The sequence below is a fragment of the Suricata suricatta genome, chromosome 7 (assembly GCF_006229205.1).
Source record: "Suricata suricatta isolate VVHF042 chromosome 7, meerkat_22Aug2017_6uvM2_HiC, whole genome shotgun sequence".
Classification (NCBI taxonomy): domain Eukaryota; kingdom Metazoa; phylum Chordata; class Mammalia; order Carnivora; family Herpestidae; genus Suricata; species Suricata suricatta.
Genome location: NC_043706.1, coordinates 33,769,631 through 33,840,120, shown reverse-complemented (window position 1 = coordinate 33,840,120; position 70,490 = coordinate 33,769,631). Strand labels below are relative to the sequence as shown.

At 48.0% G+C, this 70,490-nt stretch overlaps 2 protein-coding genes and 2 long non-coding RNA genes across 6 annotated transcripts in view; 3 read left to right on the top strand and 1 right to left on the bottom strand.

The window, feature by feature from the left end:
* The window catches only part of BNIP5 (BCL2 interacting protein 5), a 13,712-nt gene extending 1,269 nt beyond the window's left edge, over window positions 1-12,443 (top strand). The window contains exons 2-11 of the mRNA XM_029943162.1: window positions 528-647; window positions 2,139-2,203; window positions 2,440-2,677; window positions 3,699-3,830; window positions 5,477-5,535; window positions 5,850-6,087; window positions 7,130-7,261; window positions 8,359-8,423; window positions 9,825-10,082; window positions 11,925-12,443. Of these exons, the coding sequence (XP_029799022.1) occupies window positions 528-647; window positions 2,139-2,203; window positions 2,440-2,677; window positions 3,699-3,830; window positions 5,477-5,535; window positions 5,850-6,087; window positions 7,130-7,261; window positions 8,359-8,423; window positions 9,825-10,082; window positions 11,925-11,960 (1,343 nt within the window). The 3' untranslated portion in view covers window positions 11,961-12,443. The remainder of the gene's footprint in view (window positions 1-527; window positions 648-2,138; window positions 2,204-2,439; window positions 2,678-3,698; window positions 3,831-5,476; window positions 5,536-5,849; window positions 6,088-7,129; window positions 7,262-8,358; window positions 8,424-9,824; window positions 10,083-11,924) is intronic.
* Window positions 12,444-16,520: 4,077 nt separating this feature from the next.
* PNPLA1 (patatin like phospholipase domain containing 1) lies at window positions 16,521-62,999 on the bottom strand. 3 transcript variants are annotated; one of them, XM_029945309.1, is made up of 10 exons: window positions 62,260-62,999; window positions 38,924-39,156; window positions 37,757-37,822; window positions 36,370-36,579; window positions 34,040-34,100; window positions 25,335-25,889; window positions 22,621-22,699; window positions 21,140-21,265; window positions 17,737-17,842; window positions 16,521-16,988 (listed from the first exon to the last, which is right to left on the bottom strand). In XM_029945309.1, the coding sequence occupies exons 1-10, from the start codon at window positions 62,462-62,464 to the stop codon at window positions 16,938-16,940; spliced, it is 1,692 nt and encodes a 563-aa protein (XP_029801169.1). In that variant the 5' UTR covers window positions 62,465-62,999; the 3' UTR covers window positions 16,521-16,937. The 3 variants fall into 3 exon arrangements, with proteins under 3 accessions (XP_029801169.1, XP_029801170.1, XP_029801171.1); XM_029945310.1 differs by lacking the exon at window positions 21,140-21,265; XM_029945311.1 differs by lacking the exons at window positions 16,521-16,988; window positions 17,737-17,842 and having other exon boundaries at window positions 21,136-21,265.
* Window positions 38,968-44,424, top strand: LOC115296827. Its single transcript, XR_003911078.1, has 3 exons — window positions 38,968-39,148; window positions 42,407-42,498; window positions 43,970-44,424. It is a non-coding gene; the product is annotated as an uncharacterized LOC115296827 (long non-coding RNA).
* Window positions 56,073-61,843, top strand: LOC115296826. Its single transcript, XR_003911077.1, has 3 exons — window positions 56,073-56,154; window positions 56,999-57,160; window positions 61,614-61,843. It is a non-coding gene; the product is annotated as an uncharacterized LOC115296826 (long non-coding RNA).
* Window positions 63,000-70,490: the final 7,491 nt, after the last annotated feature.

Genomic DNA, 70,490 nt, shown 5'->3' with positions numbered 1-70,490 from the left:
CGCCCCCCGCCCCCCCCCCCCAGGCTCCTGGAGGGAGACAGAGCTTTGCCCTGTAGCTCTTAAAACTCACCACATTCTCAGGGTGCCCGAATGGCTCAGTCGGTTAAGCGTCCAACGTTGGCTCAGGTCATGATCTCACAGTCTGTGGGTTTGAGCCCCGCATCAGGCTCTGTGCTGACAGTTCAGAGCCTGGAGCCTGCTTCGGATTCTGTGTCTCCCTCTCTCTCTGCCCCTCCCCCACTCACTCTCTGTCTCTCAAAAATAAAATAAAGTTACAAAAAAGCCCCTCACCACATTCTTAATGGGGAGAAGGAAGTCTGGGTTGATGCCCCCTCTTTTCAGATGGAAACCTTGGCAGGTTTCTGACTTTTTTTTTTTTTTGGTTACACCTAGAGCTGGCTGCATCAGTGCCTATCCTCCTGTGAATTCTGTGTCATTTTATTGTGCTCATGAACAGAGTCAGAAAAATGTCATTGACGCCACTACCCCCACCCACACACACATGCTTGTTTTCATCTTCCGTCCAGGTGGGGAAAGTTCTGATCTCCACCCGTCCATGCTCATTGAAGACGGGGGTCCTGGAGTGCCGGAGGTTGCTGCTCAAGCCACAGGTCATAGGTGGGAAGAGGAGCTCAAAAAACTTGACGGTGAGTGAACATCTTCTTAGTGTCCTCTTGCCCTGCAGCCAGGGTGGCCGAGGGGAGGCCGTTACCAAATGAGATGCATTGTTCCAAATGACTGCTTACACCTTGGATGGTCCCTCTCAAAATACATGTACTGATCCTGCTCCTTCTGGCACTTCTGGTCACATTTACTTATTTTAGAGTTTCACAGAAGGGAGTCTCAGGAATTAGAACGGCCACTGGCAAATGTTCCTGCCTTATGTGTTAATGAGCATGGGACTTTTTTTAGTCTTTTGAGATTTATGGAAGGAATGTGGAATGGAGGAATATAGAACTTATATATATTTTTAAATATATGCCAGCATGGAATAGCTATATGCACACTCCTATACTCACAATTGTCGACCGTAGGCCAATATTTGCTTCATAATTGTTGGCGTGTATCGTTTTGTGGCTGAGCCATTTTAAGTAAAATGATCCCTCATCCTTAAATATGGAAGCACACATCTCCAAAAAATGAGTAGTGTCACGCACAGCCACAATGCAGTGCATCGATAATGAATGCTCTATTAATCTAATTCCCTAGAAGGAATGGGCATATTTTAAGAGATGTCAAACATCTATGCATCTGCCAGAGAATAAACGAAAAGGCATTTAGTTGGCTATTTTGCAGGCTCTTTATTTTGCAAGCTGTTTTTTCAGACGAGAGGAAGTCAGCTGGTCGACTGAGTCAAGGAACAAAAGCCAAACAAATGAGAGAGAGATGAGGGAAGGAAATAGGGGGTGAAAAACTCTGCAGTCCAAGGGACCAAGAAGGCTTGTTTGCACCTTCTTTTCTGTGAACAGATTGGCTGACAGGGAACAGAGGGAACTCTGGGCCTGTTGTCTTCTGGTCAGTCAACCGGGATATCCAAGAAAACCATTTATGTTGCTGTGGTTTCTCTGTAAAGATGTGGTGGGTGCTTGAGGCGTCGATGCAGCGGACGGGCTGTGTCAGACCTGCTGGGGTCCTTCTGTCCGGCGCCTCAGTGACGCTGGGGCTCTACCATTCCCCCCACTGGAATTGTGCCGCATTGACCTTGTAAAGTATTTCCAAGCAGAGTCCCTTGATGGCCTGAGAGCCTGCTGAGGGAAGTGGGACAGGGATGATGATTCACTCTTCACAGGGACAGAGAGGTTAAGAGATTTACTCCAGGTCACAGGGCTTGCCCGACCCAAGCAGAGATTTACAAATCCGTAAGGGTCCAAAGCAATAATGGAGGCGCAGGTTGAATGCTTGAAGGACTGACCTGCCTAAAATGTTGTGCTTTGGCCTCCTGCCCTTTCCCTGCGGATCTCCCAAGCGTCTCACAGAAGGCCTGGCTCCTGGGACATGGTGCTTTTCACCACTCCCGTGGCCTAACAGCATCCTCACTTAACACAGAACTCGGTTGATCTCAGAAGGCCAAGACAGTCATTAGAGAGAATTCTCGGTGCATCCAGAAAGATTAACTGGGTGCATTTACTTTTTTCCAGAGGATAGTATCATCGAGAGGATAGTGCAATTACTCCAAAAAGTGGGAGACCAGTGGGAGCAAGAGGTAAGGAGCAAACGGTCAGTGTAGACCCCCACGGGCTCGCTGCTTCCTGCTCATCTTCCTGCTCCAGGCCCACTCGCCCTTCCGGGTCTCAGGGCTCCTCAGTGCCAGGCTCTGTCACCTCCCTCGCCTGGGGCCACCTCGAAGCTTGTGGCTGCTATTAGCTGTTTCTCAGGGAGCTTTCCCCTCTCCTCAAGGTCAAGGGCCTGACTCGGTTTCTCTCGTTTCTCCTGCCACAGCTTCAAGCCCTTTGGCCAGAGGTGGTCCCACAGATTGCAGTGCCGGCTGACAAGAAGAAATCCCAGGAGAAAAAGTCAAGTCTCAAGAGAGGCGTTTCTCATAGGAAACATGGCTGTGAGGAGGCTAAGAGAGAGGGGCCTGCAGATGTTTCCAGCCCAGAGACCCGGGCCCCCAAGAGGCCCAGCTTTCTCCCCCTGTGTGTGGGGGGCCATCAGCCCTCCACCTCCAGCAGCCCCGGTGAGTAGGCTCAGGGTTACCATAGCAACACTGCAGCTGCCTCCAGCTCTGGAACTTTCTCCAGGGCTGGAAATGGGCCATTCGAGGGGCTGCCATCCTAGTTCTGACTTTGGCTCTGCTCTGAGTAGTTGGGGGGTGGGGGGGGGACAGTAGGGAGGAGAAGGGGCTGCCAGCAGGTCACCTCCATACACGAGACCTCTCTGTCTAGGCAATCCAGCTAAGCCCCCCATGGAAATGATGCTGAGGAATCCCTTAGCCCTCTGCCTCTCTCCACAGCCTCAGCTGCTATACCCTGGCAGGGGGTAGCATGGGCAGGAAGGAACCGCAGCCTGGGAGGCAGGAGACCTGGGCTCTGACCTGTGCTTTCTATGTCGCTTCCCGTCTCTGTGCCTGATTCAGTCTCCTCACCTGTAAAATGAGACACTTCCCTACCATGTGTCTGTACATAGCCATATTATTATCCCCATTTACAGATGAGAACACTGAGACATGGGAGGAGCTAAAACATTGCGTTCAAGGTCATGTGGCCAACCAATGATGGAACCTGAGCTACGGAGAGAAAGGATCATCCTGGGTGGCAGGGAGGAACAGGCTAGCCACTTAGCCTGGCCAGGGGAATTCACATTTTAAAAAGGAGGGGCAATGTTTATACCTAAATATGGAGCCCCGTGGTGGAATGTCTTCATGCAGGGGGACCCTGGCCCTGCTGCATTAATTCGTGCCATAGAATCAGGCATTTACTCTCCAAGCCAAGACGCCAGAGGGATGAGCTTGCCAGGGAAGGGGGGAGAGGAGGGCCAAGCCCAGGAAAGCCAGTTGTAAGGAGATGCAAAGGGATAAGGGAGCTAGTCTGGGCCAGTCCGTCAGAGCCCTGACCCTGACCCACAGCTCCCCTCTGGGCCAGCAAGGCCTTTGCATGATCTAGCCGTGGGGTGAACTTTGGCACCTCTTCTAATGTTTATGTGTTCGCTAACACCCTCACCCTGATGAAACATACCTGCCATTTCATCTTGCTTCTCAGACTCAGAGGAGCCCAAAGTCCAAGAGGTCCTGCCTACAGACAGCGCCTGTCCGAGTCCCTTTGAGCTTTCCACCCCAGTGGGAAGCCAGGGACCCGAAGAGGACTTGCAGACGAACAGAGCCTTGGAATTCAGTTAGTACCCCGTCTTTTTCTCAGACCCCCCCCTTTGGAAATCATTTGGCCTGATCCCATACTGACCCAGAGAGAGGCAGTAACCTAGCCTTGACTTCCAGGTGCAGCAGGCCTGGGAAGAGGCAGTGGGGGGGGGGGGTCCCAAAGCACAGACCCCTGTCTTACCCTGAGTGAGCCTCAGCAGTAGAATCACAACAGCAAAGATGCCCTCTTTGGTGAGGCCGGCACTGGCCATGCCAGGAAAGACTTGGCCCACGGCAAGGGCTCTGTAGATGATGTGATCTTTCAGGCGTGGGTTTGCATTTGGACTCTGACCTCTTCTATCTGTGTGAACTTGAATGAGTTCCTTCATATCTGGTCTCAGCGTCCTCAACTACAAGATGAGGGTAATAAGAGTTTCTAGATCCTGCAGTCTTTCGAGGCTCTAATGGAATGAATGCTGATAAAGCAGAGCAGTTAATAAGCAATTTAGAGCTAATAAATGTTAGCTGCCATTTATCGTTATTATTGTTGTGGTTATGTAGCCCTGTAGCCTCGGGAGAAATCTAGAGGATAGGAAGGGGGTGGGTAGGGGCCACAGGAGGGAAGTGCCACACGTGGCAGCTGCAGGCGTGGTTATTAATCCCTTACCAGTGGCAAAGCCATGGCTAGACTCATGGAATCATTGTCAGTTCTGTGTGTTTGAAGATACTTCCCTTTTGTTAGGTTTATTTATTTATTTTGAGAGAGAGAGGGAGAGCGTGAGTAGGGGAGGGGCAGAGAGAGGGAGAGAATCCCAAGCAAATTTCCAAGAGAGGCTCGATCTCATGATTTTTTTTTTAATTTTCCCTTAAAAAATGTTTTAAAATTGTATTTGTTTTTGAGAGAGGGAGAAAGACCAAACGCAAGCAGGGGGGAGGCAGAGAGAGAAGGAGACACAGAATCTGAAACAGGCTCTAGGCTCTGAGCTATCAGCACAGAGCCCGACACGGGGCTCGAACTCATGAACTGTGAGATCATGACCTGAGTCAAAGTTGGACGCTTAACCAACTGAGCCACCCAGGTGCCCTTGAAGATAATTTTGATAATTAAACATTTTTTAAATTTATTTTTGAGAAAGAGAATGTGTGTGAGCAGAGGAGGGGCAGAGAGGGAGGGAGACCCTCAACCTCATGAACTGTGAGATCATGACCTGAGTCAAAGTGCTACCCAGGCTCCCCTGAAGATAATTTTAAAGATCTACTTCCCCCATATCCTCCGTCCTGCCTTGTTTGGTTTTCACAGAAAATATGCCTTGAAGGGGAATTGAGAAGGGTCCATGTCCTAAGTAAAAGAGAGGAAGGTGCTGGGTGAGGGAACTTTTGGGGTCAGGCCTTTCCAGATGGCCTTGAGGCACTGTCTCCCGGAGGCAGGGGCCTCTGTTATTTTTTTCACACTTAAATCGGCACATCTGGATGTGCTCAATGAATGGAGAAGTGAACGTATTCCCTCAGAACCAGCCCTGCCCTCGGGCCACTTCTGAGGGACCAATAAGTGCAAATTCATTAGCAACCTGGAGACCTGGGAGAATCACCCAGGGAGCCACGGGGGTCTTAGGGAATGAGGACTGACAGTAGAAATGCTTTGCTCCACACTGAAGTGTAAGCAAACGTTTTGTTCTTTTTTAGAAGAATTCATCCAGAAGATCATTGCCCTACTCCAGGATGCAGAGGAACAGGGGGCAGAGGTGAGGAAGACATTCTCCACGTAGATCCTGACCCTCACTATGGACACCCCTGCCCCTGCCTGGCATAATAACTTCCCTGCCCTTCCCCAGTTCTACATCTTTCCAGAGCCTGGCTCCTTCCTGTCCCTCCTCCTTCCCCGAGCCCCTGCCCGCCCTCCATGGCTGCCGGTTGCACTCGCTCTGGTCAGGCGGCACCCTCTGGTCCTCAGCGGGCCTCAGTCTGTTTCAGGGGCTGCTGGTCTCCTTCCCTGGCCCACTTGGAATCTCCTCACGGGTGGGGGGAGTGACTCAGTTTCTCTCATCTCCCCCTCCAGCTTCACGTCCAGGAACCAGAAGTGGCTGTAGAAAACCTATCCCCACCCTACAGAAGGCGATCTCAAGAGAAGAAGTCCAGCCTCAGAAAAGCCTTTTCACATAAGAGACATGGCCCCAAGGAGCCAAGGAGAGCGGGGCCTGCAGGGGCTGTCAGCCCGGAGTCCCGGCGGCCCAGAAGGCCCAGCTTTCTGCCCCTGTGTGTGGGGGGCCATCAGCCGTCCACCTCCAGCAGCCCTGGTGAGCAGGCCCAGTGTTTCCATGGTAACAGAGGCTGCCTGCAGCCTCAGGCTCCCTCCAGGGTGGGCTTGGCTGGCTGTGTGGCCTCTGCTTCAGGCTGGGAGGTGTGGGAGGGCTGCCGGGAGGAGGCGGCCCCTGGGTGACAGTTGGACTCACCACCCACAGCACACGCCCTCCCTCCCCCATACACAAACACACCAACACTTAAAAACCAATGCAGTTTGGGGTGCCTGGGTGGCTCTGTCCATTAAGTCTCTGACTCTTGATTTTGGCTTGAGTCATGATCTCACGGTTCGTGAGATGGAGCCCCGCATAGAGCTCTGTGCCGAGAGCACGGAGCCTGCTTGGGATTCTGTCTCTCTCTCACTCTCTCTCTGCCCCTCTCCTGCTCATGTGCATGCACACACACACACTCTTTTTCTCTGTCAAAATAAACATTAAAACAACAACAACAAATGCAGTTTGAGAGCAGTGCATCGGTTTAGTGGCCTAAGTGCATCAGACTCCCCCGAAAGCTAGTACAGAAACACAGACCCTGGTCTGATGAAGCAGGATATGGCCTGGGCCTCTGCTTTTTCACACGTGCCAAGTGTGAGGCATAGCGATTCCCTTGACCTTTATGGAGTGCCTACTGCATGCTGCTCTCACACATATTACCTCTTTCAACCCACTTCCAGCCTGGTGAAGTCAGTCTTGTTATTCCCATTAGACAGATAGGGAAAGTGAGGTTCAGACAGGCTCAGTGATTCAGCAAAGCCTCAGCGAGTGACGGGGAAGTGGGCTTCTTTGGTGGGATCTTGGCAGGCCTGCTTCGTGTTTCCTAGTGGACTGTGAGGAGACAGAGGGGGCTAATGGCAGAAAAGAAGAACAAGGTTTCCAGAGGGGGCAAAGAAGGGGGCTGGGGGCCTCGCTGAACAGCCTGGGAAACCAAGCTGGTGCCCTTGGCTTTGGTCAGTTTCTTGTCAGAACCTGGGCCCCTGACGTCCTTGTGGATTTGAAACAGGTGCCAAACACACTCATACCAGCTCCTTTCTGCCCTCAGACCTGGAAGACGTCGAGTTCCAGGAGTCCTCCCCTGCAGAGGGGGCACCGGCGGGCTCCGCAGACGTGCCCTCCCAGACCAGACACCACCAGCCAGAGGGAGGGCCTCAGCCAGATGGAGTGTTCGAATCCAGTTAGTACCACCCGCCCTCTCCTGGGAGGGCTGCCCCGGGGCTTCTCACAGGCTGAATTCCAGCAGAGACTGGGAAGGCTGCTGGCAGGAGGCACCAGCAGGGCAGGGAGGAGGCAGGGCTGGCCTTTCAACTGGGGCTCTTGGGGCAGGGTGGCAGGTGGAGAGTCCCCTTATTGTAGAAAACCCTTGTCTGTTCAGTGGGATGTAACTTTGGTGAGTTTGCTTGAATGTTCCCTATACGATTCCTGGCTCACTCTGGGCCTCGTAACCAGTGGTGGGCTGGCCAACAGGCTGAGGGTGGGTGTTGGGCAGCAAGGGGGGGCAGGGAGCAGGAAGGCAGCCCTGATTTGTAGCATTTGCAGACTTCTATGGTGTAAATATTCCTGCCATGGCTGATTTCAGGCTGCCAACAGTTGATTACAAAAGGTCCACAAATATCCTGAATGTTTACAATTAGGTCGTGGGATGAGCAGCCACCTGTGCCCAGGCTGGTGGGTGCATTCCTGTCGCATCTGTGGCTGTGGCGTCTCCCCGTCCCTGCTTCCGGATGAGCTGCCCCGGGGCCCCAGCTCCCATTCTTGACCTTGCTACTCTGTAGCCTGGATCGGGGACATTGGGAGGTCTCAGGTTCCCCACCTGTCAAATGGAGCCTACGTGGCACTCAACGGGCCAAAGGCCTTTCCATTTCTTTTTTTTTTTAAACATTTATTTATTTTTGAGTGACAGAGAGAGACAGATCACAAGCAGGTGAGGAGCAAAGAAAGAGGGAGACAGAATCGGAAACAGGCTCCAGGCTCTGAGCTAGCTGTCAGCACAGAGCCTGATGTGGGGCTCGAACCCACGAACTGTGAGATCATGACCTGAGCCAAAGTCAGGTGCTCAACCGACTGAGCCACCCAGGCATCCAGGCCTTTCCATTTCTATACAGCAAACTCAGAGAAAGCTTTGATGCTCCAGCCGTATTTTCGGGGAAGATTTTTCTTTGCCCTTTGAAACTAACCTGAGTGCTGTGTTTTAGAGACAATCCGTCTGTACTGAATGGATGTGAGGTTGTGGAGCTTTTCAACAACCCCTGACTCCTTCTTTGTTTTCCTTAGAGGAGCTGATCATCCAGAATTTGGTGGCCCTTCTCCAGGAAGTGGATGGCCAGCTGGGAGAGCAGGTGAGGACTGCTGGGTACCCCCGAGGCTGAGGCCCGAGTTCAATCCCAGTGCCTCCTGGTGACCTGCATCTCAGTGACCTTGGGCATCTTCCTCAACCTTTCTGAGCCTCAGTTTCCTTCTTTGCAAATACCTTTTGATAAATACATACTTGACAAAGTTTAATGCATCTATAGAATCTGCCGGTCACATAGCAGATGAGATAAATGTTAGTTTACAATAATACAATCCTCACGAGGCTGATGCTGCCAGTCGGGACATCCCCCCCATCTGAATCCCCCTTGAAGTTCAGCTTGTGTCCCAGCTCTGTCCTTCCCCAAGTCCAGCCTGCCGGTCCCACGGATCTCATCCTCTGCCGGCTCTTTTTCACTCTGTCTTGGCACACATTTCAGCATCTCTATGGTCTCCAACTCTTTCAAGCTTTCAGATTGCCCTCTCCTGCTAGATAGCCTCTAACAGAAGCTTTGAACCCCTCACAGTCTACTTGGAGAGACAAACACAGATGACATGGGGGGTGTCAGATGTGAACACGGGTCGTGAATGGGCCATAGCAGAGTGGACGCTGTGGGTGCCTCACCTTCCCACCACAGCGCACGCTGGCCCAACTCCCCACTGCCGGCACCTGCATATTTTGCCTGAGGACCGGCCCCTTGCACCATTTTATCACCCACATGGGAGACCAGAATGATCGCTCCCCACCTCCTGACACATGCCCTCAACCAATGGCTCATGGAAACTGGTGTATGGTGTATCCATACGTCAGGTCCCTTGTCCCTCGTGGGAATAACTCTGAGGAGCGGGCTCTACGCAGGCTCCTGGAATGTCCTGTGAGGAACAGGCCGCAAGGACTGCCTCCCCGTCCTGCCCCAGGTCCCCGTTCTCCCCATCACTGTTTCCCAGCATCACTACCTGCACCCAGGCCCTTGTCTCTGGGGGAACCCAACCCACGACACTTAGGTATTAAGAGGAAGTGACTTAAAATGAGAACTAAAATTCACCCAACATCCGCTCTGCATGAGACACTTCATATCAACTAGCTCACTTCATCCCCTTCCTCCAGCAACATGGTGCGCGGGTCGGGTATCCGTCCTGCCATTTCCCACGTGACTACACAGAGGTTGGAGAAGTCACACTGACAGTAAACACTATTTAAGCATCCGTTATACAAAGACCAGCAGGGTTGTTGTTGCTGTTGTTTTCCACTTTGTTCTGCTGCTTGGAGTTGGCCCTCACAGAACAGATTCTGAGAGGCTGGAGGTAGTGGAGGCATTTAACAAGGAAGCTTGTCCCAGCGACCGGAGGTGCCCCACCCAGCCTGGGTGCATGGAGTTGGGGTGGGGGCAGCCAGTGGGAGGGGCTACCTGCCAGCAACACTGAGGGCCGGCCTTCATTTCTGCTTCCAGATCAGGCGACACCCCAGCTTCAAGAGATTCTTCTACAAGCTCCCGGACTCGTCCCTCAGGAAGCTGGTAGCCACCCTGCACAGCCAGAAAGCCCCCCCTGCTGAGCCAGGTGGGAACCTCACCAAGAGACCCTACCAGTTTGCCTTCGGCTTGGCTAACCAATTTGCCGGCAACAACAGCCATGCGGTCTTCAACGTCGTGGGACTGGGCTACAGCCGACACAATTACACCCACTTCCCATACAGGAAGGCCCAGCAGGTGAGAAAGAGCTTGAAGGCACAAGTGAAGACAAGTTCAAGATCCCAACGGGATCTATTCACTGTCCTCTCCCCTCCCCTGCTGAGTTCATGACTTTTTGGTGTCCCCCTCCAATGCCACCTCCTTGCTGAGGCCCAGTGAGACAATGCTACACCCACAGTGACCGTTTTCTTTTCCAAAACCCTCACTGGCTTAACATGATAATTAACATCTTCTTTAATCAGCTCTGGTCCCTCAGTGTACGAGTATCTTCGTACTTTTTGATTTCAGTATGGAATATTGGACAGGGTGCTGTCTTGGCTTGCCCTCTTACTATTTCATGGGTTATGCTGTTTGGCTTCCCAAATTTAAGACTGTCATAACATTTAAACAACAAGGCAAAGCAAGATTATGTATCAAATGGGGGATGGTTGAGGTAGCTGAGAAGGATCCTTGGGCTGTTGATCTGGAAGGCTTTGAGGGCGCGATCCTTCACTGACCTTGTCTTGGCTGATTGATTAAGAGTAGCTTCTCCCTGTCATCAGTCTTTCTTCAGGTTGGTTTCATGGTTTTCCTAATAAAACCTCATCCCCTAAGACTCTGGGATGGTCCTGTTAGAAATAATACTTATCACTGATTTAAAAAAATTTTTTTAATGTTTATTTATCTTTGAGAGAGATGGAGAGACAGAGTGGGAGCAGGGGAGGGGCAGAGAGAGAGAGGCAGACACAGAACCTGAAGCAGGCTCCAGCCTCTCAGCTGTCAGCACAGAGCCCAAGGCAGGGCTTGAACTCACGAACTGCAAGATCATGACCTGAGCCAAAGTTGGATGCTTAACCAACTGATCCACCCAGGTGCCCCAGTCACTGATTTTCTAGAAGACTGAGTTTTCACGGTTTTTTTTGGTGGACTCTGATAAAGTGTTTTCCTACGTTTTTAAATTCACTTAAAATAACTTTGCCTACAGACATTTTGACCCAAATCTTTAGCGTGGTAGCTACTAAATGAAAAAGACATGACATTAAAGGAATAAAATGCTCCATTTGTTGGTATTGGACAACCAGGACTGGAACATCTATATCCTTCTGGTCCCCCGGAAACCAGACCTTTATTGCAATGACATTGCCACTCTGTCTTCCTCTCCTGGAATTACCTCTAGAAGCCATGTGATAAGCCTCTCAAGAAAGCTGGTCATTCAAATAGTCTTGCTTTATGTTGGCTTGTTTTCCCGATGGGAACTCATTATGACCTTTGACCTCTCTTTCCTCAGCCTCATTATCTTTGCCCAAAGATGGGGGTATTCTGGATAATTTGCCCTCTAGGATGGGTTAGGCAATAGCCTATGGAGTCCTTTGTGAAAGGCAATATAGAAACATCAGTTCTGATATCCTCAGTAGCCCTAACTCCGTCTTCTGGTTTTACTAACCATTCATTCATTCATTCAGTCAGTCACTCATTCATTCATTCATTCAACCAATAAGCATTGAGAGCCTCCACTGTGCCTACCTGTGTAAGGTGCTGTGAGGGCCTGTGGGTGGTTCTCTTGTAGAAAAAGACAGCATGTTTACTGACGACAAAATTAAGTATCAGAAAATCCCAAATAAGTGGTAACTGAGGCCAATGAAGCCATTGGACCTGGAAGACTTTCAAAATCTATGTCAAAAAGCATAGATTTGTGCCCTTTGAGGATGGCAAGGAGAAAGGAGGGGAGAAAGGACCAGGAGAGCACTGCAGGCAAGAGGTACCGAGCAAAGATTCAGAGAGACAGCTAGCGTGCTCTGTTGATATGTGAATTAGGAGTCTGTTGTTATGAGAGTAGTAAGGGGGCTATGGCTGAAACCTATGTTCTTGTTCTCCTCCCAGAACATCACAAGTCCTGAGAGCCAGAGTCCAGATTAAGAGCCATGCTTTGCACTCAAGTTCCCTTGCACTATCCAAACAAAGGCAGCTTTAGCCAGGAGTTTCTGAAGATGCCTCACCATAGCCCGTCAAGTGCCTCACAGACATGAACGAAGACAAGAGTGGATGGCCACCGGTGTCCCTGTGCCCTGGGGGCTCACTGAGACCGAGATACACAAAGCATTCTTACCTGGAGGCACAGGCCATGTTAGGGGAAGAAAAGCACTGGACTGGGGAGCTGGGAGACCAGAACTCCACCTGCTGACCTGCCCCAAACTTGCTGCGAGACCCTGTACTTGTGTGCCATCCTCTCCAGACCTCGGATTCTGGGCAAGACTCTGTGACCCATCGGACCCCTTCTGACTCTGTCATGCTGAAATCTCCTTAAAGGGCGGATGGTCGGTGCTTTCATTCTGTGGCCAAATACACCCCAAAGAGCTGGAGGAAGGCTTTAAGTTTTTGTTGGATGAATGAACGAGCAGATGAATGAGAGGGAGTGCTCCTGAGATCCAGGCATTTCTACAAGGCTTTCCGTGGGAGGCCTTGGTCCTCCACGGGAATTGTGGAACCAGCCATTCTATCTCTAAATTGGGGTTCAGGGAGGAAATGGGCAGCTAGCTGGATATTGGTCCTAAGCATTGGGCCAGGGGCCAAGCCTTCACCTTTTGGGGCTAACCCTAGTACCGAATTTATGTGCCTTTACTTTTCACCATCATGTATTTTCTTGCTCCTTAAGGGCCAAAACCATGCCCCACTATCACGTAGAAGTCCTGCTGGCATGTTTTATATGTTAATTTCAAATGAGTCTTAGTGTTTTAAAATACATTTATGTTTAATCTCTCACCAGAATACCCACAGGCATTAATGCATTTAAACAGATGTGCATCTATATGCAAAAAATAATTTATTCAGTTGACCAATGGTGCTTAATGCCCATATGGATTTATAGACACCTCTCAGGAAGTCTGCAGACCTCAGAGAGAGAAGACCTACGGATTGGGGAACCCTGGTCTCTCAGACTCCTTCCAGCCCTGTGTTCTAGAATTCTGTGTTCAGAGAAGTGACACTGATGCCTTGCACCTTTCCTGTCTCATGCCTTGCCAAGAGTCAATGAGAAAATGAATGTGAAGAGTTCTGAAAATTACATGTCCATGTATGTTGTTATTGTTATTATAGTTACCATCTGGCTAGTTTTCAGGAAATGAGGGAATCTTTAAGCTGGATTGCATTGGATGGTTGCACGAATGTGCACTGCTCAAGAGCACCATACTATTTACTTCTTAGACATTGTAGATTTGTGGTTTTATGATAACAATTTTCTACATGACGGCAATAAAGTGTCTTGCAAAAGGGCTTCTACTTTTTGCATAAAGGTGAAGTGTGGGCTCTGCCTTGTACAAAGCTGAATAGTTTAAACAGCTTGGCTCACATGGGCAATTTGCCACATGTCCATTATGTACACGCATACCCAACAGGGCTAGGAGCATAGGCCTTGGACATTGCCTGGAACGTATGGTCATCGGGGAGAGGGTGTTAAAATCTAGACTCACTCTTATGACCCTTGACAGACACTCTATTGCTCTGTTGAACATTCAGTGATCACTGTGGGGTAAGACTTGGGGTGGGGGCGTGAAAGCTAGGGCAGAGAGGCCTTGGGCACCTAGATGGGACTGGCCTCAACCCTGATGCAAAGTTTCAGGAAGTTCAACAAAGCATATTCTGGAAGTCATTTCATTTTATTGCCGCTTCTAAGGAGTGGGGGAGAGGTGAGCTATTTATGGATTTTGTTTAGACGGTGTTCAGGAACACTGCCCCAAAATGTGAAGGAGCAGAATCGGATTTGAAATGAGGGTCAGGAACCTTCTGGACATAGTTTCTTATTTAAAACGATGTTCTTTAAGTTGTATGACTATTTGGTATGAGTTCCCGATGCTGGCATCTGAATCTCATTTTTGTACTGTGTTTTTTAAGCCAATAAAGAAATGGACAGACAAAGGTCTGATCTGGATTATTCACAGCGGTGGCAAGATGGGGCCCCCACCCACCACAACTAGGCCCGTCTGGTGCCAGCAAGGCTGTTAGGGTCCGCCCCCTTGTCCCTGCCCGGGGGCCCCCTCTGATGGCTCCCCAGGTGTCCCACCCTTGAGCGCCAACCTGCTAAGACAGGAATGAAGTGCCCTGGGCATCAGGAGACCTGGGCCTTAGTCCAGCTCCCCGCAGGCTGAGGGCCTCGGGGACATGATACTCGCCCTCTGGACCTGACATCCTACAACACTGCGACTCTTAGGACGAGAGGTCAACTATATGTCCAGGAAAATCTGGGCCAATCTTAAGTCTACATCATCTGTCTTACTAAGTCCCTAATTTTGGTGCCCAAACTGCCATTGGGAACCAGGGTAAAAATGGACAGCATACAGTGTCTGGCTTTTGGTCCAGAGAATGTGGTCTCCTCTGGAAGGAGTCAAAGGCCTCTTCTCCCCTCTCTCAGATGACACATGAGTTCCTCCAGGGGCCCCCTGGGGAAGGCGACCCTCTAGTGTGCACAGCCTTCCAAACCACCTTTGCACTTCCTACCCTTGAAGGCTCCCTGTAATGCTCCGAGGAGGGCAGAAGAGGGCAGCGTCCCACTTCATAGACTGAGGCTCAGAAGGGGCAGGTGCCTTGTTCGAGGTCACATGGCCACCTCCAGACAGAACCTGGCCAGGATCCAGCTCCCCGAGCCCCTGTTTTAGGGTCTCCCCTTATTGTCTAATCTATCAGTTCTTTTACTCAGCCAATACTTACTGAGCATTTACTATGTGCCAGGGCTGATCTAGCTCTATGGAACACACATGTCACAGGCACGACAGGTCCCCTCAGGATACTCACGGACCTTGCTAGCTATGGGAATCTGTGCCAATAGGAATGTAAGATGGTGGGACACCACTGTGGTGTCACACCACAGAGGCTGTCAAGAGCACTGAGGTGCATGGGACACCCTGTTGCTTCGAATCACTTTCCAGAGGTGGGTAAGCGACATCAGGACTTAATTAACCTAATTTCTGACCCTGAGAAGTCACGAGGCTGAGTAGGTCAGAGATAATGGGGTCAGTCAAGACCTGGTTGAGTTCGGGATGTTGGCTGAGTTACAGGGAGGGCTGAGCCACACACAGGGGTCATTGGGATGCGCTTGTTCAGAAGACCAGAGTGTGCTCTGCCCTTGGCCTCCACACCAGGGAGACCTCCAATTTTGAACTGTAGTGACTGACACATCAAAAAGCAATCTACTAGAATCGTCTTAAAAAAAGAAAAGAAAAGTAAGAAAGGAACTAATTAGGGTTGCCAAATTTAGCAAATAAAAAATATGGGTGGCCTAGTTAAATGTGAATTTCAGGTATACAACAAATAATAGCAATACTGGGGCCATGCTCATGCTGACTAATTATTCATTGTGTCTCTGAAAGTCGACTTTAACAAGATGTCCTGTATTTTATCTGGCAACCCTGGAACTAATGAGAACAATTCTCTTCATTGCCTCCTCATGGGGAAAAGGGATGGATGGAAAATATACACAGGAATTTATTGACTGTAACTGTAACCGAACTCTAACAGAAGGACATCTGGGCTCTGAATACAGGCTTTCAGTGAAAACAACAGTTATTATCATGTTCAATCCCCACTTGCACACCTGGGAATAAGCATTCCGGAAACCCTCCTTCCCCTGGCTCACACGGCCTCTGGGCCGCTGCGAACCACAAGACCACTCCTGGGGGACAGGCCAGGGGACCGCAGCCAGGTAGGACCTGTCTCTCCTCCCCCACATGGTCACGAGGGCGCTTCTCTTGACTGGCCTGAGCCACAGACTCAGAGTAGGAAGAGGGGGCAAGAACACCTGAGATTTGATTCTTCTCACTTCTCAAAGGGACACTTAGATTCTTCCTGGTAGAACATTCTAAAGGGAGCTTGTGGGGATTCCTGCTCCCTGACATGGTCCTGTTAAGTGCAGGCTCCGCCAGGCCCCCTTGCCACAGCCCCTTACAATACTCGACTAAAATTTGCATCCATCCTCCAGCGACTCCAGCCAAGTTCAGGGCTGCCTTCCTTCCTCCCAGTCCTCTGGGTTTTGCATTCCAGGATTTGCTAACCAAAGTCATCTGAGACCCTGGGCAGCTTGGGCTTCCCTACTGGGCCTGGCTGGGGCTGGAAGTTACCCACACTCCAGTGAGCAGGGGGCTGGTGTTTTCCTGGCTGGGCTGGAAAAATTGAGGCCGAAGTCTTTGTTGTGGAGCATTTTCACTGAGGTGCGAACAAGAGACAGGGTCTGCCCTCTAGCGCTGCCCTTGGGCAGGGGGCTGGGCGGGGGAGGGACATTTGGCCTCTGTTTCCTCTACAACCACACCAGGACACGGGGAAGTCCAGGATGGCTGGCTCCACATTGCCGCCCCACACTAGCCCTGAGGAGCTTGTCATGACCTCATGCCGGATCGCTCTACAAGCGATTCCAGGGAGCAGCTGAGGCAAGAGTCCAGTGGTTCCAAGTCAAGCCTTTGGGACACTGTGAGAATTAAAAACAAAACCAAACCAAAGAACCTGGTCTCTTGATAGGAAAGAGGAAAGTGCATCCATGATTCAGTACCGCTCCATCCCCAAGGGTTTGGCCCTGTAGACTAGAATCTGGGGGGCCGGGATCTGACAGCCCATCTCAAAGAAGCAAAGTGAGGCCGGGGCTGGGCTGGGGAAGGCCCAGAGCCCATTGGCCAGGAGCAGAATGTGCTGTATGGTCCTCAGAGCCCATCCACATTGGTGTCCCTCTGTCTGTCCTAAGCAGAGTGTGGAGGACCTCAGAGAAGCTAAGAGGGGGTTTAGACAAGGAAGTGCTCGCTCCAGGGGAATCAGGGCCTTCCACACCAACGGGCTTGGTAGTGGGTAACACCTGGTCCCCAGGAGTGAGAGAACCGCGTCCAAGAGCCTTGGGGAGAAGGCTCTACCATGGCGTCCTCAGGTTCTCTCCCATTCCAACTCAAGTTTTCTCTCTCGGCTCACAGCTTCCTAGAAAAAGGACAGAGATCCATCATTTCCAAGTCCCTCATCTGGGACGTTCCTCCCCTTATTTCCACTGAGAACACGCCTCACAATTTCAAGTGCCTCAGGCAGCCCAAGCAAGTAGCCAGGACCCATTATAGTCAACTGGATTCGTAGACTTCGGAAATCTCAATTTATGCCAAAAATCAGCTGTCAAGTCCCGCTTTGTAATTACAAGGGTCTTTTGCAGCTGGAGAATTCCACTGACGAGTGGGAGTTGATAAGAGTGTTGGAAACATCATTTGATTTACAAAAGTCTGGTTAATATTTGGTTTTCCAGGAAGGGGAAAGAAGTGGAGTGGCCTCCAAGAGGGCTGAGTGCAGTTGTGCAGAATGCACACAGTACAAGGAGACACTGCCAAAACAAAGCGTAAGCGTTTCATGGACATATTCATGTTGCGGCTTATTTGTACCATTTTCTGTATATTATTTGTATAGTTCTGGGGCTTTGTATGTCATTCACACAGATTTCTAGAGGTGGAAGTCAACTGTTTTAACAAAACCAGTATTTATCATGATCTTCCAGCAGCTGGAAATCAAGTTCTCCAGGAAAGGGTACTGTTTTCTCAGTGCACAAGGCAATAGATGGGCTAGTGTTGGCCTTGACTATGGCCAGAAAGAGGCAGGTGGGGTCAGAAAGGAAACTGGGTGGACAGCATTCCGGGACAGAGCAGGCAGTGTCTGGCCTCTGGGGTCACCCTGGGCAGTTCCACACCTCAGGGCAGCTGTATTCCTGGATCCGGCTGGGGTGAGGCCTGTAGGTGAGCCACACCGTCTCGGAAGTGGAGAGCAGAGAGAAGTCGAGTGGGCAGGGGGCAGGCCTGGATGGGAGGACCAGGAAAGTACATGTGAGGAGAAATGAGACACAAAAGGGGCACTGCGAAGACCTGAGTTTATCCTTTTTTAATTTTTTAAGTTTATTTACTTATGAGAGACAGAGACAGCATGAGCAGGGGAGGGGCAGAGAGATAGCGAGACAGAATCTAAAGCAGTCTCTAGGCTCTCAGCTGTCAGCACAGAGCCCAATGCTGGGCTTGAACCCATGAACCATGAGATCATGACCTGAGCCGAAGTTGGACGCTTAACCGACTGAGCCACCCAGGTGCCCCAAGACCTGAGTTTCAAGGCCTCTTCCACATGCTATGTGACCCTGGCCAGTCCTTTGCCCTCTCAAGGACATTGCAGGAAGACACCCGCAGAACCCACTCACAGAAATGCTGGGATGTGGACTTGCACATTCTTGGATGGTTTTTAAATCCAACTGTGTCCTTCTGTTTAAGTCCTGTAATGACTCCCCAGCAGCAAAGGTGAAGGTCAGCTTTGTTAGCATTGCGCCCCAGCCAGCCTGCCCTATCCCTGACACCTCCCTGCGCACCTCCAAGTGCACCCCAGGCCTCTTCCTGCCCAAATGGAGAAGCTAGGACTAGACCCTGTGACTTCTGATTCACTCCAGTGCTCCTTCTACCCTGGGAGGCTGTATCCCCTAGTGATTCACACCAAGACACTGGTGACAGACAACTTGATTCAGTTCCTGGCTCTGCCACCTACCTGCTATGTGACTTTGGGCACATTGCTTACCCTCTCTGTGCCTGGAACATAATAATTACTTGGGAAGTTTTAGCTATTATCATTACATTCACATGTGAATGGGGAGAAATTCCATAGTAACTCAAAGGAGGGGCTCTCTACTGGTAGAAATCTGAGGAGTCTGACAGACTGGGTAGCAGTTGAGAGGATCTGAGTAGCAATGAGCAAGAGGGATCTCCTCCTTTTCCATTGGTAGCCTGGAGGCAATCTCTAAATTTCTGAATCTGTTTTGCCACTTTGAGGCCAGTTACATAACCCAAATCAGATGACCACTGAACTCTTACTGGAGGAGAGACGAGGCTAGCGGTGGAGAGCTAGGCTGATACATATACCTAGCCATGCTCCAGGAGCAGAGGGTATCTCTCAAGACCCTGAGATCAAGAAACACATGCTTTACTGACCAAGCCAGCTAGGCACCCCTTTCCCTGTAGCTTTTATTCTAGCCTCTCTTCTCTTTGTTGCGTCCTCCCAACAAAGTCAGCTGGGGACCAGGAGTTTGCACAAGACTAGGCCATGGATATGACAGTGTCACTTGCAACTGTAGACTTCCTTTCTTTCTGGGTTGCTTCTCCTCTATGCCTAACCTTTTTGAACATCTCTTTTTTACCCCCTACCCTGGTCTTTGAAGCTCAGGGTATAAATTTGCATGGAATTGCTTAAGACCATCAATTGGTAAATTGCTTCCAGGCAGTTTCATAATCTGTTCCATAAAGGAACAACGCAGACGGAATGTGTGACCTACTGACAACAGTGTTTCCCACAGCTGTGAATGTTGTTTTGTTTGTTTTTATCACAGGCTGCTGCTTTATAAAGCCTCTTGAATCCTAGAAGTTTATCAACCAAGGAAGCATGGGGTGAATTATAGAGTTCCCACTGCTCCAATGTATAGGAAGAGACCTGACCCTGGAATGAAGGGACCCAAGTCTGGGTCTGGCTTCCAGATGGCACTCCCTGCCCCAAGGAAGCTTCCCTACCCCCACAGCAGACCTGCCTATGTTCTCATGCCCAAACTTGACCTTGAGCTCTTAAAGACAGAGATATGGACATTCAAAAGTCAAAGAAGTCTTGGGGCTGAAGAGCAAGGAACAAAGTGAGACGAATCCCAGGACGCACTAAACCCATGACCCCTAAGGACCAACAACTGCCTGGCGGATCCTGCCCCCTCCCTGCCCAACTTTCAGTCCAGAAAATGACACATGCATCTGCCCCACTTTCTGCAGCAGCTCTGAGAATCCTCCCCACCATATGGCTTCCCACCACCCACCAAGTACCTACCTGCTCAGACCTCAAAGTGGGCCTGTCGCTGCTGAGGTGAGCTTCTGACCCTCATCTATCTGATACATCTTCCTGCCTACCCAGGGATCCCAACTGGGACAGGAACAACACGGAAGAATGTCACTTAGAATGACGTGGTGATTTTTCTGACCAATGGAGGCTTGAAGTGAATTAGATAGCAGTGTGGGTCTGTCCCATTCAGTGAATATTTTGATAACTGAGTACAATAGTTGTAGATGATTCCTGGCTTCGTTTGTGTTTAAAACTGACATTTTTGGGGTCACCTAGGTGGCTCAGTTGGTTAATTGTCTGACTCTTGATCGCAGCTCAGGTCATGATCTCCTGGTTCATGGGATTGAGCCCTGCATCAGGCTTTGCTCTGTCACTGCAGAGCCCACTTGAGATTCTTTCTCCTTCTGTCTTTGCCCCTCCTCCACTAGTGCTCTCTCTCTCTCTCTCTCTCTCTCTCTCTCTCTCTCTCTCTCTCTCTCTCAAAATAAATAAACTTAAAAATAAAACCCCAAAGCTGGCATTTTTCATTTGTAAGTGTATATGTATGTATGCATGTCTCTTTTAAAAAATGTATGGCTCAATAAAAAAGGTAAGACTTAGTTCTTGTCTTTGGTCTAAAGTTCAATTTTGAGGGTACATTCTCAAAAGTTGGGATTGAGTTTAATTCATCTTTGCTATCTCTAGAACCCAGAAAAGTACTTGGCATTTATTAGGTGCTCAATAAAGGTTGACTAATGGAATCAATGACAATATAATTTAATAAAAAAAAAAAACTATACCAAGCAGGCCTAAATTGATTAGGGTTTTAGCTGTAGCTTGGCAACAGTTTGGATCTCTACACGTTGAGGGTCACAGGGTCACACAACTGTCTAGTTCGGTTCTAAGTAGAGCTCCATTGAGAAGGTATCTAGTTAACCTCTGCCTATAACCCTAACATCTAACTAAATTACTGAGTGCTAATTACACATCTCGAATTCTACAACAAAGCACTTTACATGTTGGCCTCATTAAAGCCTCACAATATTATCCCTATTTTACAGATTGGGAAACAGAGGCTCAGAAAGACCATGCGTCCTAAGCATGCTCACTGAGTGAGATAGTGGCAGAGCAGAGGTTTTCTGTTGGGTGGATCCAACTCCAAAGCCCAATTCTTAATCCCCACTCCTACTGACTCCCCCTACCCCTGTAGACGGTTCCTAAAGTTTTTCCTCCCCGTGGAATTTGAGAAACATAGTCATGCTCACTGAGCTTTGCTGCCTGGTTTTTTGGATCGTGGATGTCTTGGAAAGCCTTTTCTGGTGCCATTTGTATTTTGTTTGTTCTTCTTGAATATCTTGCTCATCCAACTCGAGTCTTCAGCAGGGTTTTCCCTGAGCAAGAGATGAAGCAAATGGTTTGTTAATAACCTGTCCCGTGTTCTCCACTGTCAGGGCCCTGCTCCAGCTCAGAAGGTAGACAGACACACCAACGCTATGATTTTTAATCCTGGCTAAACACTGGAGTTCCACACCAAACATTTGTTTTATAGTCAATGACTATTTATGTAAGTAACATTATGCCAACTAATCAATGGAAACTCGGTTAAACTTTTATACAATTATATGCCAGTGCAATAAAATTTAAACCATGTGAACAAAAATGCATAGTTTATGCCCAAGCACAAATTTTTAAAATTTATGCAAGCTCTTTCAAAAAGTCTTTGTAAAAAATGTTTATTTATTTTTGAGAGAGAGAGAGGGAGAGAGTGAGAGAGAAAGAGACACCAGGGGAGGGGCAGAGAGAGGGAGAAAGAGGATCCAAAGCAGGCCCTGTGCTGACAGCAGAAAGCCTGATGTGGGGTTTGAACTCATGAACCATGAGATCATGACCTGAGCCAAAGTCAGATGCTCAACTGACTGAGCCACCCAAGCACTCCCCAGAAGTCTTATAATGAAAAGTACACTTAATGTGAGAAGCAGGTATGTTTTAATATATTTGATATGATATGGAGGGGGAGCATTGGAAGGAGCTGCTCTCCCAATACCTGCAGCTGTGACCCCGAGCACTCCAGCCTCTGCCAGAGCTGCCCTGGGGCAGGAGGGATGAGGGTAGGGCAGGGGAGAGATACCCTTTGTCCAACTCTCTGATTTCCTGCTTGTGCCTGACAATGGCCAACCCAACTGGCAAGCAGCCAGCAAGAGAGACTGGGAGTCTCCAAGAACTTAAAAAACAAAACCCAAAATCCTCAGGCCCTCCCAGAATGACTGCAAAAGAAATAATGGAGAACATGCTACACAACCCAGACAACTGATGTGCATTATAAAAAAAGATTTTCTGGGAACAATCTGCAACACAGGAATATTAGCCCTCTTACCAGCTGATAGAAAATAATGTTGATTAAGGGAAGCCTTTGATAGAGTCCCTCAATTCATACCATGCAGGGGCTACCTCGGGCTGGGATGTAACATGCCTGCTAGCTCTCCTGAACTGAGATGGTTCCAGAGAGTAAGATGTGAGGGGCTGCACATTCTCCAGTTGCTTTTGGAGAAGGTACATTGAGCTCATTTCCCACTTGGTGCCCCTGCTGAAGAAGAGAGAAGTGTAAAGGGGTGGACTATAATCACACAAACCGGAAAAGGATCCCAGTGTTCCTAGGGTAGCTAAAGAGAAGGAAAATATCACTTAACTGGGCCCCCCTTCCCTTGGCCAAAGGAAAGAATGTGTCCTTAGTTAAGGACAAACTTACATTGCATAAGGCTTGCTGGTGGCTTCCTTCACATTAACCACAGGCATGGCGCCTTTCGGATTTGAAGAGGCGAGGGGAGCTACAAAAGTAAAAATCGAGGCGACATGAGTGAGACAGGATGGGGAGGAGTACTTAGTCATTTTTGAAATAACAATAGGACATAAGCAAGAGTGTCCAGAAACAGAAAACAACTCTCTTAATCTCAAATTATCATATTAAGGACCAGAACTATGCTCTTGGATTTGACAGAGACCCAGGGTAGTAGCATCTTGTGGCAGGATGGATACTGACCTTCGGTGTAATGTTATCAACAATCCCCTCACAAAAAAGCAGCCATGTTAGGGCAAGTTTTCAGGGAAACCGCCCCCCCCCCCAGGGGCCTGAACCTTCCATCACCTGCTATATGTATATGTATATATGTTTTTCTGTTTTAATGGAATAGAAAATATTAATAGTTTCAGGACCATTGCTCTTAAGTAAGCTCTTTTCTTATTTTCTGTGAATATGGAGATAGATAATATATGAAAATGACTATGTAATTTTGTAATGTGTGTAAATAAAAAAATGTAAAATATTTAAGTTCCTCTACTTGAAGTTCTTTCATCTGGGGTCTCATTGGATATCCCTGGCTCTCTAAAATCTATTGGCACTCCTTTGTTTATAGATTTTCCTGTGACTTTTTGCAACCCCCTCTTCCCCCAACAACAACATGGCCATCACTAAATGACAGATCACACCAACCTCTGAGAGGCTCCCTTCTGCCCAGCTCCCACGGATGGCATAGGCTGTCATTACCGAGGCTCGGCCCAAGACTGTAACTTTACAGCACTGCTGAATGTAAGGGCCAGACAGCTCTCCACTGTGACGTTCTGCCCTGTGATGTGTTCAGCAGCTTCCCTGGTCTGTACACACCAGATGTTACCCACTGGTCAAAATCAAAAATGTCTCAAGATATTGCCAAGTGTCTCCGGGGGATAAAATGGCCCCTAGTTGAGAACCACTGGACTGTCTGTCCCCTCTGTCTACCCTCAGTGCAAGCAAGGAGTGCCAACTCAGGGCCTAGGATTGCCCAGGCTACCTGAAGATGGCTTTAGGCACAGGTGTGAATAACAAAACAAATGCATTTCATTTAACAGCACATTAGAGAGCATGTGAAACACTTTGGCCAATTTTCTTAATGTCCTGATATTTTTGTCTCACCCTGATTTTAATCTATTCCAGAGAATGTGTACCCCTGACTTGAGGCAGATCTTCCAAGAAGGAACCCGTCATGTTAATCTGTGATGATGTTTGCACTCATAACTATGGGAGTTTGGTGGATGGACCACGAAGACACCATCTGGCCTTGGTGCAGGTCCCCTCTCCCTTTGCCCCCACACAGACCATCCACAGTAGCCAAACTGATATCCTCTTCATCCTGAATGTTCCCTTGCACTTTCCTTCTCTGTAACGGAGCCTCTAGAATGAACAAAATCTGAAATTCTCATTCTGCTCGGCCCCATCCTGTCTCACAGATCAGGATCATCCAAACCATGTCTTTCAGCTCACCTGTCACCTCCAAGAAGCCTTCCTTAATCCATCAGACAAAAATGATTTTTAAAAAATTCTTTTTAATGTTTATTGACTTTTGAGAGAGAGAGAGACCGAGACATAGAGCACGAGTGGGAAGGGACAGAGAGAGAGGGAGACACAGATTCGGAAGCAGGCCCCAGGCTCTGAGCTGACTCTGAGTTGTCAGCACAGAGCCTGATGCAGGGCTTGAACTCAGGAGCCGTGAGATCATGACCTGAGCCAAAGTCAGATGCTTAACTGATTGAGCCACCCAGGTGCCCCAGAAGTGATCTCAATCTCTATGACTACTTGATTACCTCCCACACTCCATTTTTGTTAGTGATGGAGCAGTTACCAATTTTTTTTCTGTATTGAGGCTCGTATCTCTGTCATCCCCTCTGCTGGAAGGGAGATTTCCTGAGAGTAAGGAATTGAAAACTGTTCATCTTTGAAGACTCAAGAGAGGTACTTTTCAAGCTGTCTCTAGAAGATACTAGTTGTGAAGACCCAGTTTTTAAACATCTTTCTTTTTGTAATCCATAATGGACTAGTTCTTTTGTGAAATATAATACAATGAATTAGTAGGAAAATGATCAAGCTCTTGGATGTCCTGACAATATTTTTGCTAAAAATAATCCTAAATGCTACTCTGTGCTCATTGCATTGCAAATTAGTAACAAATAGTTTGGGGACGCGCATTGGTCCACAGAACACTCTTTGAGTAGCACTGCCCCAGCTTAGTGGCTGTCACAATAAAACTTTCTGGCACAGTGCTTCTCAAACATGGTTCTCAAAAGAACCACCTGGAAAGCTTGTAAAAAAATATATAGCTATCTGGGACCCACTCCCTGAGTTAGTAGGTCTCAGGTGGGGCCTGAGATTTTGCATTTCTAACAAGTTCCCAGGTAATGAGCTTGCTGACATGGTCTCTGACCAGTCTTTGAAAATCACTGACCTGAAGACCTGAACAAATGTCAAGAACACCTTCCCCTTGTGGTGGCCTATCCTCAAAACAGGTAAAGTCACTAAAGCTAACTGCTCACGTCACCAGTGCATCCCTCTAAAGCAGTGGTTATCAGCTGCCGTGTTGCACATTTGCCAAGGGGTTGCACACGTGAGACATACTTCTGGCTGCTTCTGTGAGAAGCCTGAAGGGTCCGTACCTTGGGGCTGTTCTGGGTCCAGGTCCTGCACGGGCAGCTGCGTAGGTGATGCTGAAGGAGAACACTGGGGCAATGTTTGAGATGCCACTGCAGCCAAAGGCCCCAGGGATGGCCTGAGTGACACAGATGACTGGCAGGGTGGGGATCTTGGTGGTGATCCAGATGCTCGTGATTGGACAGGTGTTGAGATGAGTGCTAAGGGCACATCTGGGAGTGAGGCAGGCGGCAGGTCAGCTGGAGAATGTGATGAGGCCGGAGCAGTTGCAGGTGACTGCTCAAATGAAGAGGCAGCTGGTGAAACAGGTGATTCTACAGGATGCTCATGTGTGGGTTCAGGTGTCTCCACAGGTGAGGACACAAGTGGACCATGGCTGTCCTTTCCTTCCTCTTTGGGAGCCCACTGTGCATGAAGTTGTGTGGATTCCTCCTGCTTTGTTTGGAGGCTTGATTGGTTGCCTTCAGGGCACTCATTGCCAAGGGCAAGTTCTATGTTGCAGTACACTTCTACTCGGGGGAACATGACTCTCTTGGAGGGAGAATTGAGGTAAGCAGCATCTAGGAAAACAGATGGGGTCACACAGATGGCATTACTAACCTCTGGCATCAGCATAGTGTTTTCAAAAAGCGATTTCCCAAATTATTTCTATAAGCAAGATTAGTGCTTTTCAATAACCTTTCTTTACTTACTCAAATTATATTATTTGATTGTGGATTGATTCACTTATTCAATGGATACTCACAGAGCATCTGCACATGTATAGGCCTTATACCAGGCACTGAGGAGTGAAGGGGACAAAAACAGTGTGATAATTCCTGACCTCTTAGAGCATATAGTCTAGCATGGGGGTGGGCATTGACTACCCAGATAATCTCAGGTTGTGACCAAGGCAACTTCTAGGCAAGAGTGAAACATGATGTTAGGAGAGAGGGCAGCAGGGAGGTTAATCAGAAGGGCTTCCCTGGGGGAGTGATGTTAGAGCTGAGATCTGAAGGGCAAGTGAGGGTCAGGTGGTAGTCAGGATGGAATGGGGAAGAGCATTTCAGACAGGGGGAACAGTACACACAAATGGACAGGTTCGACAGAGCATGAGGAGTGCCCGAAAGATCAGTGTAGTTAGAGCAGGGGTGGGAACACTGGGGGGAGAGATAGGGCTGAGGAGGCCACAGGGGCCAGACCTTGCTGGTAGGCAACATTGAGGGTCCTTGGTTTCCACGGAGGCCATGAAAGACTTATAGGCGAGGGTGGGGTGGGATGTCACACTGCCTCTGGCTTTGACAAGATCCCTGTGGCTGCTGCATGGAGACTCACTGAGAGGGGCTTGGGGACCCAGGGAAACCTGTAAGGCTGCTCTGGAGAGGTGCTTAGGGCTTGCACCTGGAAGGAGATAGAAAGAAATGGAAGATTCTGTTTTGGAGGTAAAATAAATAAGAATTGGCAATGGATCAATTGAGGGAAGAGAGGAGGTAGCCGGTTTGCACAACCAGATGGACGCTGGTTGCTGAGAGGTGACAATGGAGGGGACGGGTTGGGGGAGCAGTGAGGAGGGCACAGGCTATGAGGTTGTTCAGGGACATGTGGATTTTAGGGGGCCTTAGAGATGTCCAAGGAGAGACGACAACTGGGTAGCTGGATACATGGGTTTGGATCTCAGAGAAGGGATGAGGGTTAGAGGTGTACGTCTGGGAGCCCCGTCTAAGGGTGGTAACTGCAGCTGTGCTGGTGGCTGTGGAGGGGTTGCCAGGGAGGAAAAGCACAGTGGGAACAGGAGGGAGTGAGGAATGAGCAAGGAGAGGGGGAGAGCAGAACCCAGGCAAAGTTTCTAAATTAGGCAAGAATGGGATAGACCTGCAAGTTGTTGGTAAGAATCCAGTTGAGAGGAAGGGGTTCGATATATAAAAGAGAAATAGAATAATGGATAATTCAAGAGTCCTGAAATGGGAAAGGGGTCTGAGCACAGGTAGTGTGTGGGCTTTAGGCAAGTAGAGAGTTGCTTCCTTTGACATTCTCTAGGAAGGAGGGAGGCAGAGAAGGGCGAGTCTGTATATTTGGGTTTGTTTTCTTCTGTGAAGTTGTTTGGAGACAAATCCCTCCATGGGGGATCAGGGAGTGAGGTACTCTTGAGGTGGTGATGGCAGAGGAGGAGAGAATAGGTTGACAAGACAAATACTGCACTACTGTATTTTGTGTAGAGACTCACAAGCTGGTTCTAAAATTCATATGGGATTAGAAAGGACCTGGAATATCCCAAACACCTTTGAAACAAACAAACAAAACAACATTGGAGAACTAGGACCTAGAATATCCCAAATAAGTTTGAAAAAAATAAAAGTTGGAGAACTAAGACTACCTGACGTCAAGATTTATTATAAAGCTGCAGTGATCAAGACAGTATGATATTCACATAAAGACAGAGAAATCAATCAATGGCACAAAATAGAAGGTCTAGAAATGGACTCACAACATACCTAGACAACTGATGTTACTCAAAGGTACAAAGTCACTTCCATAGAGAAAGCATAGTCTTTTCAATGAACAGTATTTGATATTCACATGCCAAAAACAATAAAAAAGAACTTTGCTTTATACCTGGAACCATATCCAAAAGTGAACTCAAAATGGAATATAGATACAAATGAGAAGTCAAAAACCTACAAAACTTCTAGAAGGAAACATAAGTGATCATGAGTAAGGCAAAGATTTCTTAGATAAGACACCAAAAGCATGATTCATAAAGAAAGCAAAATAATAATAAGGGTACCATCAAAATTAAAAACTCCTTTTCACAAGACTGTTAAGGAATTGGAAAGAGAAATCCAGACTGAGAGAAAATATTTGAAAATCATATTTCTGATAAAAGACATTTCCCTGGGACCATGACCCAAGCCAAAATCAAGAGTCAACCAACTGAGCCACCCAGGCGCCCCTTATTTCTTAAACATTTAAATAATTATTAAATTATTTTCCAATGAAAAAGCAAAAATTATATACTATTACAGGTATAGAGGAAGCCTTCTATGTTCCCATTATCTTTCCTACGTACCCTATCCTGAGTTTGAGTTTTATAATTTCTATACAGTTTTGTATTTTCCATATTTATTTACTATAAATATATACACTGTTGTGTATATTTAAAATTTTTGTATCAATTGAAATAAATGACCATACATTCTCCTTTAATAAAAAATATGAAATCTTTTAAATTAAACAATTCAATTTTTAGATAGGCAAAAGAGCCCGCTGAAGGCGTTTCCAATGGTCAAAGCAGGAACAATTTGACTATCAAAATAAATAAAGATTGAATAATAACCCAAAGTATAAAATAAGTATCCATGAGTCCATACTGAAACAAACAAGTGATTGAAGAAGAATACAAATGGGGGAGAAAAGACAAATCTCCCAAGCAAAGAGCTTTATGTAGATACCCTGCTACTCTGCCCTCAAGAAAGTAACGCCTAACTCTCACCCCTAAGTGTGGGCTGTGCACAGTAACTTCTTTCCAAAGGACACAGTATAGAAAGGGGGAGAAAGAGCAACTTCACAGCGGAGAAACCCAATAAACAGCATTGCAGACGGGTGCAAGGTCAACATCATGGGTGACATGCCATGGGGACAGCATGTACCCTTGATATAATGTGATGACCCCACGGCATTTTGCCCTTGTGGGTCTTCCTCCCTGGAACCCAGAACCACAAGCTAATCATGAGAAAAACATCAGACAAACCTCAACTAAGGAACATTCTGCAAAATATCTGGCCAGTACTCAAATCTGCCAAGGTCATTAAAAACAAGGAGAGTTGGGTCCGACTTAGGCTCAGGTCATCATCTCACAGTTTGCTTTGTGTGTTCAAATCCTACATGGGGCTTGCTGCTGTCAACACAGAGCCCACGTCAGATCCTCTGCGCTCTCTCAAAAATAAACATTAAAAACAAACATAAGGAGAGTCTGAGAAAGTATTATGGAGAAGAAGAACATAAAGAGATACCATGGCAGAATGTGATGTGGTCTCCTGAAGGGAGTCCTGGATCAGAAGAAAGACATTAGGTTAAAAAGTAAGGAAATCTGAATATATGGCTTCAGTTAATAACAACTTATCAACATTAGTTAATTAATTGTAAACACTACACTTGGTACACTATGTACTAAATTTTATGTGTACCATACTATAACATCTAACAGATGTGAGACTTTTTTTTTAATGTTTATTCATTTAAAAAAATTTTTTAATGTTTTTTATTTATTTTTGAGAGACAGAGACAGCGCAAGCAGGGGAGGGTCAGAGAGAGAGGGAGATACAGAATCTGAAGCAGGCTCCAGGCTCTGAGCTAGCTGTCAGCACAGAGCCTGACATGGGGCTTGAACCCACAATCGTGAGATCATGACCTAAGCTGAAGCCGGACGCTTAACCAACTGAGCCACCCAGGCGGCCCTGTTTATTCATTTTTGAGACAGAGAGAGACAGAGTGCGAGCAAGGAAGGAGCAGAGAGAGAGGGAGGCACAGAATCCAAAACAGGCTCCAGGCTCTGTGCTGTCAGCACAGAACCCGATTCGGGGCTCGAACCCAAGAACCATGAGATCATGATCTGAGCAAAAGTCGGACTGAGCCATCCAGGTGCCCCTACATGTGAGACGTTATAATAGGGAATGGGGAGTGTATGGAAGCTCTCCATACCATTTTCATATTTTTTCTGTAAATCTAGAACTATTCTTAAATAGTGGGAAATGACCACCAGAATTGAACATTTAAATAAAGAAGATGAGATGGCAAATAAGCACATTAAAAAATGCTGAACATCATTAGTCATTAAGGAAATACAAATTAACATCACAATAAGATACCACCACACAACCATTAAAATGGCTAGAATTAAAAAGATTGACCATTTCAAGTGTTGGTGATAATTTGGAGAAACTAGGACTCTCATGCACGGCTGTGGGGATGCAAAATGGTACAGCCACTTCAGAAAAATAGTCTGGCAGTCTCTTAAGTAAACATACATTCTAGGTATATGTCCTTAGTATATATCCCAAAGAATTGAAAATAGGATCTTAAAGATTATTTGCACACTCACGTTCATTGCATCATTATTCACAATAGCCAAGAGGAAGAAGCAATCAAAATTGTTCATTGATAGACAAAACGTGGTATGTACACGAGTATGTGTCACAGATGCTACAAAATGGATAAACCTTGAGGACATTATGATAGTGAAATACACCAGTCACAGAAAGACAAATACTGTATGATTCCATTGATATGAGGTATCTAAAGTAGTCGATCTTCTAGAAGTAGAAAATGGGATGGCAGTTGCCAGGGCTTTGGAGAAGGAGAAATGAGGAGCTGTTGATCAATGGGTATAGAGTTTCAGTTTTGCAAGATGAAAAGGTTCTGGAGATTGGTGGCACAATGTGAATATACTTAACACTACTTAACTGTACACTTACAAGTGGTTAGGATAGTAAATTCTATGTTATGATGTGTGTTTATCCTGATTTTATATATATATATATATATATATATATATATATATACGTCACCTTGACATTCCACTCATAGGTATTTAACCCAAGAGAAATGAAAGCAAAGGTTTGTAGAAAGATTCCATGCATACTTGGCAGCAGCTTTACTCATGAGATCCCCAAACTGGACACGACCTATATATCCATGAATGGGGGACTAGATAAACGAACTGTGGTATCTTCATAAATGGAATGGAATGTAAAAAGGAATGAACCATTTATACATGCAATAACATGATGAGTCTCAGAATAATTATACTGAGTGAATGAATGTAGACCAAAAAGAGCCCACACTATAAGTCCATACTGGAAATGTCTATAATGGCAGAAAGTGGGGGGATGAGGGAGGGGGTCACAAAGGAGCGTGAGGAAACTTTGGGCATGATGGATGATGGTCCACTCTCTTGTGGTGCTGGTTTCACAAGTGTGTGTGTGTTTGTGTGAGTAAGAGAGAGAGAGAGAGAGAAAGTTAAATTGTGAGAGGAGGAAGGGTGCAAGAGAAGGAAGAAGGCCAAGATGGAAGGAAGGAAGGGAGGGAGGGAGGAAAGGAGTCGGTCAGCCTGGCCAGGTGCGCCTGGATGCCAGATGGATATTTTAGACATGGCATCCTCTGAGCTCCAGCCTCACTCAACGCCCACATGCACATGTCTGTGTGGGGAATGTGGATTTTCAAGCACACCAGCAGGCAGTGCCCTTCCCTTTGGCAGAAGGCTGCTGCCAGGGGAAGCCAAGGGTGGAGAGGGGAGCTTGCCCAGCAGCAGGAATAATTAGGAGGATGTGAGTCCTTAGAAGGGTGGAAGAGGAGGGTGCCAGAAAGCAGGTGTAGGCGTTGAGGGTGACACTGCAGGTGTGGCTTGCTGCTGGAGCTGACCCTCCTCCAGAAACCAGTAGGGCAGAAGGCTGGAGCAGACTCCCATTTTTCTGTTCCCAGATGGCAGGTGGGAATTAAGAGTGTGGCTCTGGGCACCAGCCACCATTTCTCAGGATGTGTCATACCTCCCGCTCGCATCTGGTGCCGAGAGGAAAATCCAGTCCCACCAAACCCAAGAGGATTTAGGGGTGGAGCTGAAGGCCACACTGACAAAGCCATGCAAACACTGGCAAATTGGAAGAGGAATCAAAAATAGCTGGTAGTCGGCACGAGACATTTTCTTCCTTATGAGTGTGTCTGTTCCTGCTTGGAGTGATTCCAGGACCTCTGGGAAAACCTCCATCCTCTACACACTGTCCTAATTCTTTAGTGGATGCCTGAAATGCTACTATTAGAGTCTTGTCTTTGGCTTTTCGACTGCCATTTACACCATGATGTCCACAGTAGCTAACAGGAGAAGGGTGGGGGAGGGAGAGACGGGTCCCTCCCAGGGGCTGGCAGAGGGGCTACTGAAAATGGAGGAGACCAGAGATGCTTAGCAAGGCACTTTGTAACTCTCCCCAGGGCTTGCCCTGAGAAGAAGAGAAAGAGATTCTAGGGGAGAGACAGGCAGCCAGGCTGCAACCTGAAGTGTAGAGGGGTCTCCTGACCCAGGGAACTGGTATCTGCTCTAAAATCCCAACCTCAGATCAAGGGATCCTACAACCCCAAGTCCCCAGTACACCCCATCATGGAGGAAAGAGTGAAGGGGCTCCCCAGCTGGCTCTGGGATGGACCCCAGGCCCTCACCAGCGCCTCCTATTCCTGAGGCTCTGTAGGTGAGACCCCATTTCTACCCCTTGGGTGGTCCTCCTTTTGGACACTTGGGGCTCAGTTATCACATCTGTCACCGGTGTCAATGTGGGGTGGGGGGAGTTGTCAAAGAACAGTCAGGGTTAGGGAGAGTCTTTCCTGCAGAGAGCTGAGAAGAGGTGCCTGTCTCCAAGGTCAGAGGGTCAGTGGGCTGGATTGACAATGTCTAGGAATAAAATCCCAAGGTAAGTTCCAAGATCAGCCTCCTGAGACAGATGAGGAAACCGAGGCGCTGGGAGATGAATTACCTACTCAAGGTCACACAGTTAGTACTGTCAGGAACCAAAATTTAACCCTCTTTACAGATTAGGAACCAGGACAGAGAGGGCAAGTGATTTTCCTGAGTTCACACAGCTGGTGAGGCAGAGGGAGGGAGGGGGTGGTGAGAATCCTGGCCCAGGCCTTCTTGCATCCATAACCCACGTTACCTCCATCTTCTCTCTTGCTTCTCCTATCCCTTGTGGGGAGAATGGAGCCAGGAGAACGGAAAGACTCAGGACAAGGGGAGCTTGGGAAAGCAGGATGCAACTTTGAAGGAAAAAAAGTCAACACATCCTACGGAACACATCCTACCACGTTCGATCCCTTAATCACTCATAAAACATATATATTTTTTAACTACATACACAAGAAGTTCACCACAGTATTCCTTATAATGGTGAACATTTGGAAACTCAAAGGAATGATCAAACTTTGCTGTACGACTGCGATGAAATATCACACAATTGCCAAAAAAGACAGTCGCAAAGACCATATGACAACATGGGGGCAAACACTTCCAATACATCAAAAGGTAAACGCCTTTTGACCCAGGAATCCCTTTTATTGGAAATATGTTCTATGGGCACAATTCTAAGTATGGAAAAAGCCTTTTTTCTTTCCTTTTATCAACAATGTTTGCCATGGTCTTCATGGAGTTAGCGTGTGTAATACACGCCATAGGAATCTTCCACACACGAATGCATGGAGGATGTGCAAGTGTAGGGACCACACTTGCTAAACCAACACAGGGCACAGGCTCTTCCCTCTCATTTGTTGATCCATATGTCACTGCGAGTCTTACACAAATATAAACTAGTCACGTCTAGTTGTGCATTAACAACATGATTGTCTTGGAAGGAGAATAAACTGAAATGACATGAGAATGGAATCCTTCAGGAAGATTTGAGCTGTGTTTTCTAAACATGCTCTTAAATCCAGAAATATGTCTGTACAAAAGCCTATCCATTGACTGGCAGTTACCCTAAAAAGTACTTTTCCAAGAAGACCCCAATTTCTGGCCACAGGGGCCTGCCCTGGACAATGTAGGCTGCTGGATCCCTCACCCATTTCGAGAACTCCTGGGAAAGGGAAGCTCCAGTTTGCAAAATGGAGGAAAGGCTTCTGGACTCAGCACTTCTACTTCCTATCTTTGCCCCACCCCCCAACCCACCCCTTCCTTGGGGCACCATCTGGTACTTACTCAGCCGCCTCAAGTAGGAAACAGCATCTTCGTACCCTCGGTAGTAGTAGTTGTGCAAGATCTGCAAGGAGGGGACAGCAGGAGAAAAAGCTAATGCTGCAGCAATGGAGAGAGCCAACGTCCCTTCTCCCAAAGCAGCTACTTTCATTGCTCTTGAGCTTTATTTGATGAGCTTTTCAAAATGTACCCGTACATTTAGGGGCGCCTGGGTGGTTCAGTGCGTTGAACACCAGACTTGAGCTCAGGTCATGATCTCACAGTTGGTGAGTTTGAACCCTTCATTGGGCTCTGTGCTGATAGCTCAGAGCCTGGAGCCTGCTTGGGATTCTGTGTCTCTCTCTCTGCCAGTCCCCCACTCATGCTATGTCTCTCTGTCTCTGTGTCTCTCAAAAATAAATTTAAAAATTTTAAAAATTTAAAATTTCAAATTGTACCCATCCAGCAGCATCCCACCCCTCACTGTCTGCTAAGAAGTGGGGAGTAGTTCCTGATAGGGCATTAGTATGTTAAACCATTTACAGCTGATCGTCAGCTTCCCCTGGGTAGGAGAGGGTGAGATGTTTCTAGTAGAATCAACGAAGGTGCATTTGGGCCATATGAAGAACAGAGTTTGGAAACTGGGTTCAAATTCCAGTGCTGTCACTTCTTGGCTCACAACCTCAGTTTCTTTATCTCTAAAATGGGAATAATAATAATAATAATATCTACTGCAGAGGATGCTGGAGGATTACAGGAGATATTGCTCACAAAGCCTTTTCATAAAGGGCCAGATAGTAAATATTTTGAGCTTGGAATCCACAGATAGTCTCTGTCTCTTCTTGTTGTTCTTCATATTCTTGTTTTCCTTCTTCTTCTTCTTCCTCTCTTCCTCCTCCTCCTATTCCTCTTCCTCTTTCCCTTCTCCTCCTCCTCTCCTCTTCCTCTTCTTGTTTTTCATCTTGTTCTTCTTCCTCTTCTTCTTCATCTCCTTCTCCTTCTTCTCCTTATCTTCTTCTTGTTGTTCTTATACTTTCCTTCTTGTTCTTCTTCTTACTTTTACTCTTCCTCCTCCTCTTCTTGTTCGTCTTCCTCCTCTTCTTCACCTCCTTCTCCTCTTTCTTCTTGTTCTTCTTCTCTTTCTTATCCTTCTTCTTGTTCTCCTTCTCCCTCTCCTCTTCCTCCTCCTCCTCCTTCTACTTCCTTTTCTCCTTTTCCTTCTCTTTCTTTTTCTACAACCTTCTAAAAATGGAAAGCTTATTCTGAGCTCATGGGCCAGAATAAAACCCAATGCACCTTGAAAATGGAAGTCAAGTACAGATTGTGAGCAGAAACTCAAGTTCCAGAGGCTCTGATGAATATAATGCATTTGTTCCATCTTTCTTGAGCTACCTATCTGTGGATTGCTTTTATGAGGATAAATAGACATAATCTTTACTGATACATTAGTGTAAGGCAGATGTTAGAATTCCTAATGCAACAGTTGGAGGACAAAGAATCAATCAGATTAATCAAATTCTTGTGTATCCATAGCCTGACTAAGCATAATAGTGTTTTGACTATGACTTTTGTAAATAATAATTAGACTGTAAGTCACAAACTGGCTTAAAGGAGTTGCCATTCAAACAACAATTACTGAGAACCTTCTATAAGCAATGCCTTCTGTAGACATGATGAGTGTAGTCAAAGAAATGAGTAAAGCTTGATGCCTGCCTTCAGGATCACACTTCTGTGCTGAAGAAAGACATGCATTTTGTAAGTGATAAAAAAAAAAAACACAACAATTAAAAAAACCCTTAATTTGGGGGGCACCTGGATGGCTCAGTTGGTTAAACATCTGACTTGACTCAGGTCATGATCTCATGGTTCGTGAGCTCAAGTCCCATATCAGGCTATCTGCTGTCAGCACAGAGCCCACTTTGGATCCTCTGTCCCCCTCTTTCTCTCTCCCTACCCTGCTCATGCTCTCTTTCTCAAAAATAAATGAAGAGTAAAAAAAATAGACGTTATTTTTTTTTAGAGTAGTTTTGGAAATTTAAAAATAACAAAAATCAAGCTATTGGCTGGATTTGGCCCAGGGGCCATAGTGGCTGATGCCTACACTGCATGTCAGAGGGGAAAAGTTCAGGTGACATTTCTATCAGTAGTTCTGACATCATCTCATTTTACAGGGGAGAAAATTGAGGGGTTGGGAGCACTTAGGGGTCTCATTCAAGGTCACATAACTGGTGAGATACAAGGCCAGGATACAGGTTTGAAGGAAGTTTAAGGAGACAAAGATGGAGCTGTGTGGGCCCCATTGGCTCCCCAGCCCCACCTCCCAGTCCCCCTCCCTTCCAGGTCTGTCCTCTCACCAGCAGGTCTGGGGGGAACAGGGCATGGGTCATCCTGGTGATGTTCTCCAGGGAGAACTGGAAGGAGCAGTTGAACATGCGGAAGTCATTGAAGATGGCAGGGCAGTCCCGGGGGCAGATGTCCTGCTGCCCGCTGAAGGTGGAGATGGTGATGGAGTCAGTCCAGAAGGAGCAGGGTTGCATGCCTGTGAAGCCCCCATCGATGTAGCGCTATGGGGGGGCAGGCAGAGTGATAAATATTCATCTGGGGTCAGTGGTCCTCTTCCCTACCGAGGGAGTACACCCAGGAAATGGGTCCCTTGGGACAAACCTTGAGACCCAGGTCTAGGTGGGTGAGTGGTTGTGTCCATGGTAGTCCCTGAATTCCCAGCCCAGTGCTCTGTCCCTACACTGTTTCCCCACAGTCATCTCAGTGGTGCTGAGATGGGCCTTCCAGGCCTATGTGGGGAGAAGGTCTTCTGTATCTGTACTCTGGATAAGGCAAGAGCAAGTGCTCCCCCATCACACCTCCCCCTCCCCAGCTACCCCACCTGCACCACTCAACTGTTGAGAGCATGCTTGGGAATGGAGCCTGTTCCCATGGCCTTTTGAGAAGATGAACACATGGTGGTCTGTGCAGGTCTCTCTAGACTGCTGTGAGTCCAAACTGCCTCCCTCTTTTGAGGTCAGGTCTCCTCTGCACTCTCCAGAACACCCCTGATCATGGCCTAGCCACCAGCCACCCCACATCCCTTTCCTCCTGCTTCCTCAGCTATGGACAAAGGATCACAAATACTGAGGCCCTAACTCTTCGGGGTGCCTGAGAAGTACCCAGTTGACATGTAATATGTACTCCATCTACTAGCTGAATCCTGGATCTCTTTTTTTTTTGTATATAAAATGAGAAGGGGGCATGGGTTAGATCCTCCTCTTCAGAGTGTGGTGTCTGAACCAGCAGCCCTGGCATCCACCGAAGCTGGTTAGAGGTGCAGGGTCTCCGGCCCCAGGCCTGGTGGAGCAGATTGTATATTATTTTACACGACCTTCCTGGGTGATTCATATGCACTAACCTAGATGACTTTAACGGTCCCCATCATTCACGGTTCTGGGTACCCATGTTGCAGGGTCTGTATCCTACACTCTTTGTCAGGTATGGGGAAATCCAGCAAGCCTAAGGAGTTTTGACTAGCCAGGCTCAGAAATGGGTAGGTGAATCCAGAGTGAAGGATTATATGGAGGGGAAGTTCATCTTAAAGCCCCAGAAATCCATCTACACTGGGAATTCTAAGTAGAAAAACGCAAGAATCTTTTCAACTCTTGGTCTTTCCATTGAATCGTGAGATGGGGGCCATAGGGGCCCCGAGGCACCCTGGGGTCTGGCTCACCCCCTCCCACGCCAAACACTCACCACGCCCCGGTAAGTTGGAGGAATGAGGCCGCAGTACACGGGGACAAAGCAGCTGCAGTAGAGTGCCTGTGGGGAGAGAAGGGACTGAGATGCTCTGGTGGCTGGGTGGCAAGGGCTCACCAGCAGGCCTCTGGGCCACCAGCGTCCTGGCCCTTCCTGCCCCAGGAACAGAGCACCCAGTTCAATTTCTGGCCTGGTCCTAACTAGCTGGGTCTTTGTTAGCCTACTAGGTAGTCTGGGCCTGATACCCCAGCTTTAAAGAGAGGGGACCGCCTCAGTGACCCCCAGGGTCCCTTCTAGCACCGTATCTCCATGAATCCAGTGGAACTCAAGAATCGTTCATGTATGTGCGGCCAGGGCCAGGTTCTGGAAGTGAAGGAGCGTGAGATGCCCATGCTTGGGAATGCTCAATGAGGGAGAGCAAGCATGTCCTTTACCAATGACAGCACATGGTGTGACAGGTGCTGTGATGGAGATGAGCAAGGGCATTGTGACCCCAAAGGAGGAGTATCCAGCCCAGGGGAGTGTGGGGCAGGCTGACGGTGAAGGAAAGTTCCCAGGCAGAGTGGCTAGAGTCTTGTCAAGCAGGTGAAGTGAGCTGGGAAGGAGGGAAAGGGCATCCTAGGCAGAGGGCGCCGCAGGTGCAAAGGCACAGAGGCTTGTTTTGTGTGGTTGGCATGAGGAAGAGTGGAGCCGATAGAAGAGAGCTGGGAGAGAAACAGCTTGAAGAGCTGAGTGCTAATAAACCCAGGGGGACACGAGGTAGGTGGAGAAGGTGTCCATGCCCACTGACTGTTCGCTCCCCTACCCCAAGGACCATGGCCACGCCAGTGTGGGGCTGTGAGGATGGGTGGCAAGGGCCTTGTATTCAGGAGAGGGGAGGGGGGTGGAGATATGGGTTGGAGGGTCATGCCATTTAATCCTTTTGTCTCCAAAATTGGGCATATCCACAGCGCTTTCCATGATGATAACTCATAACTAAAATTTATATTGATGAGCATAGGACAGTGTGCAGAGTGCCCTTTCCTCAGTGATAGTCCATTTGGTGATAATTCAGTCCTTTTATCAAAGGGCCGTTGGAAGACGGGGGGCGAATGGGGGACTGTCTCCCCACCCTGGGATCCCACTCCCTGGGCCAGCCCCCACACCCCGAGCCCTGCCCCTTGCCTCAATGAGCTCTTCCTTGGATGTGTACTCTGAAACGACCACACTCTCTCCGTCGGTGAACCGAGTGAGGGACACGTGCAGCTTCCCTGTGGCGGCCTTGTAGGAGTCCTCGGGCAGCACGTTGTACAGAAACTGCCTCATCATCTGCACCATCTTGCAGGACGGAGACAAGGGTCCCAGGAAGGATTTCTTCACCTCGGCCACACCTACATTGAGGACTCTAAGGTACTCATCTGTGGAGAAAGTGGAGAGGGGCCGGCGGTCAGCAGCTTGTGGACAAGAAAGGTCACTGGCAATTAGGCCACCTCATCGTGTCTCCGACTGGGGGGAAACCCAAAGGTCCGGAAGCAGGGCTGGTCTCCAGAGGCGGCTTGTCTTTCTGCACACAAGGCATGGAAGAATTAAGTCACTGGCTCCAGAGAGTCGCCAGGCTAGTCAATGGCAGAACCAGACCCCAGCATCCGGACCCCTTTCATATCAAGGGCAAGGGACCACTTTGCCACCCCGCACTATTTTCTCCAGCTTCCTGTCACCACATCTGGAAATCTACCACCAGACTACATTCTTCTGGGCTCTTAGGGGCTTTTTGCCCTGTGTGAGATTCCTCTTGAAACACTGATACATTGCAAAGCCTTCTCCAAGTGACATTCCCTGACACTCGCTTTTGCCCCTTAAACCTGTGGGCAACAAAGGGGTGTTGGCCTTGAGGCAGGTGAATTACAGGGAGGGGCAAACTTTGTCTTGAAACAATTGCATCATCTTCCCTTTATAGCCCCTGATACCAGCCTGAGAGAGAGAAAGCCCTGCTGTATGGAGCACAAGCTATGCCAGGCCAGGCTGTAGGCACTTCCGGGATGGGAAAGGGAATCTTCTTCTTTCCAAGAGGAACACAGGCCTACACGTGCTAGATGGGGCTTGGAGGGCAGACATGTTTTTCAGGGAATTGCAGAGAAAGGTATAACCTGTCCCCAGAATTCCCCTGGGGAAGTTAGGGTTGTAATTTCAAAAAGAAACTGCTATCTCGCCAGATTCTCACAGCAACAGTATGAGGTAGGTATTTCCATCTTCATTTTACTGATCAGGAGACTGAGGCTCGGAGACATAATATAACTGGTCCAAGGTCAACTCCCTGGTGAGTGATCAAAGTGGGATTTTAACCTGGAGTGTGTGACCCCAGAACCCATACTGCTTCCACTACACTAAGCCACAAGCCTCTAGAGCTGGGCCTGTACCTGCTACTAGCCAATTGTTGTTCATTTCTACCCCGTGCAAGCCCTCTGGAAAAATCAGAAGCAGAAATCGCTGTGAAAAGGATTGCTGACTTTTTAAAACAAACGTTTAACTGGAAAACATCCTATGCAGAAAAACCTTCTTACAAGTAGTGTCACGTAGCATTTGGAAAGCTGGGTGGTTATGAGCTCTCTGCCACTGGAGGTAATCAAGCAGAAGTGGGGCAAGTACCTCAGTCAGAGAACTTATCAAAGAGATTCCTGCATGAGTTCTAAGATTCCTTCCAACGTGGAGATTCTGAGATTCTGATGGGTGCCTGGCAATGATCTGGGGTGTTATCACAGTGGGTATTATTTTCCTATTTACAAATAGAGCAGCTGAGAGAGGTTAAGTGATTTGCCCAAAGTTACACACAGCAATTTAGAGACAAACCAAAGCTCAGGACTCTCTACTCCTTCATGTTTTACAGTTCAGATTATTCCCTGTTAATCCTGGAGGTGGATAGAATAAAGAGATTTAGCATCATTTTACAGATGTAAAAACTGAGGCAGAGAGAAGCTAAGTGCCTTCTCTGAGGTCAGAGAGCTAGGCAGTGTTTGTTCCCACTCTAAACCCCACCTTCTTTCCCTGGGTGTTGGGGTGATCCCAGAGGCTGAGGGAGCTTGGGTTGCCATGGCGCCAGCCTTCCCTTCCCCCCCCCCCCCCCCCCCCCCCCCCCCCCCCCCCCCCCCCCCCCCCCCCCCCCCCCCCCCCCCGCTTTCAACATTCAGAATCACAGCTGCATATGTGTAGTAGGGACTGACCTGAGCACCAGAGCATCTCAGCTGTCATCCCCTGACAGGGAGGGTGCTCCTGGGAGGTGGGAAGGCCCTGCAGTTTTGGTAAGGTTAGCTTTGCCATGTGGCAGCTTGTACCAGCAGCGTTTCCCCTTGAGGGAGGATGATGACTACCTTACCAATAGTTATGAAGCAACTGCTCATCTGAACGCCAAAGGGCTAGGTCACAGGGTCACAGAGTTCTCGCCCACAAGACCAGTCAGGATGGGGAGGCAAACTGGGGTGGGGACATCCTGTTTTAATGAGCAACTTGAGCGGCCTTGCATAGGTTGGTGGCCTTTCCCACAATGCCTCTGAGCCAGGGGCACCTGGTTCAGGACTCCCGGCAGGAGACTTTTACTGGGACTGCTGGAAGATTTGTTCGCAGTGCACAAAAATCAGACGTTCCTTGTGGGAAAAAATCATTTTGAAACATGCAAACCAGCAAAAAGAAAAATAATCAAAGGGGTTTGGGATCCCTCCAACCAGAGATTAACATCTAGTTTATGTCTTCCTTGATGACATATTTCATATGTGTTCTACTTATAAGAATACTTACATGGAGTCATACCATATATACTTTTTGTAATTGATTGGATTTTTTTAACTTATAAATCATGTTTTTCCACATCAGTAAGTACCTATTCATAACCCAATTTACAGCAGCATGGAAAGCTATTGTAAGGTTGTACCATTATTTACTGAGAAGGTCCCCAGTAGGAGGTCGGTTATTCATTTTGCTTCTTTGCTTTTTCTAAACAAGGTTTCAGTGAAGAATCTTGTGCTAATTTTGCGTGTGATGTGCACGCCTGTGTCTTGTCCTTAATTATTTTCCTTTAGATAAATTCTTAGAGGTGGGGATGCTAGGTCAAAGGCATGCATATTTCATCTTGTAATGCTTATTTGAATCATAGCATTTGTGTATTATCCATTTACAGTTTATTCTCAGCTCTTCACGAGTGGTGAGGGGTGACAGGGACAAAGCAGTGGCCAGATAATAGAAATAGTATAGACCTCTCCAATATGCTTACATCTGAAAATGGTGCTGTCTAGAACTTAGCAGTGCTTTAGCCAGAATCATGTAGCTGGGGAGCGAGGGGGCAGGAGATTGATTTCCACTCAGGTGCCCAGTTTAGCATTCTTTATTGCTGCGCGTTGGGACAGTATAGCAAAGGATGCCTTTATCTCTGCCTCTCCTTCCTCCTTTTCAGGAATCTGTGTGTGTCTCTGTTGTCAAAGTCTCTGACCATCCCTTTTTCGGTCTCTCTTTGTATCTCTCTCTCTCTCTTCTCTCTCTTTTCACAGCCGAGGGAGAAGCAACTAATCTTCTGGTTAAACAAGTCTCTGTTGGTAGAGAGTCAAGTGTTAAGCATAGCAATTGCTGGGTGCTGGGAAGAAGGATAAATTTAGCTTGCTTCTTTATCTCTGTGCTTTCCAGCACCTTCTCCCATTCAACGGCCTCCTTCCAAGCTTCAGGCTGCTCTGGGCTCCGAGACACAGTATCCCACACTGACCACAGCAAGATGGGAGGTAAAAGCAGCACCGCAGGAAACTCGAGGTTGGCTCTCTCACCCCCAACCCACATTTGCCACATTCGTTTCTGCTTCCTCCCACCTCCTTTCACACCTTTTATTATCTAAGTGCAGTCTGTCTCCCAAGCCAAAAAGAAGATTCTTTGGGGGAAGATCCTTATGGTCCTCAGCTCTCTAAGGCCTATCATGGTGCTCCGCCTGCGGAAGGCCCTTCAGAAACCTTTGCTAGAAGCTGGAAACTCAAGGACAGGGCGGGCCATACTCACCTTTGCCCACCAAACCTCCCCACTTGATGGGTGCTCAATGCTTATTCAGTGTGTCAACAAAGAAACATAAAAACCTGTCAGGGAGGAAAAGCAAGTGATGGAGATACTTCCAGGGAAGAGCTACTTGATTTAATTACCTAGTAAAAGCCTGAAGGCAAGGTCATCCCAGTTAGATGGATGAGTCAACAGTATTGATAACCGTGACCAACTGACCAAATTTTATGTGTCTGTTGTGCCAAGAATTTCAATAGAAAAATAAAGAAATAAGATCCTGGGACTAGGAGGTTTCAAAGGGCATGTGGAAGCTACTCCAGGTCTTAGCCCCTCAGAGAGTCTTTTTACCCTTTTCTAGGACCAGATCCATTTCTTGGAAAGAGCTCAGGCTTTGGGGCCAGGGAGGTGTGGCTAAAACCCCAGCTTTGCCACATACTATCTGAACCATCACTGGCAAGTCAAGTGATTTCTTCCAGCCTCAGTTTTACAATCTATAAAATGGGAATAATAATACCTTACTGGGTTGTTATGAAGCAGATGGTGTTTTAAATGCACTGCACATAGTAAGTGCTCACTATCAGTTATGCCAGGAATTCTCCTTGTGACCATGGAGAAGTCTTCTTGTTTCTGGCTTTCAGCTTTCTCATTTGAACAGGGGACAATGATCCCTGCCCCGCATCTTTATCGAGGTGTGCTCAGGCTGACTTTTGGATGCAAAAGAGCAAAGTAAAAGCACTGTGGAGATGGCAGGGTGTGCCTCTTTGTTGGAGTGCAGTATGGTGCCAGGTCAGCTGTAATGCAGTACTGTTGCTATCAGCACTCTCCCCCTCTCTTGTCGACTTGGCGGGCTCTACAGATTTTGTAGGGAAAACGGGCAGGGCTTAGAAATATCATTGAAGAGGAAGGAAAGGAATTAGATGTATGTTTATCTTATTTATTTGCTTAAATGTCTCATGCCTCCCCACCCCCACCCACAGCCCCTGCTTTGTGAGAGCAAGGATGGTCTCTATCTTGTTTATCCCTCTGTCCCTAGCGCCTGATATGGTGCCCGGAACAGGGTAGGCACTCAATAAACATGATTGCCTGCATGGATAGTGAATAAATGAATGACCCTCAGGAATCGGAGGAGGACACTGAGGCCCAGAGAGAGAAGCAGCTCACTCGAGGTGACCCGAGAACAGAACACGCTTCTCTTCCCCTCCTCCACAGGGCCTCTTGCGAAGTGAAAAATCCTAGGAAGATGGGCACGTGGCAGCTGACAACTTAAACTGCTGGGGAATCTCCTTCACACGGTGCCCGGATGGGGTCTGCGGCGCGGGATGGATCTGCGGTGGAGGATGAGACCGCGAGGCCCCCAGTCTCCCGCGGACTGGTAGCCTAGCAACAACCTCCGGCTCAGCCAATCACGGCCAGGCGTCTCCCCGCCCTTCCCCCCCGCCGCCGGCCTTAGTCCCCTGCAGCGGAGCGGTTAAGCAGGGGGGAAGCGGGCGGCGCAGCAGCCCCAGGGGAGGCGGCAGTGAGCAGAGCTGCGTTCCCAGGAAAAGCCCTGCAATTCTCTGAGTCCCTGTGTGGAGCACCTGGGAGAGTGGTGCTCCTACCTGGTCCCTAATTGGAGGCTGAATTATAGGCTGCGTATCCCTGTGGGTGTATTCTTGACTGCCCGACTGCACTATAATAATAAAAATTCTTATTATCGTAACAACCCATTCACACTTAAGATCTCCGGTTTACCTCACAGTGACAGCGGGCCCCTGAGGGGTAGTGACCCTGGTTTTATTCACCATTTTATTTCCATATCCCACACGCAGGGGCATTGATTGAAAAACAATTTGGCTTGAAGCGGCAGCGTGGCCATTGGAAGATCCAGAGAGACCTTCTGGGGGCAGCGATTTTTCAGGGAGCCTTTGTTCAAAAGAAACCTCAAGCGGAAATCCAATATATGCAACAGCTAAAAACAGGGCTGCTCTAGGTGGAAGCCAAGTGGGGTCTCAGGACCTGCCCAATCACCCATCCCACTCTAGAAAACAGGCTGCTAAAAGCTACCGAAGATTCTAGGAGCCTAGGTCAAAATACTAAACCAGACTAAGCCCTCTTATTTTATGAATTAGAAATGAGCCCAGGGTAAAGCTGAAACTCAATAAATACTGCTGGATGGATAGAGAAATGAATAAAAGATGGTTATCCCATAGGCCACACAGTCTCTGTTAAGAGAAACTGGAACTAGAATGTGTGAGAAAATTCACATTTTTCTACTCTGTTCTGAATGCATTACAGGCTTTCGCCAAAGGCAAAACCACTCTGACCTAGTAAGCACTTAAAAAAACAAAACCTCAAAGCTGATATTCTTCTATGGATAATAACAATCTTTCACACAGACCTTTTTCTAGCCCGAAGAGTTTACCAAAGAATTGGCTTTAAAAGTTCATATCAGCTTATGTCAGGTTGCCATGGAAACAGCAGTGCCTCTCAGTGTTTCATCCCCTGGGTTCCCGTCAAGGTGCCCATGGGGAGCTTTCCAGGACTGGGGTCTCACCCTGCCCTGTGTGCCTCTCCCCCAGAATCCAGGCACAGTCTCTCCGACTTGCAGCTGAAGGATCTACTGATCACCTGGAGATAAAACAGGCCGAGAGGGAATGTATCTAGAAGGTTCTCTGGAACCTCAGAATGTTCTCAGGGTCATTGCCTCTGCTCTTTTCTCTGGGTTTTCTGTGGTGGACCCAGAAGTCTCTTTGGAATCTTGCTCCAAGGTAGAAACCAATATAGTCCCCTTTTCAGGCTGTGGCTTGTCCTACCCTGCAGACTCTCCTTGAGGGGACCCTAAGATAGTGCAAGCGCTGTGAATTAGTAACCCTCTAGTCTTAAATGTTGTTTTTGTTTTATTTTGTATTTTGTTTGTTTGTTTTGTTTTGTTTTCCGTGTGTGTTGAGGGAGGGCGGATCAAGAGACTTCCAAGTCACTTCTGCTAAGCAGCAAAAAGGCCATCTCTGAATATCCCCTTATTGAAGATATATTCAAATTAGGGGGCTACTGCAGAGAGACCCCCATGCCTCCCTCTCTCCAAACCATGGGAAGGAAAGGTCATTTCTGCTGACAGGAGACATTCGACATCGGGTGGTCAGGTCTGCAGACCTGCTCTCTCCATCCATGTCATAGGAGTCTTTTTTTTTTTTGAAGCTCTCCAAATACATTTTTATGTTTATTAAGTGGTTCATCAATGTCATAGGAGTCTTGAAGTTCTCTGAGACCGCAGTGTTCTCGTTTCTCATTTACAGTCCTCACCACGTTCGCTACCACTTTCTGGAATCTCCTTGGTGCTGAGTGCTGTGCGGGGCTCTGAGGCCTCAGTGTCTCATCTAGTCTTCAGGACACTCCTTTGAGGTGGGTACTAGGTTATCTCTTAACCGATGAGGACACAGAGCTCAGCAGTAACTTGCCCCAGGGCACACGGCTGGAAGCCCCAGAGCCCGGCCTCCAGGAAGCCTCCTCTGATGTTCTTTCCACCACAGGCGGCTGCCGGCTTAGTCTCTCAGAGCCTCTATTTCCCACAGCGGGGTGGGGGGTGGGGTGGTTCTGAGAAGCCTCTTAGGATCTGCCTTTCTAGGATTTAGCACACTTCCTAAGGGCTTGGATGTCCTGGGAAACCAGAAGACTCCCAACAAAACCCAAACCACACCTTCAAACATACCCTCTTCTATCCCCCCACCCAAAGCCCCTCCTCAGCCCCTCTGTCTCAGCTCTCCTGGGTAAACACAAGGGCACCATCCTGCTTATTTCCCTTCCACACACACTTTTTTTTTAAGATTTTATTTTTAAGTAATCTCTATACCCAATGTGGGGCTTGAACTCACAACCCTGAAATCAAGAGCCACATGCTCCCGACTGAGCCAGGGAGGTGCAACCCCCCCTCCTTTTTTTTTTTTTTTTTAAACCGTGCAGACCTCACCCTTAAGCACAATTTATGATCTGGGCCTCTTCCATGAAGCCCTCCTTGCTCACACCCCCATGCCCCCACTCTTACTTAGCTCTCTGTCTCAAACATATACCATTTATCTCAGGCTATGTTGAGTGGCTTGTCCTTTGTCTCTAGCCAGCCGCATCTCTTGAGGGTGGGGGTCTGTATTAAAAAGATCACACCACCCCCCACATTACTACCTAGCACAGTGTTGAACACTCAGTATTCAAGGTATTCAAGAACGAATAAATAAATTATTTAATGTTCCATAAGCAGGGACTATTTCTATTTTGTTCTCCATTATGCCCTCAGCACTTAATTCAGTACCCAGCATACTGTAGGAACTTAATAAATGTCTGCTGAATTAATAATACATGTTTTAAAAACGAATGAATGAGAGGCACCTGGCTGGCTCAGTTGGTAAAGCATCCAACTTGATTTCCACTCAGGTCATGATCTCCAGGTTCTGCGATGTCAGACTCTGCGCTGACAGTGTGGAGCCTGCTTGGGATTCTCTCTCTCTGCCCCTCTCCCACTCTCAGCCTCTCTCTCTCTTTCAAAATAAACAAATAAACTAAAAGAATGAGTGAGTGAGTGAATGAATGATGAGCTGAAGAAGGAGATCAAAGCATGTCTTTTCTGCTGCACTGAGAGGAATCTTTCTAGCTGGTGGGTGTGGAGGTGGAACATTCGGTGACTCAGCTGGACCCGGGATTGTGAGAAAGCAAACCACAGAGCAGCCTTCTCTGTCAAGCCCGGGCCTAATGCTTGCCCCCACATCGATGGACACACGGCCCTGAGCTTTGTAAGAGATTCTTCCTTACAGGGCGGTTTCTTGAAAGCAGAGTAGGAGCTACGATCAACTCCCGAGTCAAATGGGAGTCTAAATGGTCTGGTGGTTTGTTTATTATTCCTTTGCCTGTCTTCCCTATAGAATTGGAAATGGAGCTCACTGTCTTTGCTGAATTTAATCCGAAAGTGAAGTAAGGAAGAGAATGCTATTTTAATACGAGCGAGCTGGTTTAGAAATGGATCCACCAAAGGCAGTGAGGGATCCCGAATTAGATCTTGGGGCATTAGAAGGACATCGCTAGAAAAAGAACTCGTGAAATCTATGGTGATAGTAATGTACCAATGTTGATGGCTTAGTGTTGACAAGTGTATCATAGTTATGAAGATGCTCACATTACGAGGGACTTGGGTGAAGGACATATCAACAACTTCTCTGTAAATCTCAGCAACTTCTCTGTAAATCTAGCGATATTCCAGAATTAAAATGGAAAGAAACCATGTTTCCATTGACTAATAAATGAATAAAGAAAATGTAGTATATATATGCAATGGAATAATACCTAACTAGAAAAAGAATGAAATCTTGCCATTTGCAACAACATGGATGGAACTAGAGTGTATTATGCAAAGTGAAATCAGAGAAAGACAAATATCATATGATTTCACTCCTACGTGGAATTTAAGAAACCAAACAAGGAGCACCTGGGTGGCTCAGTAGGTTAAGCATCTGCCTTCAGCTCAGGTCATGATCTCACAGTTGGTGGGTGGTTGAGCCCCATGCCCGGCTCTGTGCTGACAGTAAGAGCCTGGAGCCTGCTTCAGATTCTGTGTCTTTCTCTCTGTCCGGCCCCCACTCATGCTCTGCCTGTCTCTCAACAATAAATAAAAAACATTAAGAAAATAAAAAAGAAACAAAACAGATGAGCATAGAGCAAAAGAAGGAAAAGTAAGATTAAAACAGATAAGGAGGCAAACCATAAGAGACTCTTAGATACAGAGAACAAACTGAAGGTTGCTAGAGGTGGGGGGTGGGGGATGGGCTAAATGGGTGATGGACGTGAAGGAGGGCACTTGTTGGGATGGACTCAGGGTGTTTATATGTGAAAGATGAATCACTAAATTCTACTCCTGAAATCATTAGTATACTACATGTTAACTAACTTGGATTTAAATAAAATTTAAAAATTAAAAAAAGTTGATTATATTTGAAGTAAAAAAAAAAAAAAGACACAGATGCCCACTACTGTTAGCGACACAGTGCCTACCACTCAGCAGGGGCTCAGTTAACGATGGTTGATGTTGAGGGAGATGAATTGCAGGATGTCACCCCCTTGAGTTGCTTTGCAAATTGTTAGATATTTCCACTGTGTAACAAATAACAAACATATTCAAAGAGTGTTACCAGATTTGGCGTTCAATCTCTTCAGTTCAAGAGTCCAGAAGATTGTTTGGGAGAAAATAACCTTTTATCCACTTGGTTGGAATGGTCAAACATATGAAACACATTACTTGGAGTGAGTTAAAAGGTCCTGCTCTCATCACGGTAGTGCAAGTTACAACCACCACGCAGTGATGTCATTTCTAGCATTTTATAAAAAGTCCTTTTGCACACTTATCATGTCATTTGATCTCATGTTCTTAGCCAATGTGCAAATGATGGCTTAGCCACAGTGTTTGACAGGAAAGCTGTCAAGTCATTTACAAAGCAACATCTAAACAGGATGGGGAAGGTAGAAATGAAGAGAGAGCTCAGTCTTGGCTTTGTTGGATAAACCCTGGCAATTTAGCTAATCTCTCTAAATACCTGTTTCCTCCTTTCTAAAATGGGTAGAAATATGGTGTCTGCCTCGTGGGGCTGTGAAAAGATGAGGATAAATAATTCACCCAAGGCATTGAACACAGTGCCCGGCACATTCTAAGTGCTTGATAAATATCTGTTAATAGCGTGACACTGGGACATGAGTCAGAGCAGAGTACTTTTTACAGGACATGCTGTCCTCTTGGGCAGATAAGTAACTCGGGAATGATTTCTGATGAAGACATTTTGATTCTGACAGCACACCTAGCAGCCGGGACTGAACTCCCAGTTACATCTGGGACACGAGCACACATACACGCCTTGTGTAAAAGCAGACGCCCATGTACACATGCACGCATGGGGGAAAAATGGAGGTTCTCATTACGGTCTTAAAGAGCTTTGGGGACACTTTCCGCTCCAGCAATATAGGAACTTTTCCAGCTTCAGGAATAACCATAACAATGGAGAGCCTGATATAAAATAAAATTGTGACGGGGACCTGGGTCGCTCAGTCGGTTAAGTGTCTGGCTTCGGCTCAGGTCACACTCTCACAGTTCGTGCGTTTGAGCCCCACGTCGGGCTCTGGGCTGACAGCTAGCTCAGAGTTTGGAGCCTGTCTTCAGATTCTGTGTCTCCCTCGCTCTCTGCTCCTCTCCCACTCATGCTCTGTTTCTCTCTGTCTCAATAATAAATTTTTTAAAAACATTGTGAGACATGGGTGAACTCACCAGAAAGAAGGGGAAGACATGAAGCAACTGGAAGCCAGTGCCATGAGAAGAAAGTTGGTGATGTAGTTATCAGACCAGAAACCAGCAAGGGCAGAGGCTGTGGTCCTGGGCTGTGTGAGGGGCACTGAGACGCCCCACTTAAAGTCAGGACACTCCAATAATTGCTGGACCAGTGAAAGGTGTCAGTAGCTTATCTCTGCCCAGGGCTCTGGGTGAAAAGATAGTTTCCCATAAAAATTCAAAGTCTCCCAAACCTGCATTACATGGGGTTTAGAGTTTGAATTGACACAGCCTACCAGCATAATGACCATGAAAATTGATCCTGGGTGGATGATAACCCAGGGGTGCCTGGCCAGGGCCAGGGAAAGCTGGCTCAGTTGGGTCCTGTCACTGCCCAGACCACATAGAATTTGCAAAAAACTAAGTCCTTGTACAGATGAGTTCACAATTAAGGTATTAAAAATATTAGGGATGCCCAGATAGCTCTGTTGGTTGAGCATCCAACTCTTGATTTCGGCTCAAGTCATGATCCCAGTGTCACGGAATTGAGCTCTGTGTTGCTCAGCATGGAGCCTGCTTAAGATTCTCTCCTTCTACCCTCCCTTGCTTGTGCTTACTTGTGTGCTCTCTCTCTCTCTCTGTCTCAAAAATAAAGTTAATTGGACAAGGTTGGAGTCTAGTAATCTTTGTGTATGTGTGGGTTTTTTTTTTTTTTGAGAGAGAGAGAGAGAAAGAGTCTCAAGCAGGCTCCATGCTCAGCATGGAACCCAACAAGGGGCTCGATCCCATGACTCTGGGATCATGACTTGAGCCTAAAGCAACAGCTGGACACTTTACCAAATAAGCGACCCAGGGGCCCCTAGCAATCTTTGTTTAACTAAGTTTATAAGTTCATTAGAACATTCTTCAGTGAAGTATGAAAAACGCTGCTTCACCTATGCTTTTCTATTTCAAGATAATTTTCTTTGTACTTATTCTTCCCTTCACTCGACATGCATTCATCATGGCTTGCTTTGCCAGGCACCGTGCCAGGAACACTCATGCCTTCTTTTTCCCTCACTGTAATGTCTAGAGGATGTGCTCACACCCCCAAGTTAGAGACGGGGAAACCTAGGGGGAGGCAGTCACTGGCCGGCCAAGGACCCACAGGGATGTGCGGCTGAGCCGAAACACGCACCCCATCTTCCTCCCTCCTGGGAACTGCGGTCTCCACCACCCCGGGTGTCTTGTTCCTCAACTGACCCACCACGGGTGATTCAAGACAGGAGTCACCAGAGCCAAGGTTCTCACAAGTAGTCTTGTCCTTCCAGGTCAAGCCCCTGAGGGCCCACTGGGCCCACTGCCTGAAACACACCTGGCCATCTGCCAATGACAATAACTTCAGCCTTGGTCTTTCATCACTGGCATGGCAGGTGGGAGGGAGACCAGGACAGTAGCGGACTCCACGTATGTGAGGCGCCCCCCCGCCACCGCTGCTGCCCCTCTGAGCCTCTCATGTGCTTTGCAGGGTCCTTTGGAAGCCCACCTCCTATGCAGAAGGACAGCTGCCTTCCGCTGTGAGACTTCAAGCACGGTTGCGCTATGGGTCTCTCAGCCCGGGATACTGAGCTTTCGTGGCTCCTCCTCCCTTCCTTCCACTTCAGAGAGGCCTCTCCCGGCCAGTGCACCTGAAATATCATCCTTGAATCATTTACCACACCCTTCTCCTGCTTTAGTTTCTCTCTGGAGCATGCACGCTGATGTTTTTTTTACGTGTTTGGTTATTTATGGCTGGATTCCATCAAGACAATGTCAGCCTCACAGGGCACACAGCTGTTTTGTTTGCGGCTGGATCCCTGGAACCTGGAATGAGTGAATGACTGGTCTGTTTTATCACTGTAAGTCAGCCAGATTCTGGTCAACTTCTTTGCCTGCACATTAAGTGGATTAGACTCAAACAGTGCCTTTTAAACATATATATATATATATACGTATATATATATATATATATATACGTATATATATATATATATGTATATCATTGGAACCTTCTTCTGAATGAAATTTTAAAAGGAATGCATAATAGTAGGACTATACTTTTTAAAAAGTTTCCTAGATGTTCATTTGTATTTGAAAAAGAGACAGAGCCCAAGTGGGGGAGGGGCAGGGACAGAGACAGAATCGGAAGCAGCTCCAGGCTCTGAGCTATCAGCACAGAGGCTCATGTGGGGCTTGAACCCACAAACTGTGGGATCATGACCTGAGCTGATGTCAGACACTCAACCGCCTGAGCCACCCAGGCACCCCTGGAACTATACTTTTTGAAGCTGGGGGAAGGTCCCAGGGTCTCTGTGTACCTCCCTGTTCCCTGACTCTCCCCTCCCCTCAACCTCCTTTATTCTCATAGATCGATGAAGTTCTGCGGAACACAGTTTGGAAACCATTGGTCAAAGCAAGATCCACCTCCAACCAGTTGCTTCCTCTCCCAAAGTCGAAACACAATCACCTGTAAAATGAAACAGTTGGACTCACTGACCTTCCATCTATGAAATTCTAGTATTATAAGTCTAATCATCTCCATAAATGCAGAAAATTATCTAAGAGTCAGGTAGACTCCAAAATAGAATTGCAAAACACATTCAACGTCATGCCTGCCAACAGCCAGCAATCATCGGGAGTTTATCAAGCATTTCTTGTTTGACAAGCCGTTTGTGGAGCCACGGGACTCATAAGATCTCAGATTGCTCAACCAAGCTAGTTGATGAAATAAGACACAGCACTCGAAATCATTAAGACCATCTATCATCAAGTGCTAGAACAGGTGGACAGGTTCTCTGAGCAAACTAGAGATCATGAAAAGAGATCCAGTGGGGTCCAATGGGAAGGCATATTGGGAGGAGGTAACATCTCTCAAGAGAAAACCAGAAGGCCTTTTTTGGTAGGGGATGTAATGGGTGCGGTGGTGTCCGGCCCCGGGCCATAGGAGGACCGAGGCTCTCACACCCTCAGCTGCCAGGAAGGAAGCCTACTGACGGTTCAGAGCTGAGGCCTCCCCAGCCAACAGAATGGACTTGGCCGGGTGGTTATGGAGTCATGGTCTTGGTCCCAGGGAGAGATGGAGTTTTCCATCATTGCCGAATCTCCAATTACAGTCGTTGTGGCAGAGACCGCTAATTGTCCCCACCATCCATTCTCCATGGCTTCCCAGAATAAAGTCTATATGTCCCAGTATGTTTTGCAGTCAGATGTGGCCACATGATTAAGTTCAGATCCATAGGAGGTAAGGGGATGTGATATGTGTCACCTCCAAAGCCTGCCCTTAAAGAGAAGAGGTGTGCCCTCCACTTTTTCCTCTCCAAGTAGCTGAAATAAAGAGGTCATGGAGAGCCCTACTGGACTGTGGGCAGCACAAGGGAAGGAACCCCGCTTCTAACTGTGGAGCTGGAGGCTGGAGTGCAAAGGCCGCATGAGTGATCTACGCTCTTCTGTCTTGCTGAAGCCTCTGCTATCCCAACCAAAACAACTGTAGTATTAACCCCATAGTTTGCAAAGCTCATTCACAGGAATCTCTGTGATTCCCAGAGCCAGGCCGTGGAGAGGGCAAGGCAGGCATGACTCTCTCCCCTTATACAGCAACCGAGCCAAGCTCAGCTCAGAGTGGCTTGTCCAAGGTCACTCACTGCTGAGTGGATTCCTGGGCCCAGAGGAAAAGGAGTCGGGGAGAGAGTTTAGACGTCGGGATCATACTAGCTTTTCTCTGAACCCCACCTCCCTCCTTACTGAACCCTACCGTGGAAGACCATGTGAAAACAATGTGTGTGGCAAGCTAGGCTCATGATCTGCCTGTAGGACACTGTGGGTCTCAGCATCCAGGGAGCCTGATTTCTAGTCAGGTTACATGGGGACAGCAGGAGGGACCGCATTCTTCAGAGAGGGACCAGCTGGAGCAAAGGCACAGGGATGGGCTGCCTCCCGAGACTGCGTACCCTGGAAGTGAAAAGAAAAGCCCCCAATCCCAGCCCTGACCCTGAGCCCTACTCTTTTAATATTTTATTTAGTGGTTTGGGTGTCTGGGGTGGTAGGGGCTGGGGCAGAAGTTGGGGGTTGGCAATGTTGAGAAGGCAGCATGACAGTGTTTGGGAAATAATTACTTAACAAAACATTTTTTTTAACAAAACATTTTTAAGTTTATTTTGAGAGACAGAGAGAGAGAGAGAGAGACTGTGAGCAGGGGAGGGGCAGGGAGAGGGAGAGACAATCCCAAGCAGGGTCCGCTCACTGCCAGAACAGAGCCCCAGTTGGGGCTCAAACTCACAAACTGTGAGATCATGACCTGAGTGAGTGGAAACCAAGAATCAGATGCTTAACCAGCTGAGCCACCCAGGTGCCCCATGAAAATAATGACTTTTAGAGACAAAACAAAGTCACTTGATGAGCTCATGATCCCTCCCCTCACCCCCTGGGAGTTGCTGGGCAACAGCCACTGAGGCAGGCACCTGCCCCTCCGGGTCTCAGGCAGCTTCTGCGCCCCTGGGCTTCCTCAGACTCAGTTCTTCTCTGCACAGAGATACACGCTCTGAGGCGTTCACGCAAAAAACAAAGCCTAGTGAGGCTACATGCAACTTCCACATGAGCTTAATGTTATTAAAACATTAAAAATCTAAAAAACAAAACAAGGCAGGGTGGGGAGGCTCTGGATGAAACCCAGGTAGGAAATGCTAATAACTCTTGAAGTTACAGGATGAGGTTCTTGGGGGGTCCATGATTTTGCCCTTTCTCTAACATGTTTGAAATTTTCTTGGTTAAAAAAGTTATTAATAAGCTTTTAAAATGCACATGTATTTTTATAGCAGCATTATTCATAATAGCCTAAAGTTAAAAACAACTGAAATGTATATTACCTGATGAATGAATACATAAATAAAACGTGTTATATCCACACAATGGAATATTGGATAATAATAATAATGAAACTATGACATATGCGATAGCATGGATGCATTTGAAAACTTTCTGCTAAATAAATGAATCCAAACACAAAAGACCACATATTGAGTGAGTCCATTGATAGGAAATGTCCAGAATAGACAAATCTACGGAGACAGAAAGTAGATTAGTGGCTGCCGGGCACTCAGTGGTGGTGATGGCGGGAGGGGGCGGGGGGGGGGGGGTAGGAATTGAGAGGCGACAGCTAAGGGACATGGGGTTTTATTACTTTTGGAGGTAATAAAAGTGTTCTAGAAATGATGGAAATTGAATGGAAAAAGCCATTCCCCATTAAAAATCGGACAGAGAATTTTCATGAGGCCAGTACTGTGATGGGCATTTTGCAGTTTCCATACAAAATGCCCCAGCAATTCCCACTGCCTGGTCAGACATTCATCGGGTCTTAAGCAGGCAGCACATCTAGTTTTCCAAAGCTCAATGAGTCTTAACCTGGCAACACACTGGAATCCCCTGGGTTGGATAAACACTGGTGCTTGGGTTCCGCCCCTGCCCCAGGGGGATCGTGATTTAATGTGCTTGGGAAGAAGCCTGGGCAGTGAGCACTACAAAAATTCTTTTAATGTTTATTTTTAATAGAAAGAGAGAGAGATAGAGCACAGATGGGAGAGGGGCAAAGAGAGAGGGAGACACAGAATCTGAAGCTGTCAGTACAGGACCCCACGCATGGTTCGAACTCACGAGATGTGAGATCATGACCTACCTGAACTGAAGTAGAATGCTAAACCAACTGGGCCCCCCAGGCGCCCTGTGGGCCACGGGCATTTTAAAAGCACCCTGGGCCACTGAGGAGGGCACTTGTTGGGATGAGCACTGGGTGTTGTATGGAAACCAATTTGACAATAAACTATATTTAAAAAATAAATAAAAAAAAATAAAAGCGCCCTGGGTGATTTGATTGTGCAGCTGAGGGAAAGATTGTATTAATGACTAGAAGAAAATATTAAATTATGGCATTAAACTATGGCATTCTATCATGAAACTCTTTTTTTAGAATTATGTGTACACGGGATTATAATGTAAACAATATTTCTCCCTATGTGTTTCAGTCTGGGAATCTGGAGACCTTGGGTCTATAGGTCATCTCCGTGATGGCAGCAAATGAAGGGAGGACCCACAGGAGCAGCAATTAGGCAGTCAGGTGGGTCTCTCGGAGGACAGGTGCTCCCTTCTTCCGGAGCAGCCCTTTCCCATCTTGGACAACTCTTGCTGAGCCCAAAGCCACTTCTCAGACACTTGCATGTGGCCCCTGACCTCAGTCAACCTGCACCATTCACCAGCCCCTGGAGGCATCCCCTTTCCCTGCCCTGCTGTGTTACTGTCGTGATGTAATTCAAGGTCCTCGCTAGAAGCCTAGGCTCCTGCCCAACCTATCCCTACCTCACCATTTTTTTATGCTTATTTTTGAGAGAGCACAAGCAGGGAAGTGTTAGAGGGGTAGAAGGGTGGGGAGGAACAGAAGATCCAAGACAAGTTTTGCGCTGACAACGGACAGCCCAATGCGAGGCCCGAACTCACAAACCATGAAGTCATGACCTGAGCTGAAGCCAGACACTCAACTGACTGAGAGGCGCCCCTCTCCTCACCTTTCAGACGCCATCTTAGATGCCACTTCCGCAAGGCCTCCTAGCACTGGAGACGTTGCCCCTTCCTCCGCACTCCTATGCCTTTGAGTTTTCTAACATTCTGCTGGAATTCTCCTGTGTTATATCTACCTCGTGGCTGCCTTTAAGTCCAAGTAGGCAATAAGTTCCTTGAGGGTTAAGGCAGAGTTTCATTTTATGTTATACCTTGTCCTCTGCAGAGCCTAGCATATGCTTAGCAAACATTTGTTACATGCATGAACTAATGAACGGATGAACGAAGGAATGAATGGCTTGCCATGTGGTTTTCACAGGTGGAAAGGTGTCAAGTAGTTAAGGAGGGATGGGGTTGTAAGTCCACCAAATCCCATTCTTTAACGAAAAACAATTTTATTTTTACAGCTTGGAGGCCAGCTCCCAACCCCACTGCTGGCCAGACTGGAAATTTCTAAGAAGCCCCGCCAGTTGTCATGAGGACCATCCGTCATCGCAAGAATGAATGAACGAACACAGACCTTTACTGCATCACTAATGGAAACCAGGCCCTGTGCCGAGTGGTTTTAGGTACGTTTTCACGCACCCCGAGTTGGTCCTGTCACAGAGCTTGGCACACATGTCCAGAAGATGGACCTTCTGCCTCAGCTTTCACAGGAACAAAACATGCAATCTCAGGGCAGAAAGTCCAGGCTGGGAACAAATGTGAGCTGGAGGCGAGAGGCCCGCAGGCCACGTGTGGAAGAATTTTTTTTTTTAATAGACAAACCTAAGGGACACCTGAGTGGCTCAGTCGGTGAAGCATCCACCTTTTGGTTTCAGCTCAGGTCATGCTCTCAGAGTTGGTGGATTCAAGCCCTCCATCAAGCCCCTCTGTCTCGTTGAGCACCCCATCAGGTCCGGTGACGGCGGTGTGGACCCTACTTGGGATTCTCTCTCTCCCTCTCTCTCTCTGCCCTTCTTCCATTCCTGCTCTCTCTCTCTCTCTCTCTCTCTCAAAAATAAATAAACTTAAAAAAAAAGAAAGAGATGAATGTCTGGTGACATGGAGATACAGTGATTATTTGCACCTAAAATATGAAACCATCTACCAACAGACTTTTGGAAACATTCAGAATGTTCACAAGTTTGCTCAAAACAAGATCAATATGTAATAACAGTCAACTTTCCTTTATCTCAGCAATAACCAATTGGATTAGGAAATGCCATAAGAAAAAAGAGCCCATATTTCATAGAAACAAAAACTAACACATTCAGTAAAGACATACACAATCTTTATTGAATGACAGCAAAGGCCAGAAGAAATAGAGAGAGACCATATTTAGAAATGGGAAGATATAATTAAAATCCCAACAGAGCTTTTCATAGCGGGGAAGCAGGGTCAAGAATAACAGAGACAATATTTGAAGAAGAATTGGAAGAGGAGCAGAGGAGAGGGGTTGCCACATATAATAAAGCTACAGTGAGATGCGGTGCAGAAATACACAAAGTCACCAGTGGGAGAGAAGAGAGACTCCAGGGACAGACCCTTGCGAGTCTGAAGCTTGAGTAAGGCAGAAGCGGCATCTCAAATCAGTATGAAGAGGGTTGCCTGTCAATGGTGTGCAGAAATTGGTTATCACATGGCAAAATGATGAAAAACTTTATTTTTGTTTTTTAATTTTTAAAAAATGTTATACCTTGGAGAAAGAGAGACGGAACGCAAGCAGGGAAGGGGCAGAGAGAGAGAGACACAGAATCTGAAGCAGGCTCCAGGCTCTCAGCTGTCAGCACAGAGCCCGATGCGGGGCTTGAACTTAGGAACTGCAAGATCATGACCTGAGCTGAAGTCGGACACTCAACCGACTGAGCCACCCAGGTGCCCCCAGTCATGATATAGTCTTAATGGAATATATACTGAAAGAGGTAAAGATCCTCAAAGAAAGTCAGGAAATGGAGTCCATATTCTTGTTCTGCTTCTGCTGACGGGATGTTACACAAATCATTTTCTATCTCTAGGATGCTCTCCCCAGATATTCTCACAGCTGGCTCCCTCCCCCTCTCCAGGTCCGTGTGCAAAATCCATCTGCTCAGAGAGACTTCCCTGACCCCAGGACCCATGCAACCGGCACCTGTACTCCCTGACATTGCTTTGTCAAGAAGCAGGGTGTTTGGGGGGCACCTGGGTGGCTCAGTCGATTAAGCGTCCAACTTTGGCTCAAGTCATGACCTCACAATTCATGAGTTTGAGCCCCATGTCGGGCTCTCTACTGTCAGTGCAGAGCCCGCTTCATATCCTGTCTCCCTCTCTCTCTGCCCCTCCCACACTCACTCTCTCTTTCTCAAAAATAACTAAACATTTAAAAACAGCAACAACAAAAAGAAGCGGAATGCTTTAAAAGGCGAGCATGCAGGCGCTGGGCCAGACGGCGCTAGAATCCCAGCTTTACCAAGTACGGCACGTACCCCCTTAGGCAAGTCAGTTAAGCTTTCTGTGACTCAGTTTCCTCCTCTGTAAATGGAGATGATAATAGTTTTCACGGCACAGGGTTGTTGGGAGGACTGAATGAGCTGATATGCCAAAGGCTTAGTGCCTGGTATAAAGGAAATACTAGCAAATTACCTGGCAGTGAACTTGAGTGAAGCAGACTGGAGTGACGTGAGAGAACACATCCACAAACGCTCTGCAGAGTGACAGGGGCAAGTCCCGCGTGCACCTCACCCCCTCTTGAACGACTCTCCTGATCCCGGGCAGTGCATGATCCACACCTTGGTCACACCTACAGTTGGGTGTCCTCATGGGTTTCAGTGCCTCTCGCCCTGCTGTCCATGCCTGTCACAGCCTGCCCAAGTCAGCTTCTGGAAGTATTGGTTGAACTGATAGCAATGAATGAGTTCTGACAAGGCCGTGAATGCCAGAAGACGGAAACACCACTTAACTCTCCCAGAAGGTGTATTTTAAGAAGTAGCAATAAAGATACGACATGGGTGGGAGCAACAGGGCAGGTGAGTGACATCGATACCAGAAAAGGACAGAATCCCAGAGGCAGGATGTCTCCAAGGGCAGGAATTCTGGGGCTCTCAGACGAGGGAGTGGGGGCTTCTCACCCCTTTCTGAAGCCTTGTTCTAGGGTCCATTGTGTGACTGAAACATTAACTGCTACATTCAAAGAGAACTCTGTGCGTTAAGAAAGAGGTAGAAGGGCCAGCAGGCACCTGAAAAGACTCTCAGCTTCTCATCCTCAGGGACATGCAAATCAAAGCCACAATGAGAAATTACCTCCACCTGTCAGAATGGCTAAAATCAAAAACGTACGAAACAACAAGTGTTGGCAAGGATGTGGAGAGAAAGGCACACTGGTGCGCTGTTGGTGGGGAGGCAAACTGGTGCAGCCCCTGTGGGAAACAGTACGGAGGGTCCTCAAAAAAATTAAAAATAGAATTACTATATGTTTGTATTTCCACTACTGGATATTTACCCAAAGACTACGGAAACACTAATTTGAAAGGATACGTGCACCCCTATGGTTACTGCACCATTATTTACACTAGCTAAATTACGGAAGCAGCCCAAGTGCCCGCTGATTGATGAATGGCTAATTCCTCAGCCATACCAAAGAACGACATCTTGCCCTTTCTAACGACAAGGATGGACTTTGAGGGTATAATGTGAGGTGAAAGAAATCAGTCAGAAAAAGACAAACACCATGATTTTACTCATCTGTGGGCTTCAAGAAACAAAACAATGGAGAAAAAGAGACAAACCAAAAAACAAACTCTTAACTGCAGAGAACAAACTGATGGTTACCAGAGGGGAAGCGGGTGGGGGATGGGGAAACAGGTGAAGGGATCAAGAGGACACTTATCATCATGAGCACTGAGTAATGTACAGAATTATTGAATTGCTATATTGTACTCCTGAAAAGAATACGACATTCTATGTTAACTATACTGGAATTTAAATAAGAGAAAAAAAGATGTAGAAGGATCTAAGCAGAGCCCTTAGCACTGGCTACAGGAGGGAGGCTTAAAAAAAAAAAACTCCACATACTTTGCATTGTTTGAGTTTTGTACAATGAGAAAGAGTTCATTACTTGTGAAATATTAGAAAGAAAATATTATTTGCCCATAAGAGATACTCAGTAAATGGGCATTACTACTACTCTTTACAACGAAGACAGACTTCTCACCAAGCATAGGGGTTCCCGGGAGGGGAAGGCAGCCTGCCGCGCCCCTTCCCCACACAATGCAGTGGGACCTTCTGCATGGCTCACTGGTCAGTGTATCCTGAACCCACTGGCTTCATTCTGTCATCACCCAGCCACCTGCTGTGCTCCACCCTCACGGGACACACCAGAGTCTCCCTCGTGCTGCCCCTCCCCCTCGGAATCACTCTTCCCAGCTGCTGAGTGAGGTTCCTTAAAAACTCCAGCCGGGTAGTTGACATGCACAAAAGTCTTTCCCAGGTGCCGGACTCTGTGATAAACCGGCCACTCGAGCTCAGTTAATCCTTTACCGACACTGGGAATTAGGTACACGCAGAGTCTCCACCTTACGGAGGCAGAAACGGAGCCACAAGAGTGTGCCCCCAGCCCACTGGCACAATGGCTGAGCTGGGATCCAGCGCTAGGGGAGAGCCGCCCTCAGCCCCTCCCCATGTCGCCCCCTCCCTGCTGACTGTGCCCCCCAGCTCTGCGAGTGAATCCAGAGCCTGCTGCTCCGCCCAGAGGAGTCCCGTGTGCACCATCTGACCCCCACCTGCCTCTCCAGCCTTGGCCTCCATGCCCCCCTCCTCGCCCCCACTCCCTGGCTCCTTGGCCGCTTCTCCACCTGGAACGTTCTTTCACCCATCTTCCACTGACTTGTTCTCTCACAACACTCGGGTCTCCGCTGGGATGTCGCCTTCTCGGAAAGGGCTTCCCTGACCACCTTTTCTAAAACAGCCCCCACTTTCTTCTCTGATCCTTCCTTGCCGTAATTGTATCCCTACATCTTACCAAGGTTACCTGTCTGAGTGTTTATATCTGTCTCCCGTCTCTCGCAGTAGCACAGTACATGGATAAATGCAGCCCCCGAGGATGCTGGAGTAGGCCTGCCATATGGGACTGCCTGGAACACATCCGTTTCCCTGCACGGGTCGGCCTTCCCACCCTCCGGTCCTTCTCTCTGGCGAAGAAGGTGACGTGAGATCCTATTCCTTCCCTGTCTCTCGCCCTCCGGCTCATCCCCGCAGCCACAAGGCTTGCACCTCTCCAGCCGCCTGGATGCTGGTCCCACCATGGTGATAAAGATGTGAAGTGTCCCCCAGCCCAAGGATGTGTGCATTTCAAACAAGGCCCAACAGGAATGCCACTTCATCCCAGGGTATGACCATGCCATGGCATCACTCCCAAGCCCAGGCTGTTTGAGGAAGGTACTGCCTTTCCTTCTCCCTGGCAGACAGGACATCACAGATAAGAGTGTTGAGGGAGAGAGGGGTCCACACTCGCCCAGTGGGTCAGAGACTGGGACCTGGCAGACCCCGACCTCAAATGTGCCAGCTGCCGGCCGTCCCACTGGACCCTTCTCCCTTTTCTGCCACCCAGAAGTCCTGGCTTTGTTCCCCAAGGCGTCCAGACCCATCCTCAGGCTCCACTTTGGGGAACCCCCCCCAAGAAGCTCCCCCAGGGAACCCGGAAGCAAGGCCTTACCCATTTCAATCCCGCAGATGACCAGGGCCGCAATCACTGCGCCCGCCGATGTCCCGGCGAAGCGATGGGTCGTTTCCAGCATCCGGGGGGCCAGGTCTCGAAGGGCGTCCACGGCCCCGGCCTGGTAGAAGGAGAGAAATCCGCTGCCGGAGAAGGAGATGGAATGAGGAGTGTCCGGGTCCCCCTTGAACACCTGTTCTTCCATCTTCTTGGTCCCTCAGTGCTGGCCTCCAGCTGCTCTCCTGCTGGAACTCGGGGCCGAGCCTCGCTGCCACCCAGAGCCAAGAATGGGGCTGTCTCTCTCTGGTGGGCTGGGACACCCACAGGCGACTCAGGCAGCCACTGCCTGGGCCTGTCGGGTTCCTTCAGGAGGCAGTCCCAAAGGCTGGTACAAGGTGGCAAGCCCAGGTGGAGGTGCAGAAGGCGCCCCGAATGTGTGAGCAGCGTCCCAGATCTCCGAGCACGCCCCTGGCTTCATGGTGTGGCTGGATTCATCCCGGTCACAGACTCCTGAGCCCTTGTCCTGTGCTGAGTGCAGCTAGCAGCACCGGCAGCGGCCACTGGGGCCATCCCAAAGAGGCAGGCACTTGCTGAGCCCGCAGTCCAGGAGGCTTCACACACTGAGTTGCAAAACTTCCACCGATGGTTATCACAGGGCGCCTCTCTGACACGCTGTGGCAGCAAAGGAATGATACGCTGGCCTCCCTCCGAGGATGGTGTCCCCTCCCCCACAGGGGCAGGGCCGGCAGCTTGGCTATGGTGTTTAAGGGGGACGCGCTCACACCACCTGTGCCCCCCGACAGCATTGCCCCTCCCCGGGCTCCTTCTCCAGGCTCCGTGGGCCCCGCACTGCGTGTTACACAATTGTTTTCATTTGTCCTTATGTAAGACCGAGTGTGTCTGTTCACATGTTGGGACTGGCTACAGGCAAAACTGTAAAGGAAGACAAGACGTCAGGCTTCAGGGCCCACCCACCACCACCTCGCCATCTCTCCCCACCTTGGCTCCCCAGCCCTACACGGACCCACTCACCCTTAGCACCCTCTCACCAAGTCCCAGACTTCCATGCTGTCTCCTAAGTGTACCAGAGAAAGTCAGCCTGAAATCTAGATCACTCTGAGTGTTTGGAGCTTCATACTGGATGCTCTTCTAATGATTTAACCCCAAGAATGAACGGCTTTGGGAGGCCAGATGTGGGGGCCTGGGGATCAAGGCCGAGAGGTATATTGGAGCCTGGAGGGCAAAGGAAATGGTTTGTGGGGGCTGCGGTTGGCTCCAGGGAGCACTGGTCATGCCCCTTCTGGAGCCGTGCAATGCTGGCCCCCTGGAGAGGAGGGTCCCTCCTTGGCCCATAAATTTCTCTGCCTAGGATGCCACAATGTTCCAAAGTGGCAAAATCACATCTGTCCCCTCTCTTCCCACCCAAGACCGTACGGTGGCAGGATCCGAATTAGAATTGGGACACCAAGGCCCCCACTCAGTGCTCAGCCCAGCTCCACACTCTGTTAGGATGTGATGTCGATGATTCTCCCCTCAGTGAACTCCCACCAACTCATGGCCCCGCGGATCCACACTGGAATCCACAAGGAGGGTGGCCCCCATCCCCCCAGAATTCAGTTAGGAGGGAGCTTTCTCTTATGGGTGGAGTTCCAGATACATAATTGTTCTCCCATCTGGGAAGACACCTTTGGATTAAGTGTGTGTGTGACAGGGACAATCTGTGTGCCCGTGAGTATGGACGCAGGCATGCAGGGTGGGATAGGAGGCTTTGCTGCTGGCAGGGGAAGGTGGGGCGCGACAGGGTGGGGTTCAACCAGCTTTTGGAACATGGGGACTCTACCTCCTTCCTAGGGAACCAGGCCAGCTCCACTGAGTATTTGCGCACCCAGCTCTGTGTCGGGGGACCCGGGGTACAGGAGTGGGTACCAGCACCATCCCCTAACTCGGATGCTCACAGGCTTCTTGGCAATAAGAACAACAACAACAACATGCAAACATGCAACAACCAGAGAACCACACACGGCAGTCGATAATTAAGGGCCAAATCGCGTGGGGCTGAGATTCCTGCCAGGAAAGGTAAGACACCCCCATCATCATCCCCATCAGTGAAGACGACAGCCGAACCCAACGGCCAGGCGAGGGTGAGTAGCATGGGCTGGAACCACCGGAGAAGCTGTGCGCTGGACCCCTGGGTTGGAGGGACTCGAAGAAGCTGGAAGGAAGAGAGGGGTTTAGTGGCAAGGAGCAGCACAAACTCCCCGAAGAAGACGGAATGGGGGTGATGGAGGGCAGTTACACAGGATGAAGGGCTTTGGATCACGCCGACATGAGCTGGATCTCTGTTCTGCTATTTATAGGCAGCGTGACCTGTGTGTGAGGCTCCTGGCCTCCGTTTTCCTCATCTGTGAAAGGGACAATAATACCTATGCTGTAACCATAAAGGTTAAAGATATGGCTGTCAAATGCCTGGCATGTGGTACCTCTCCTGTGATTAAAGGGTAGTAAGGGTCAAGGCTTTTGGAACAGATGGACCTGGGAGGTAAGATGGAATAGAAAGGGGGGTTCTGGAGAGGAAGGCATGACCCACCTGTGCCCCGAAGGAGGAGCTGGCAGAGGGCTCAGACAGGGTGACGAGACCAGGACTGTAAGATGAGGAAGCAGAACTATCCTCCTAGAGATGTTGGCGGCCGGCCAGCGCGGAAGCCGAAGGAAGACAAGGAAAGGAAGCCAATGTTGCAGAGACTCTCAGGACCGTCACCTGGTTGGGTGGAGATGAGTCACTGCGGACGCCTCGTTTTCAGCCTGGGGGTCGGGAAGGGTAGGACGGCCTTTGGTTGACTTAAGGAAACTGGGACAGGGCTGGGGAAACTGAGTTAACTTTAAGACGCATCTGAGAGGACAAGACGAGGTGGGAGCTGGAGGCAGGGGTCGGAAAGGCGGCAGGAGGGGGCAGAGATCACTGCCATTGAGGCAGCAGAGAAGGGTAGGCAGTTAAAGGTTGGCACAGGGTTCTGTTGAAGAAAGACCACCTTGGGCCAGTATTCTCCTTCCAGGTTCATGTTGCCATCCCCAAGGAAGCCAGAAGCAAGACCACCTTGTTCTACACAGGCTTCAAGGGCTTGAGAAGGCTGGGGCCCGCCATCCTTTCAAGGATGGTGCCTTGTCCTGACTTGGCCTCAGGTGCCACCACTGCCTCAGCCTGGCTGATGGGTTTGGCTGTCGTCTTCAGCGAGTGCACTTATCCGATGGGGATGATGGAGGCTCCGGTGGGTGCAGCACAGCCTCTCTGCAAACAAGCAAACCATAAAGTCAGGATAGCACACGAGAAGGGCCCATAGACGCTGCCAATGTGTTCACCAAGTGCTGACCTTGGTGGAGGGCTCCACACACCTTCTCCTGTGCCTCGGTGGCAAACCACTGAGAAGGCTCATCTCCTTTCTCCTTGTTCCTGATGTTAGACTGAAAGCCCTAAGGATGACATCAAGAAAGGATCCCATTGCAACATTTCTGCCCTCATAATCTTCTCAGGTGCTTTGAACTGAGTTAGCCCTGCCCATGTGACTCATCAGCCCCCGGGGCAATCCCAGGCAAGAAGAGGCGACTGCTTACCACAGGTAATCCCAACAAGATGACCCAAAATGAATTTATGGAAGAACCTGGAGTTCCCATAAGTATAAAATGTGTAAGCCACCAGGACAAGGCTCTGGGGGAGACACAGTGGGTTAGCCTTTCACTGATGATACCCCGCCCTCTGCTTGGATCTTATAAAATGTTTATTTAGTGGAGAAGCTGGTTGTTTCTTGAGGTGAGAGAGTATGAAGGTCACAGCATCGCCCATGAATGATCTTGCCAATAATGTTTAACCTGAATCTGACTAAGACTTACTTTCCAGTTGACAGTGAATACAGAGCGTGAAGGGAAAAGCTAAGGGTGCCGGGTGAAAACAACCAGACAAATTGAAACTGTGGGCAGGGCTGGCAGATACTGTTGTTGCTACACAGCAGCTATTCCCGGGCCACTTGTCCTTTGCCCTCTTCCCTATAAAGCAGCTAAAAGACCTGATACTTGATCTCCCAGCCGCTCCCCCCTCCTCCCTTGCATCTAGAAATAATCATGAGATCCAGGTCTGGTCAATGTGAAGTATGGCGAAATCTGCTGGCGGCTTCTCAGAAAGATTTTCCTCTTTGGTGAAGGAAAAAGGTACACAGAGAAAGCCCCTTTTGCACCCTCCTGCATTTTTCCTGCCTGAGGTGCTGAGCTGTGAGAATGTGATGTTTGGAGCTATGGCAGCCATCTTGTGCCCACCAGGGGAAACATGGTGGACACATGGAGTGCATTCATTATCTACTGCTGTGTCACAAATTACCTCAAAACTTAATCTCTTAAGGTAACATTTATGATCTCACAGAGTTTCTGAGGATTAGGAACCCAGAAATGGCTTACTTGAGTAGTTCTAGCCCAGCATCTCTCATGAGGTTGTAGTTAAACTGATTTGCAGGGTTGCAGTCATTTCAAGGGTCATTGGGGTGGAAGAATCCACTTCCAAACACATTCTCATGGTTGTTGGGAGGTATCAGTTGTTCGCTGGTTATCGATATAAAGCTTGATGCCTGGCCACATGGACCTCTCCAGTGGGCTGCTCACAAGATGACAGTTTGCTTTCCCCAGAGTGAGAGATGCAAGACAGTGAAAGAGAGTAAGAGAGAGAAAGAGATAGAGATAGAGAGAGAGAACAGTGTGAACCCAAGATGGAGATTATAGTCTTTTTATATCCTAATCTCAGGAGCAATATCATCCCTTCTATCATATTCTACTGGCCACATTGACCAACCTTGGTAAAATGTAAGAGGGGTATGAATACCAAGGTGGGAATCGTTGAGGGCCAGTTTGGAGGCTGGCTACTACACTGGGGATAGGAAAAGAAAGAAAGAAAAAGCCTGAGTCCTTGAGAAGATTGTTGAGTGACTGTACCAATCCCCAAACCATTTGTGCCCTTCCTATTATGCCAGGTAACCAAGCATCCCTATTGGTTTTTTTTAAAAGTTTATTTATTATTTTGAGAGAGAGAGACAGACAGAGTGTGAGTGGGGGAGGGGCAGAGAGAGAGGGAGACACAGACTCTGAAGCAGGCTCCAGGCTCTGAGCTGTCAGCACAGAGCCTGACACGGGGCTTGAACTCCCAAACCATGAGATCATGACCTGAGCTGAAGTTGGATGCTCACCAACTGAGCCGCCCAGGCGTCTCTGAGTACCTCTATTGTTTAAGCCACTGTTGATTTGATATTTACTGCTGAAAACTTCATGACTAATTTGATATTTGCTGCTGAAAACCTCATGACTAATGCAAGGGCTATTAAATATTTCCAGTAAAATGTAACCTTATCTTGAAAAGAACAAAAAAAATATGCCACTTGTTTTCGGTAAAAACAAAAATAAATACTTTAAAGTAGTCTGTTATTATAGATGAAAGAATCCCAATATGTGAAAATTCTGAAAACTTTAAAAAAATTCAGGAAATTGTTATTATACCTTTTAGAAACTGCTTATCACAAAGACTTTTGTTGCAAGAAGTAGAACATTATCCTCTTCTGTATCCTCCTGACAATGACGTGGGGCTCTCCTACTTAATCAAACAGGGTTCTAACACAGCACTTTGAGGCAGGTGACTTAATTTCTGAATACTCGATCGACTATAGGTGTATTCTCTGTGTGGCGCACATGTTTACACCTTTTCTAAAAAGTTGGCAATTTTTAAAAATAAGGCTGAGGGAGAGAGGAGAAAATCTGACACAAGGAAGGTGGGGACAGAGCTTTGCCAGCATGCTGCCATGGTGTCCTTTACATGACCTTGAGATAATTCATGCAGCCTAAGGCATATCTTTCCATTATGAAATAGCCAAAACATAAAGTACCAAAAATAGAACAGCAAATATCCAAGGATCTAACAGACATTTTGAACAATCTTGACATTTCACCACATCTCGGTCAAATATTTGTTTGGTTTTAAAGAAACGAAACATTACAGATGGAGTTGAAACCTCCTTTTGAACTCTTCCCTAACCTTACCCACCCCCGCTCCACCGCCCCCACTCTCCTTCCCACGGGAAACCAGGTCCCAGATCGGACAGAATCTCTCTCTTCTATGTTTTTATACTTCTATTACACGAATATGATTTATAACCATGTATAGTACTGTTTTATAAATGTTCCTAAATTTCACGTAAGCCAACACGTTAATTTATTCTGCGATCTGCCATTTTCATTTGTGTTGTGACACACGATTCTCATCTTTTCCATGTCACTGCTTTTGGGTGACCTATTACGGGACCATGGGACAACATATTTATCATTCTCCTACTGACGGACATTCTGGTCGTTTCCAACGCTTCATTATAGCTGCAGTGAGCACCCTTGTATACGTCTCCCTCTGCAGGGTATGGGAAGTTTTCAGGTCACGGTATGGGTGTATCAATTGCACCCATAAAATCTGAATTTATGGAGGGGACTGAGTGATGATGGGAAAGGCCGACGCCATTGAAAGCAATTTCTATTACAGTGGTTCCCCATATCAGCAGAAATGAACTCCAAGAACCCCCAGTGGATCCCCAGAACCCTGGCTAGTACCCAGGCCTCTATGCATTATGTTTTTTCCTGTATGTACGCACCTGTGATAAAGTTTAATTTATAAATTAGGCACAATAAGAGATTAACAACCATAATAAAACCATTATCACAAAATTCTGCAATAAAAACTATGTGAATTTGGTCTCTCTCAAAATATCTTGCTATACTGAGCTCACCCTCCTTCCTGTGCTGACGTGAGAGGACAAGATGCCTGCATGAGGAGATGCCACGAGGAGAATGACGCAGAAGTTGTGACACACACAGCTGCTGGGCCACCACTGACTTTCTGACAATACGTCAGGACGATCACCTGCTTCCGGACAGTGGCTGGCCACTGGTAACTGAAGCCACAAAAAGCGAACCAGTGGTTTTTGGGCTTTTTATTTATTTATTTATTATTGAGACAGAAACAGAGCATGAGTAGGGGAGGTGCAGAGATGGAGGGAGATACAGAATCTGAAGCAGGCTCCAGGCTCCAAGCTGTCAGCCCAAAGCCTGATGCAGGGCCTGAACCCACCAACCATGAGATGATGACCTGAGCCGAAGTCGACAACCCAACCGACTGAGCCACCCAGGCGCCCCGGAACCAGTGGTTAAGTGGGGAATACGTCCCTTACATTTCCAGAGACTGGGGCACATGCAGGCCTACCTCGGGAAGCAACAGGTTTGGTCAGGAATGGAGGGATAACGGGAAGGCAGGGCCCGGAACCTTTACTGTGTTTTCTGTGAGAAATACAAGGCAGGTCGGAGGAAACAGCTTGGGATTGGCTAGTTTGAATAGTATCAGCAGGCTGCGGACTGTAGGAGCAGTCTCCAGCTGTCTGGTCCCTGGCTCTGAGTGATTTGGGCAGAGGAATATTGGCTCCTGGAATACAGGAGCCCATGGACGAAGTGGATGGGAGTCTGGGCTTGTGATTGCTTGTTTGCATAGGAAAGGCGTGTTCCCAGCCCTATCCTCTGATTGGCTAGCTCTGGGGGCTTGGGGGCGTGGGCAGTCTCTCAGGGAATTCACACAGGTCAGAACACCAAGAATATACAAAATAACTGAATGTCCAGGGAGTTCAGTCGGTTAAGTATCAAACTTTGGCTCAGGTCATGATCTCATGGTTCATGGATTGGAGCCCCACATCGGATTCTGCACTGAACACTTGCTTGGAGCCTGGAGCCTGCTTCAGATTCTGGTCTCCACTCTGTCTCACTCTGTCTCTCAAAAATAAATGTTTAAAAAAAACAGAATATTCAAAATAAGAAAATACAGTTAATGCAGAGGACACCTCTTCAATCTGTAATTGCTCTCTAGAATGGTTGGGTCAGTTTATGTTCCCACTGAGACTTTATAAGAGATCTAACAGGTTGCTTCTCCTGGTATTATCAGAAATAAAAAATTTGCCATTCTGAATGATGTGAAATGCTATCTCATTGTTCACCAGATATTTTCCTGGTTGTTTGTGAGGCTGGGCATCATTTCATACATCCATTGGCCAATCCAGTTGCCTCTTCTTTGAATTGCTTGTTCTTAGCCTTTTCCCTTTGGGTGGGGGGCAGTATTTGTCTTTTGTCAACAATGAGTAGATGGTGGTACTAATACTAGCTAATATTAAATGTGT

Bases quoted from the DNA above. Each gene is read 5' to 3' on its own strand.
- PNPLA1 (XM_029945309.1), bottom strand. From the start codon at position 62,464: ATGGAAGAACAGGTGTTCAAGGGGGACCCGGACACTCCTCATTCCATC. The intron at 34,101-36,369 runs GTGAGAGGACAG...CCCTCCTTGCAG, and splicing joins TGTTCCCCCCAGACCTGCTG to ATCTTGCACAACTACTACTA. The intron at 16,989-17,736 runs GTGTGGAACTGC...TCCTTTTTCTAG, and splicing joins AGGAATACAGCTGCCCTGAG to GAAGCTGTGAGCCGAGAGAG.